This window comes from Toxotes jaculatrix, chromosome 9 (genome assembly GCF_017976425.1).
Source record: "Toxotes jaculatrix isolate fToxJac2 chromosome 9, fToxJac2.pri, whole genome shotgun sequence".
Lineage (NCBI taxonomy): Eukaryota > Metazoa > Chordata > Actinopteri > Toxotidae > Toxotes > Toxotes jaculatrix.
Window position 1 is genome coordinate 29,086,137 of NC_054402.1, and position 55,834 is coordinate 29,141,970.

General features: G+C 41.0%; 1 protein-coding gene across 1 annotated transcript; it reads left to right on the forward strand.

Annotated features, from left to right (window-relative positions):
* Positions 1–929: 929 nt before the first annotated feature.
* LOC121187091 (melatonin receptor type 1B-B-like) lies at positions 930–54,851 on the forward strand. The gene is made up of 3 exons (XM_041046194.1): positions 930–1,125; positions 53,437–53,555; positions 54,102–54,851. The coding sequence occupies exons 1-3, from the start codon at positions 930–932 to the stop codon at positions 54,849–54,851; spliced, it is 1,065 nt and encodes a 354-aa protein (XP_040902128.1).
* Positions 54,852–55,834: the final 983 nt, after the last annotated feature.

Genomic DNA, 55,834 nt, shown 5'->3' on the forward strand with positions numbered 1-55,834 from the left:
TGATGATGTGTTTGCATTACAGTGGATGTGACCAATATGAGCCTTCACCTGTGGTCAAAGAATTTCTTTGAAATAGTTTAATTATATGGATATCCCTTCTTTCTACAGGTCAACTATGTATTTACAGTATATTTTGAACCTTGTGCACTTTGTTCACACTGTAGTGCTGTTTGACATGCACAGTGTTGTCTGATCTCCTGACAGGTTTGAAATAAATTTTACTGCATGATATGATGATACAGCAGCTTAATATCTCTGCTCTGTTTGCTCATCAAAAACATTGCTCAATGACAAAGGATTCTATGATTAATTGGCAATATCAGATAACCTTCATTGGAAAATTATTATCCCTAAAACATACACATTATTTTTGTGAGGAGTGAAATGACTGGAAGCCATGGTCACATTGCCTGTCATAGCACCACAGAGAACAAAAGCCATCTAGTGTGCACTACAGCGCAGTAGCTGTAGAGACCGCAACGGAATGCCAGAGGAGACTCAGAGAGTTGCCTCGAGTCCCATAGACAACAGAGAACAGAGGAGGGGCAGGGGGCGGAGAGGAGGACGATGTGTCTGGAGAGGCAGAGAAGAGGAGCGATGAGGAGCATGAGGTCTGGAGAGACAGATGAGGAGAAGGAGGAGGAGGTGTAGGGATTCAGGCGGCGTATCTTTGGTCTCAGCATCCACGGTTCCTGGGCTGTCTATGGGTCTCTGCGGGCTGCGGTCCACTCCGGGTGGACTGGCAGCGGGGCGGCGGAGCTGCTCCTTGGCGCAGGTTGCGCGGCTGGACGCAGTGACAGCGCAGAGAAAAGCCGCGGCCACTGAGGGACAATACTGACATTTTGGCTTTCACTGTGAAGCGGCATGCCAACCATCAGTCACACCGACCGCGGAGTGTGAAGGAGGGAGGAGGTGGAGATAGAGAGGCTATGGACATGCCGGAGGATGACTCGCTGTTGAAGAACCGGACGGAACACGGGCCGGAGCCGAGCCAGGGGGCAGCGCGTCCTGCATGGGCAGTCACGGCGCTGGCCAGCGTACTGATCTTCACTACTGTGGTGGATGTCCTAGGAAACCTGCTGGTCATCGTGTCCGTGCTCAGGAATCGTAAACTACGAAATGCGGGTAAGAAGCTGAAAGCTATTGTTGTACACTGTTTAGCCGGTAGTAGCGCGCGCGTGCGAGTGTGTGTGTGTGCGTGTGTGTGTGTGTGCGTGCATGTGTGTGTGTAAACAACAGAGAGAGAGAGAGAGAGAGAGAGAGAGGGAGGGAGAGAGAGAGAGAGAGAGAGAGAGAGAGGAGCATGGAGCCAGGCTTATTATACATGTGGACTATGCGGAGAAATGACATCCAGAGGTGAGCTGAGCTTCATTGTTCGACGAGCAAATCACAACAGTCCAATAAAGCTGCCTGCCTGAAGTCAGAACAAACACAGGCTAAATTGATATCACAAGCTGTTTTCAAATAAAGGAAACTATCTCCATATGTGAATCGGCTGGGAATGAATGAATGAATGAGTTTGAATGAATGAATGACATTACACATTTGCATGGATTCTACAGAAGGAAATGCGTTTTAATTCAGTCTGCTCTGTCACTGCTGTACTGAATGAGTTGTTTTCAGTCTTTCAGTCATCATCCATCACTGTCTCACTAAACTTGTCTGTCAAATGTATCAGTTTCCATTGCATCCAGTGTTTATAGGTTCAGTGGAGCAAAGCCTCCAGCAGGTTTAGGGTTTCATCTGAATGTGTGTGGTAATATTTGTCATAGCTCAGGACATCAAACTTAAGCCTGTAGCTTGCTTCACGGTGGGCAAGACCAGAGTTTCTTTTTGTGTAATTGCATTGTGTCTACTTTTGTGATAGATTAAAGTTACGGTAAGGATTAACTGACTGTGGACCAGGAATTGATTCAAGTTAATACCTCTAAATGTCTTCAGGTAAAGTATTGTAAACAAGTGTGTGTGAATACTGTGTTATTCACCAGGGATATTTTATGTGTTTTATGAGTTTCTCAGGACTGGCTCTTTATATTAAACAGTAAAAATTATATTCAAAAGCCCTGTTGAACAATATGAAAACATGTGTGGGCCTGAAACATTATCCTTCATTATGCAGGATATAGGGTGATCTATACTTCCTATCCACTTTAGTTTAAAGTGTGTCTGTCTTAATTGTATTGTCATAGTTCCTAATTGATACCCCCTCCAAGGCAAGGATATATTACCCAGAGAGCTCAGCTCTCTGATACCCTACAATGATACCCTACAACCAAGGTGATAGACAGGTTTTCATATTCTACATACAGAGTTAAATATTCAGGTAGAGCCTGTTTAGCAAACCTAAGATGGACTGGTGGGAACCAGCTTGGTTGTTTTACTCTTTCAGTGTTAAACAACCAAGAGACAGGCCAGATGAACAACCTAGTGTATGTGCAGCAGGGAATCTGGGGGTAGACGGTCTGAGGGAGGCTCACTGGGTTTAACAAGGCCTTGATCCCTACCACTTTAGTCGGTTCAGTTTAAGACAAATCAATTCAATATCCACTTCAGCCTTAAATACTAAAAATAGTCATCTTGAATTGAGCATCAAATAGTTCAGAATGTCTGATTTAGAATTTAGCAGTAAAATTGTTTTAATTACTTAATTCAATTCAAAATTTTTGTAATAGATAAAAAAATAATTGGTAAAATTTAGTATCAAATAATCACACTTAGAGTGTCAGCCTGTCCCAAGAAGTTTCTAACCTTCAGAAGTGAAGCTGGAGAAGGCAGCGTTCAGTGAAGAGACCAACCCCAGGAATTTTAATTTGACTGCAGTGTACACTCTTTTATTTAAAGTTAAACAGTACTTTTGATATGTTATAAAATCTTCTATGCAAAATAGAATAAACCTTTTTCTAATGCTCCCTTAACTAGCAAGCTGGTATACACCCAAAGTTCTTCTTCTCTACCTCTAACAAATCCCCCAAAACCCTTAACAAGAACAGTCAAACAGCAAAAATCTAACAAAAAGAAAAAGCTGAAAACCCCTTCCTCCTGCCGTGTCTCTGGTTTATACAGGTGGGGCACAGGAAAAACTAAGGTACACATAAAGCAATGGTTAAAAATGTCTGTATCACACAGGTTGCTCTGCAGTCCAAGTGAAGGGCTGCTATAACTGTTCACCGTTTGCACAGATGCTGCTATAGGCTGAGAAAAATACTGTGAAGATACTGTCAAGCATAGGCTGCTGTGGCTGTAACAAATGTCAGCAAACTGCCATTGTCAGCCAGAGGTGCAAACTGTGAACAGAGCTGTTTGTCTTTTTTATGTCCTTTTTCTTATTAAGATCATTATTGTGTATCAAAATTTAGCGGGGTTGCGAAACGATGAGTTTTGGCCATATTGGCTTTTGGCTCTTGGTATCAGTGTTTTCAGGTTCCTACTGTTGGCACTGCCAAGAAACAGACATGGGCAAGGTCACGTCCATGGACCTCATACTATTCCTGCGGTTGTATAGGTTGACCCCCACTGCCTGTTGAATGCCAGGCCACCTGGCTGGTGGTTCAGTTATTGCTACCAACCTTGAAACCTGCCCCCCATGGGTCTGAAGAACCCATATCCAAATAGAGTGACTCTCGTACAATGGGACCTCTCCTCTACTCCTACTCCTCTACTATCCAATCTCATTCCACCCCTTGGCTTTGCCCAAAGCTGTAAGAGAGTCCAGAGCTGAGTGATATCTAGGAGTTCTTGACTGCTGGATGTTCTCTGAGGGACAGACTTAAGACAAAAGAGTATCTCTCAGTGCACCTCTAAGCTCCACCTGTGTGTGTGCGAAAAAAAGGGAAGTTGGACCACCAAAACCATAAAGCTACATGACAGCCATTGCTATGTCAAACAGTATAGGTGGCGGAGTTGTGGCCTGGTGCCTGTGCACGTAATAGTAGAATGCCAAGAGGGTAAAATTATTCAAAAAGGTTTTTATGTCTGCCCAATTATTTTGGAGTTTTACAAGGCTAATCTCATAATTTCATGCAATCTGACCTTTTGTTGCTGTTTTCGTACCTGTGTCTTTTTCATGGCCCCAGCATGGCAAGTACTGGTGCGGCACACCCATACTAAAAGTAGTTCTAACATTTTAATAATAAACCACAGTAATTTGACCAGACTTTTAATGAGTATCAAAAGGCATTTGTTGATGAATCCATCCAATGACCAGGCTATACCCAGTTTATGCAGGAAGCCCCAGAATATCATGAATACTTTAGATATGCATATAATCCCCGCTAGAATCCCCACTTCACTTTGTGGATGGCATATACCATCTTTTGCCATGCATCTTCAAAAGTTGTTCTCACACTGATTATTGTAATGTTTTTTCCTTCCATCTCCTTTGTAGCTACAACTTCTGCTGCATCCTTGACCTCTTTGTAGATTACTGGATGCAAGAAACTTCCCTAAACTCTCGCTTCCCTAAGAGGTATTCTTGTGGGGAAAGGGTATATGGAGTGCGATAGTCTAAAAACAGTTTTTGGCCTTGCCTGAGGTCCCCCCACACCAGCAGTTGCCCAATAAGTTACTGAGCCAGAAGTACCAGTTCCAGGCATCTTTCAGTAGTGGATCTGTCCCTGCCTTTCCCTTGTAGATTTTCTGTTCATGTGTTTTTTTTAACATACATTCAGCCCTGTCATGGCTCCCTTGCCCCCCTTGTATCCCAGAGAATAAGTGACAATTATTGTTCACCTTCCTGTTTTCCCTAGACTTTATATCCCCTGTCAGCTTCTTTTGAGCTTCCTTCTCTGGAGAATATTGATAATTGTAACAGTATGCTTTGTTTGTACATATGTTCCTGGGCCATAAAAGCCATATATGGCCTGATGTGTAACTTCCATAATGACTAAAGTCGTTCTGCATCGTGGATTTCAAAGCTTTTAAGAATTTATAGAACATTTCATCAGACTGAACCTTGATAGTGGAGGGTGTTCAGCTAATATTATCTCTGCCAGATTATATTAGTTTGGGTGGATTGTGGCCAAGAGTATAGCATACGTTAGTACATTGTTCCTTGTGATTTGAGGTGTCCCAGATCGTATCCGTATGTATGGTTCCTCTAGTGTAAAATGATAACCATTGCATTTGTACAAATGTTGATATTGAGTCTTTAGATTTGAAACAGTCCTAGGCTTTTTCTACCATGCTTCTAATGCCTGGCCTTTTATTTAGTCTTTTAAAAGTGTCCATGCTGCAGATATATCCAGGGCTTGACTATCTACTCCACATAGACAGGTTTGGTTATATCAATGCACTGTTGTAATTCACACCAAATTTTCTATGTATTCATGTTATTCTGATAGATGGTATTCCAGGCCTCGGAATCTGGGACATTTTCTGAATTCGTACATGTTTTAATCACAGTCGTTTCTGTCTTAGCTCTGCTAGGGAGAGGGAGTGAGCTCAGTGGTTAAGTTTGTTATGGGTTTCGATTAACTTCTTCTTTCTTAGGATTGACTATCCTTTTGCTCACCCAGACTTTCTCCCAACCTGGAATAGGGTTTTGTTAGGTGGCATAGGTACTGGTTACAGAGCCTCTATGTGTTCATTTACTAGCACCAGTTTTTTCTGGAGTATCCAAATCACTAGATGCATTTTTAAATATCTAATCTTTTGCTTCTCTCACTGTTCTCTCAGCTACTCCGTAAGAGTTGGATTACAGTTTGATTAAATGTTTTCCATTCCATTCCATCTTTAGGGACCAGATAGTGGAATATTGGATCAACAACTTTGCAAGCTAAGCAGAGACTGTCCTCCCTGAATTAGTTCTCTTTGTATTAGACCCATTGTCAGCACAGACAAGGAAATATTTGTTCCCTAAACTAGAACGAGTAGACAGTAGTCCTGCAACATCAGCAATGAAGTGTGTGTGGTGTCTTAGTGATAATGTATCTTGGTTGGGTCTCTGTTTTCTGAAATCCTCCTGGTAACACCCCTTGCTCTGTGTATATCCCCCCATCACCTTTTATCCAGAGTACTAGTCTGTCTTCTCCTACAAGACCTGACTGTTCATGTATATGCTTTAACATGTTGGCCTGGTCTTGTTCAAATACTATGGTTATACCTGTCTTACCTGTTTCTTAGTTATGATTAATTGCAAAGGTCCTGGCCGCTCTGAAACAATTTGATCAACCTCCTTGTAACAGGTAGTCAGTTCCCCCCGTGTGGCGTTCAACTTTAATCCATTTAAGTTTCATTGATTTTCTGGCTTCTACTGTTATTCCCCCTAGCTCTGCACAAGTGAGTGGTTTTCCCTTGGTGTCCTCACACTCTTCTATCCCTGCTGTGTAATAGTAGTCACTGTCTGTAGCAATGGCAAGATGTTTTATGCTTTCCTTTTTGTAGTATATTAAGGTCTTGAAGGTGGTGGTTACTTCAGATCTACTGCAGATCCCTGTTTCCATCTGCTCCTGGTCCAAATTGCCCTCCACTCTCATTTAATCATGTTTTCAGCCTTTTCCATGGTGTGATATGTTGTTCAAAGAGCACTCCCCATCTCCCTGTGATGGAGCCCAGTTTGCTTAGTAATGAGGGGCTTGGTTCTGACAGATTTCTTCTTCTCTTAGGTCATAAACCTGAAAAATGTCATACACTGGATCTTCAAACATGGTGGTGGCTACACTGTGTTCCTCATCAGTCAGTCATGTAAAGCCCTTTCTTTCCTTTGGATAAGCTAGTTACGTTAAGCTGGATCCATTCATAGTGTGGCGTACCCCTTTTGCACCTTCCTCCCTCCCTTCCCTCGCTGTTTTATATATCACTGCACGCTTGTGACCAATGTCTAGGGTGCTATAGCTGCTCTGATGGATATTGCTACAGTGGGATAAGAGATGTCTTGGCCCACTCTAATGCCCTGCAGGGGTGCTTCACTACATGGTTCTTTCTGGTTTATTTTCGGTGGTGCTACTCGACTCAGAGTAGGTAGTGTCTGACTAATCTTCAGCTCCTGCTTCAACTCTTTTTGAACTCCAGAGAGGTCCCTGTTTGGATGCCATGTGTTGGTTCCTAACCCATACTTTTTCGAGGTAGGGATACATTAACCAGAGATGGCTCCCTATGATTTAGGTATCAGATGGGTTTCCATATTCTACATTAGTTAGAGCCTGCCTAGGAAATCTAAGATTGACTGATGATAACCAGTTTGGTTGTAGCACTTCTTTCGAGCTTCTGATGTCCTAGATGTGCTGGATGAATAACCTAGTGGATGTGCTGTAGTTTTAATGGGAATGTAGGGACACCTCACATAGTCTGAGGGAGGTTCAAGTGTGTGCAAGAGTCTCTTCTGTCCCTTCTGACCTCACTTTAGTCACAATCCAATTCAAGTTGAGACAAATCAATTCACTATACTGTGATCTTCCAAGATGGCGCTCCGCGTGCGACACGACGTTGCTCTCCGGGTCAAGTTTTACAGTGTTAGTGTGCCTATGTTTAAGGACCTAATTTTCTTAAGAACTTCTCAGTATTTTAAGTGTACTATCTTGCTCTTCTTTTGTATTATTTATTTCTTGGTTATTTTATTTTATTTTTTTTATTTTATTGTATTATTTGAACCTTTTAGCAAGCTTGACTCAGGGGAGGGATGCACAAGAATTCCAGTGCACATGTATATTCTATTCTACACACTTAAGCCTCAATTATTTGTAGTTGTAGTTGTAGTTGTATTGAATTGAGCATCAAGTTGAGAATGTCCAATTTAACATTTAGTAGTTCCGCATGAATTTATTGAAATTTAATTAAAATTACTTATTTCAATTAAAACTATTACATTACAATTTTTAATTCAAATTTAAAAAGTAGTGAAAAAAAATGCATCAAATAATCACACTAAAGTGTCGGCCTGTCCCAAGAAGTTTCTTACCTTCAGTGGTGAAGCAGTTGAAGGCAGCGTTTAGTGAAGAGACTTTTTTTTTTCTTAAAAGGACCTTTTTTTTAAATTACATTTTATTAAAAAACAATCAAAAAATGAGTAGCACTTTAATTCCTAAATATGATCTAACAAAGGTAAAGGGCAAATATTAACCATATATGCTGTTTATATTGCTTGTAATTGAGATGAAGTAAACATCTGTTGAGTATTTTAACATAAAATTGATTGTGTTGAATTAAAAACCCAAAAATGAAGCGGGTCCACCAGATCCACGAACACTGGCTGAATAACAAAAATATGAACACTGCGCAAAGGTTAGATAATGGTGCCAACATACTACCTCACAGAGATGCTATCATGACTTTAAACTGTTTCATCTAACCCTTTAGATGGAGAAGTGCTGCCTTTTGTTTTACATATTATATTTATTGGACAAAGGTTTTGCAGAACTGCAGAGAAGGATACAATCACGGAGGTCAAAAGAATTAATAAAACAAATTTGTTTGGAGTGCTGACATTTATTTCATTACTTTTTATCTTTTATAAAATAGGAAAACCTATATTTAATTTAATTATCCTTATCATGTGTAGGATGTATTTGCATAGGTCTCTTAGTAGCCTTCTGGTATCTGGAACCCTGCTGCTAGTTTATGCAGTTTTCTGGGATTTGTATCTCTGCTTTCTTTTCATTAAAGGAAAAGTCTGGCTTTTCAGCACACAAAACATTCAAGCTGTCCTCTGCTGACATCAAGCCAGTTGTGCATCTTCCTCTGAATTTTTACAAACCAGTGTTCTGGTAGGTCATTAGTACCAACAAGATATTATAAATGCTGTTAATGGTAACATTACAATGTTTTTTATTAAAATAAATAAATAAATTAACAATTACAGACAAATATAATTGCAGTATATATAAATGTAAAATAATTAGTTGTAGTAGCAATTTTTGAGATGCCCAAAAATGTGATTATATGAGAGAGCCACCATTGTTCCAGGTGTACAAAATGGCCAGGAAAAAGAAAATTCAGGTAGAATTAGTTTGGTCTGAATTGACATCCTTGAGATTTGTTGGCATAATTCTGCAGAGGCCTGTGTGGTTTCACAAACCATGTCATTGTGGATCCTCTGCATAAATTGCACTTGAAAGAGGCTGAACTGAATGAGCCACAAAATCTCAAGTGTGACCCAGTTGTGAGTTTGCTCCTGCAGCCATTCTGTATTGCCATTGTTCGACGTCAGCTGCAGGATGAATTTATGAAACACAGACCATTCTTTATGTGATGTGATGTTATATTAGCATTGACCCAACAGTCCTGCCTACCAATCCTCAAAGAAGGTTTTAAATTCCCCAAACCCAATTACTTTACATCACTCTACATCAGACTGAGATAAAACCCACTTGCAAAATTGTCTCAATAAGGTTTGTACAAAAAGTTGCTAGATTGGTCACCAGGTACTTTTGTGAAAAAAGATGCTGATGGAGTCTGAAAGATCAGTAAATCAGGCACAAAGGTGCAACACTGCCTTTAAATGCCAATAGCCAACAGGAAAACTCCAACACTTGGCCAGCCGAATGGGCAGCTTCAACATTCACTCATACACTCACCCACTTACATTTGGGGATTTATTGCTGGACTGTGGCTGGCCAAAGGGGGCCAAAAAGGTGTTCCTTAAAATTTCAGATCAAATGTGTCAAAATGTAAACAAATTGGCTCTCGACTAGAACACAAAGGTATAAATAGTTTTAAGCGAGATGAGAGGCCACAGTAATTATGATGGAAACAAAAGAGGAACTGGGGTGATGTAGTATAGAGTGACAAATTCCACATTGGTAGCAGATGTTTGAGGTGGACGGACAGGTTGACAAAACACCACATTTTCACACAAGAGACCACTTTTCACTTCCTGTTTGAAACCAATAGTCATAACTGTTTCTTCTGTTCCACAACCCTAACTGCATGTGTATTATTTGTAACCATGAGCACGAAGGTCGTCTAACCTTAAAGAAGTACTCATTTTAACCCAAAACATTTATATGGATGAGCTGGAAGCGCTTACCAGGACACGGAGAGTACAGGGAGTGCAGTATTATGTGCTTCAGTGAAACCTGGCTCCATGAACAGACACCGGATTCAGCCGTGGCTCTCCCTGGCTTCCACACCATTCAGGGCAAGAGAGACACCGCTAAGAGCGGCAAGAACAGAGGAGAGGGACTGGCTGTGCTGGTAAACTACTATTGGTGCAATCCGGGGCATATCCACATTAAAAAGCATGTGTGTAGCCCCAATATCTAGCTCATTGCCATCGCAATGTGCCCATACTATCTTCCAAGGGAATTTTACAAATGTGATTGCCATCTCTGTTTACATCCTTCCTTCCGGGAAAGCTGACGCTGCCTGTAACGTCATCCATTTTTATCAGTTTATCAAATGCCCCACAAGAGAAAACAAGACTTTAGATCTGCTTTATGCAAATATTAAAAATGCATACATCTCCATTGCTCTCCCCCCACTAGGTAGATCTGACCACAACTTAGTCCTACTTACACCTGAATACAAGCCTGTTGTTAAACAATAAGAAGCTGTAGTGAGGACAGTGAACAAGTGTTCCAGTAAGGTTTGGAAACACTTTGTGGTGCATTGGAAGCCACTCACTGGGAGGCTTTCTATAATGCTTATGCAGAGGATATAGATGGTTTAACTGTATCTCTGACTGTATCTCTGAATACATTGGGTTCTGTGTAGATAATTCCATCCCCCAAAGTCTGCTGTTACCCAAATAATAAACCTTGGGTCAGAAGTGAGTTGAATAGCTTACATAATGAAAAAAAGAGGACTTTTAAGACTCACCTAATGACTCTGCCACACCTTCTGACAGTACAGCTACTTTAAGTTTTACTTCTGATCAGCTGAGGAGAGAGTTGGAGAGGCCTCACTCTGGAAAAGCACCTGGACTGGATGGTATAAGCCAACGTGTATTTAAGGCATGTGGGAGTCAGTTGTGTGGAGTCCTGCAGCACCTGTTCAACATGAGTCCCAGGAAAACATTATGCCTGGTCCCAGTCCCTAAGAAACATTTTTCCTCTGTATACTAAAAAATTAATAAAGTTTTTCTGATTCTGATAATACACATCACCTAGCCTCAAGAACTGTGCACTGAATTTCATTTGTGTTCTTAATCTATTTATAATTGTATTTTTTTGGGTGGTATGTATGTATATGCTGCTATGACAAACTAATTTCCCTGCAGGAATTAATAAAGTTTATCTATCTGTCTGTCATTTTGTTAAAGCACTGTATGCTTAAGTAAAAAAAGCGCTGTATGAATGTGAATGGGTAAATGTGACTTGTAGTGTAAAAGTGCTGTGAGTGGTCAATAAGAATAGAAAAGCGCTATATGAATGCAGTCCATGTACCATATACTGTTATTGCTCTGGTGCACGGCCCTTATCCATCCATCCAGCCTGTGTGTGCTCTGGGTTTTAGTGTACATCCATGCACCTACCGGTGATGAAGAAATATTTGGTGATTGATGTTTTTTACAATAATAAGGTCTTATATAGATTCTGGTCCCAGTGTATGCACATTTGGATAAATACAAGAGCCCCCTGTATAACAATCTGAAATGCACATACACTCAGTTTATTAGGTCCACCTAGCTAAAACTAATACAGCATAATCTAGCAGTGTTGCAATAAATCCTAAGCTCATGATGGTCATAACATTCAGTCATGCTGAAACTGTTGGTTCAACCTTTTGATCATTTTGGAGGCTGTAGTTTGTGGTTCTGTTGAATTGTATCTCATTATATGGACTGGTGTTTCTGTTATTTTGTCCATCCCATTTACATGTATATCAGTGACGGTGGGTTTAGTTCAACAGCAACACAAGCTGCAGACTCCAAAATGATCATTCAGTTCAATTATCCAGGTTTTTTTTTACCCATAAATAATGCAGTACTAAATAAGCACATACAACCATGGTTTAGAGAAATTGGTCATTTATTTGTGCATAACATTTCATTTATTTCATATAGCATATAAAGTTTCTGCATAATTTGACAGACTGACATCTGGTATATAAGCACACAAAGACATTGTTCTAAAGACAGTGTCAGGTTGTCCTCCTGACTCTTCTGTCTCTCAACAATGAGCAGCAGGCTGTATGCTTCACTGTATCTGTGCTCTACCTGTAAATAACATTATAAAGAGTCCCATATAGATGAAAAGTGCCCTGAGATAACCTCTAAGCACACTAAGTGTTTGCAATGTAGCTTCAGCATTTCATCAAGTTCAGGAGCAGGACGGTGACATCCCAGGATACCTCCACGACCCATTTGTGCTAGTCCTAGATCTGTGTCCTCATCCAAAAATGGCAGCCTACATTGACTGCATGTGTCTTCTCTTTTCCCATATGTACTGCCAACAAAGTCTGGGTCCACCACAGAGGTTTTGTGAATGTTCACCTAGGGGGCCCTTGCATGTGCAAAAACATTTACAATCCATTTACAAATTGCTTTGGCAATTCAGCAACCCAAAACAACAAAACACCACCTACAAACGATTTATGGACATTACAATTGTTTCCTTATTGGAAACATCCATACACAGGAAAAGGTTAATGCAGCAGAGTCAGGCTCATCTAACAGGCTGTGAAAACGAAGCTCAGCAAACTTTCATCTGCAGAACAAAGGAAGAAAACGTCAGAGGAGTAAAGGATGAATAAAGGATGTTTTGCTGCCTTTTCATCTTTACTCGTTAAAAATATCTAGGTAGAAAAAATAGTGTAACTCACTCTGCTGCTCAAAGGCTACCAACAGCTAATGGCAACTGACAAGGTGGATTTTTTTTTCTTGCTTGTTACTCAATGCAGGAATTGACTTTATGAATTAATCAATACATTGTAAGAGTCAATATGACAACTTTGACCATTCCATTTGAAGAGAAAAGAGATGTCCAGATAAATCCCATCTCAGCTTTTGTTCATTGTTTTCTTGCTTATTTTGAAATTCTGATTTGGAAAGGGGATAATGAATAAATAGCCACCTAGTTTGTATAAATGGCATGCATCCAGCTACAGGAGGTAAATAACCGTGACGTGTGTCTTGACCCAACCACCCTGTGAGACTGTGAATTTACCCAGAATCTCAGTAGTGTTATGAGGGTTATCTAAGTTTTGGTTTACAGTGCCGGTTTTACAAACTGAAAGTTTGAAAGGTGTGGGCATCAACTTGCATTCGAGAAAGGGGCCAAATATCTTAAATGGTAAATGGCTCTATTTATTTCTACCATTTGCCTCTCATTCATTCGGTCACCCACACACACTCACACACTGATAGCAGCGAGCTACCATGCAAGATTCTGGTCTGACCATCGGGAGCAATTTGGGGTTCAGTGGTTTGCCCAACAACACATCAACAGGAGAAGTTGGAGCTCAAACCACCAGCCCTGTGATTAGTGGACGACCTGCTCAGCCAAAACTGTGACTTTGTATCAAGACAATTAATAATAAAGGCTATACAGTAAAGCATGAAATGACCCATCAAAGGCCCCTTGTGGTGCAGGTGGCCAATCAGCAGAGAGGGGAGTGCTCATTGATATGCCAGTATAGTTCCAAAGAGTCTCAGAAATCCCACAGCTAATGAAAAGGAGCCAATTAAAGAGAAGTATAGAGGGGGCTCCTGAGGCACAATGGATGAGAGACCTTTGATACATGTCATCCATAGAGAAAGAGAGAGAGAGCTTTCAGCATTGCTTGCTTTCCCTCTTTCTCTGTGCCTCATCATCTCATTATGGATTCTCTCTCTCCATCTCTGTCTCCTTCTTTATCTTCATCATTTTCACCATATCATTCATCATTTTTAATAATAATAATAATAATAATAGTACATCAGATTTATATAGTGTTGGGGGGGGGGGTTATTTAGGGCTTTGTAGGTGATGAGGAGGAGTTTGTCATTTTTGTGTGTAGAAGGGTAAATTGAGAAAGCACCATACACTATATGGACAACAAACATTACACCCATATTTTTAGCATATCACTCCAGCACCATGGGCATTAACGCAGTGCTCCACTCTCCTGGTTTCAGGCTTTCCACCAGATATTGGAACCAGACTGCAGAGATTAGCCCCCATTCAGCCACAGGAGCATTAGAGAGTTCAATCACTGATGGCCTGATGTTCAGTGAGGATTCTAATTCATCCAAAAGGTGTTGGATATGGTCGAGGTCACCAAGCGGTTTGCCCACTTTTGGCCATATTTAACACTGCATATTTTAAATTGAGAAAATTGTTCATGACATGAGCTTTGGGTCATGACCGAAAGAACAAGATCTCGAATACAAGCGGCCAAAATGAGTTTCTGGCTGGGTGCTCCCTTAGAGATAGGGTGAGGAGCTCGGTCATCCAGGGAGGAGCTTGGAGTACAGCCGCTGCTCCTGTATATCGAGAGGAGCCAGCTGAGGTGGCTCGGGCATCTATTTAGGATGCCCCCTGGACGCCTACCTGGGATGGATGTCCCACCAGGAGGAGGCCCCGGGGAAGACCTAGGACATGCTGCAGGGACTTTGTCTCTCGGCTGGCCTGGGAACGTCTCAGGGTTCCCCCGGAAGAGATAGAAGAAGTGTCCGGGGAGAGGGAAATCTGGACATTCCTGCTTAGACTGCAGGCCCCACAACCCAGCCCTGGACAAGCAGATGAAGATGATGATGAAGATGAAGAAGAACATTTTTCACCAATATTTTGATACTGGTACTAAAAATAAAAATTTTGCAGGGGGCCTTCTCAGGTGTAGGTATGCAGTAATCATAGTCTGGTCTGGTGTATGTGTAACTGTTTCTCTAAAATCGCACTTATTTTGTGGTGTGTTTGGCCAAACAAGGGTTCTTTAACCTACAGCAAACACAGCATGCAGTATTTCCAGAGCATATCTGTTTCCCAAGTTCAGAAATTTGAGACAGTGGATGCCACACTCTGCTGCTTTTGACTCTGTATACACCACACACAGGGTTTCAGCATGGTAAATTGGTGCATTTAGTTGATAACTACCTACGGCTGTGTTTTCTCAGAGGTTCACTCAGAGGGTAATAAACTCCCCTGTAAGCATCAGCACCCAGTACCATGCTTTTGGATGAGGTGTTGCAGGTGTGGGTGAATATTCCAGTGACAATGTACTACTCCCAATAGATAGGATAGGACACACAAGCAGTGACTTACTTTCCCAATTGTTTAGAATAATATGTTAGTAAATGTGTTATTATTAATATACAGTATGTTACTGTGAAGTCACTTAACCCTACATAGTACTGTGATTATTTAATCACATAATTAGAGAATAAACTAAGTATCCCCAGTGCTTTGAAAAAAAGAAGACAGTACTTGTTAATAACAATTCCTTCACCAGGATATGGCTTGTCTCTAACACACAGGTTGAACCAGCATGAAATATAAAAAATATTCTAAATGAAATATTCAAATCCTTTTCTTAAGTAAGTGTCAATATCACTCTAAGAATACTGTTTACAAGTAAAACTCCAATGTTCTAAAGAGTAAAAGCACAGAATCATCAAAATGTACTTTGGGTACAAAAATGGTACAAGAGATTTATGTTTTTTTTTTTTCTTTTTGCTGAAGGGAGGATACTTAAATCTTTATGCGAGGTCAGAAGATCTTTAAGTGTTTCTCATCCCAAAGTCAGATTCAACAAAATAATCAAAAATATTAAATATGTACATGAAAAAGATGCATTTTATTTGAGCCATGACTCAATTAGGTATGCCTCTGTACTGGTTTACTTTCCTCATCAAAATCAGCTAGTGGCTTAAAAGATCAATATGTGAGTTCTGAGTTTTCACTTACTTACAGAAGCTCTGACATTCACTTTATCTGCATCTTAACAGAAAGCAGTTCTACAGTTCAGTTACATTTGTCAACAAAAAGTCATAGCGCCATGTTGGGGGGGGGGTTACCACTAATTCTCAGTCCTTAATTAACTCTGTTTAGCTGTAACCTATGCTCCACAGTTGGAAGAATGTAATGTCACCTGTATATAGCCTGCATATAGCTTTTATACCTTTTATTTGTTCACCTCTAAGAGTGAGTCTGGGATAAGTAAATGAGTTCCCGCCATTAAATTCATATCAAATGGTTCAAGATAAATTATATTTATCATCAGTTGTATCAAAGCTTATTTCATTTCTTCACATTTCTTCACACTTCCTGTACTTTAGGAGGAATCCCATTCGATTCTATGGTTCTTGTGATTATTTTGAATAAATTATTTTTTCGGATAAATTGTCTCTCATAGTGGTATCCTCAGGTTAGGTTTTGGGGAGATGGGAGTGTCACTGCATGGGTGTTTAGAGTAGCAGTATGGTCAGAAGCAGCTTTGACTGAAGATTGTCTGCTTAATTTGTTTATTACACATTTCCCTCTATGATTACTGGAATCTTCTAGTTTTAGTAGTGTTACAATGCCCTGAACCAGAAATCAGGGAATTCCCTGCTCTAATTACCTTATTGAACAGCTTGATGATGGCTTCTCACTACTAGGAGCTGCTGTGCTGTGCAGTTCCTGCTCTTGTGCTGATAAGATCACATGCATTTACCCCTTTAGAAGCTTTGTGATAGGTCTGTTTCATTTCAGCTTCCATTTCCTCCAGCTGTTCAACAAAAAAAGGGTGTGTACTGTAGTATGTACTGGTCACTCGTTTTCCAGTGAGCAAAGATTTTACTTATGACATCTTCAGATCTTCTCTTTTTCTTTTTCTATATTTTGTTGGAAATACTATTTTTCCCCACTGTTATTTCATTCTCTCATGAGTCCCAGAATAGATTTTGATTTATGGTTTTGCCAATTTTCTGTTACTTGTAATTTCTGTAATAACTCGCTCTGTCTCTACCTCATCCTTTCATCATGGATTTTCTCATTGCCTCTGTCCTTCAGTCTCTCTCCTCATCCTCTTCAGCCTCCTTTCTGTATCCAAATGCACACACATCTGGCTAAAAGTCTCTACATGAGCTTGTTTTGTAAAAACAATCCAAAAGTAAGCATATTTCTGTATTTTCAGAACAAAGTTTTAACCAGTAGCTACATGTTGGATGTACAGTAATACAGTAGACTTCAATGGACGTCGGTTCATCATCCAGCCTCTTACACTGACAAACACCTGTCCAGATGTGCAGATGTTCAGATGTGAAATAACACTGGTTTGTACTTAACGGACCTCAGTGATGGTGTGACTTAAACAGACTGTCTAATGTGTGGACACTGAAATTCTCTGCTGAGGTTACAGAACACCCAAAACTTCAGCATGCTCTCCTGAGCTGTGCACACAGCCGTTGTTGTCACTGTTGACATGCACACCCTCCATCATGAAGCAGGGGGAGTTCAGTGAGTTCACAGTCCTTTCTGTCCTTGTCTGCTTCACTGTCCTTTCTCTATAATATTTGCAGAATCATACTTTATATTTTTCTTCCATTCTATCACACATCATTGCATACTGGCATTACCTACCCTCTGTGACTTCTCTGTCCTCACCTAATGCCATTACAACAATCTTTCTCACACATACAACCAGCAGTGACTAATAAGATTCAATGGTAGTTGGTAATAAACAGTTTATTTTACTAAAGTGTCTCCATTTATTGAGGTAGTTACATGTGAGCAGAGGCTGATGACTGTGGATACCTGGTTAATACGGTGCAGTAGCGACAGAGGCTCCTCTGTAGTGGTTTGTACTGTTTCTGTGAAAGCAGAAGGTTGTGATTGTTTTTCTGAATGGCCTCATTATCATACATAATGCGACAGGTGTCATGTGCTCTTCTCAACCAATCAGTGTTCACTTTTGCCCTTACTTTAACTCCTCAAATCACTCCTGGCTCTTCCCTCGACTCTGCCACACCACATTAACTACAGCCCCTTGATGCCTCCCTGCTCCCAGCCCCTGACTCCTCCCCATGTGTCCTCTCACACTCCAGCTTCCATCCTGACCCTTGATTCATTACTGCCCCAAAATCCTGCCCCTAGACTTCTCTCAAACTCTCTCTATCACACTTCTTCCTCCTTCAACCAGGCCTTTAACTACTGACTCCCCTGTGGACCCACTCTTGATGGCTCACTTGACCTTGACCTCCCCTTTACCCACCACCAACCTCCTCCATATTAAGACAGCTGGATAAGGCACAGCCACTGAAGCCTTGTTGCCAATTTGTTCCAGCGGTCAACCACAGTACTGCGGCTGAAACTGTGGGAATCGTCTTAATTTTAACTCTTGTGGAGTGCTACTGCCAGAATGCTGATAGCGTAGCTTGGATTCACACACCAAAAGACAAGTAACACAATAATTTCTCTGCGTTTCATTTTGCAACTCTTTGTCATATTTTGGAATGATAATAATTTTTGCTTTCAGTTTTATGAATTGCATCATGGTTTGCTCCTCCATTTCTTCATATTTTATCAATGGTCACTATTAATCCCATAGAACTTCACTAAAGCACTAGAAGTGTCACGACTTGAGCAAGGACTTGGACCTAAACGTACGACCCCACAGACAAAATCAAAAGTAATAATTTTATTCTTACAAAGTAGACGTGGGGGTGGGGGTCATGCTACACGAAGACCTTAATGAGGATTCTACACCAGCAGCAAAATACCCCTAAGCCCTGTCAGTCCTTTAGTCCTTTCCTTTGCCGTCACTGTGAGGGAACAAGCACAATCTATATTAAGCATCAGAAGGAATTGACAGAGTATCTTTCTATTAATACCTGAGAGGATGTTGGCAAGCATCTATAATTGATTCTACTGCTGCCTGTGAGTGTGCTGTGCTCAGATCAGTGTTCTCTTCAGGTCATACACTGTAGCACTAAAACAAGGAGGAAACATGTTCTGGGAGCACTCAGTCTTCTCTCCTTCAGATTATATAACCTTAATCTGCCTTTGCATTGGCCTCTGTGGATGTGTGTGTCTGTGAGAGAGAGGGAGCTTCTATTCAGTGTTGCCCCCTGAGAAAGATCTGCCTCAGATGACCTGTGAATCTATCTCTCTCATGCTCTCTCTTGTAGCATATATACCCTCCTCCTTTCTTGGCTGCTCCTCCTTCTCCCCTTTCTACTCTCATCCTTTCCCGTTTTCCCTCCTGAAACATTCCTGTCTATGCAGATTCATTAATGTGTTGTGTCTTGTTATAGTTATAGTTCAAATATGAAAAGAAATGTCAAAACCACAGTCTTCTTCCATTCAGTGACCATCACAGCAAATTCTCTACTGTCCATGTTTCCATCCATTAGCCATACCCATTTATCCTTTAGGAGATCACAGGGGGACTGAAGGGCTGACTATTTCAGGGGAAATAGAGCTGACCCCTGAAATGGGGAATGGCATGCTCCTGATAATAATGAAAGTATACAATAAAGGTTTTGGGTCTGTCGACTGATGAAATGGACTTGGTATACCAATGGGGGAGAAGGAAGGTATCGGGACCCAAAATTTCAGCCCTGAAGTTGGCCACGAACCTGACAGGATCACTGCCCCCTAGGAGCTCTCATATATGGATTACCCTGACGTTTCAGGTCTCCAAGTCCTCCTCTTTATCACAGACTTGTTTGTTTGTTTGTTGAGCTGTGGTCTTTGATTGAGTTTTTTGGTGAAACAATCCTATCACTGTAGGGTGAGAGTGAGCCCCATGTGCACAATTTGGAATAAGCTCTCAGTTGCTTAAAAGCTGAGGCAAGCCGGGCCGTGGGAATATCAGTTGTTCTTTTAAGTTGAGAAAGAATCATACTCAGAAATGAGCAGCGCCCAACCACTGACATTCTGATTAGTGGACGACCTGTTTTACCTCCTGATAGAAGTGTGTGATGCATGTTGCATTACTGTGAACATGGTAGCTTCTAGGATTCAGACCTCTACCATAGAGACAGATGCAGGCAGATCCTGCAACAAATTACAGGGCAAACCTCAATAAATAGGTGGAGCCATATTTCAGTGATATACTGCATGGTACAGTTCAGTTGTGTGAGAGGCATAAAGTGCTGCGCAGGGACCATACACTAAATCACTGTAGTGTGCATAATAATACAGTGAATGTGTTTAAGAACAGCCTACTGTAAGTTATGGGACATTAGAACTGTAATAGGTTGGGACATACACAATGTATTTCAGGTTGTAAAACATTAACAACAGTAAACCTACACCTCACAGTATTTTAGCAATGCAGTGCACAACTTCCTGACAGATGAGCTGCTCCAAAGACCGATTTGTTTTTTCCCACTCAGTTCTAATGACAATAAAACAACAGTCAAAACATACTTGTTTTCCTTCTTCCTTTCTTTTTTTGTTTTGTTTGGTTTTGGGAATAGTGCAGACAGGCAGCAGGAAAAGTGGTGTCATAGATCTTCTGCAGGACCCGTCTGCTGGATTAGAATAAACAGATTAATAAAGTGTCCTCAGAAGGATTTCTGATCTGGGAATAGGTTTTGCTTGTCCATATCAAACTTTATTATGATTATTTAAAAGGCTAAACTGATCCTGGATTTTCACTCCCTCCCTGAAAATCTTTGTACTTCATGCACAGATTAAGAATCAACATTACAGGCAGGGCTGCCAGATTGGCCTTTTTCAAGCCCTGTTTCTCTTCCTATTTTCCTCTTGTACTTGAATGTTGTTCCTAGTGAAGCCTTGTAGAAATTCTGGGTCTAATGGTCCAGTGGTTTGTTTATTTTAGTTTTAATCTGAGTCCATTTCCTGTTCCAGACAGATTAAGAATGAATTCTCAAGCTGTGTCTCTAAAGGGACACACATTTTTACACTTGTGTTGAGAACTTGTGAGCAGTGGCAGTTCTACATTGAATTACTCCCTGGACAAGACCCCCTCCAAGCACCCCAAGACCCCCCCCCCCCCCTCCCCAACACCCCCAACCATAACCCTAACCCCAACCCCTGACCCACGAACAGCCATGTTTTATTATAACAATATTTATAACAATCTCCAACTCCAACATTGCCAAAACAATTTAGAAATTATAGTTATCAGAAATTAAATAAATATACTCTATATACATAAAAGTGGCAAAAATATACACAATCACACATAACAACAGAGAATAACAATAATATAAAATAAAAACAACATAATTTTATTACTTTAGAATAATAAGAAAAACAAAAGATTAATATACAAATAAAATAAAGAATAAATATTCTGAATTCTTCATCACACAAATGAAAACACACTAAAAGAAATCTAATTAGAACACTATTGCACTAAGAACAGCAAACAAAAACTAAAACTTGACCTTTCTGGACTTCCTTGATGCAAAATCATCAATAATGTCATCATACGAAATCTGCTCCCCTATTGAGTGATTGATACTGATGACAGCAAGGTCAGTGAGCCCTTCCTGAGACATGGGTGACCTCAGGTAGGACTTGATCCCCCCCGTCCGTTCCATTTGGGAGAGACCCAGAGGTGAACTGTCCCCCGTGCCCCCCTCCCCTTTTCCCCTTTCGCCAGTTTGCTCATTCCCCACACAGTAATATGATAGATAATAGAGAGCAGTAGCGCAGATGATTTTTTTTTTCACGTGGTTGTGCCGCCACCCATGTGATGCCGCCCCGGGCGGCTGCCGGTTCGCCCGTGCCAAAAACCGCCACTGCTTGTGAGGCTGTATAGGCTCTCTTCCATGTATGTGAAGTTTCAAATTGTGAGTAAGTAAACACAGCTGATTTTGATCAATTGTTTTTCCTCTTGGTCGTCATTGATCGGTTTAAGATTTGTTTTGAAGTGTTGTTTTGTTGTTTTTATTTAAAGATCAAATGTCTAAGCAGGTCTTGTTGGAGTTTTATTTTAAGTTGCTTATTTTGTTTGAGAATCCGAGAATCCTGTGAGGGTGAACAGTAAACAAACATTTCTTACTTGATCTCATTCCTAATGGGACTTAAACATCACACATCACACATCCCAGTGTAAACTGAGACAGAGATCTAGTGTACTGTGCCAAACCCAAATAATTCTCCTCACATATACAGTGTGAGTTTACTAGAGAGACTTAGTTTGTACAAGGCATGTGAAAGTCCACAGAAATGTGGCAAATTACAGTTTACAAGTGGTTTTACTGAACACCCATCTTCATTTAAGAACTCCTTCATTTAAATCTCACATTGACAGAAATCTTAGAAAAACATGTTCAGCTCAAGACAAAGAGAGTTGAAGAGTTGAGAATAAATTGCCACATTTGAGGTGGCAAAAGGATTTCCTGTCAATTCAAAGACTGCAATAAATCTTTAAAGTTAAGTCATCTTTATATTCACATCTTCATATAATTCAAAACCACAGCCAGAACTTGCTTATGGCCAAGCTCCTGCATACAAATTCCTGTAGATATTAGGTTATGACCATGGTGGTGATGCATTATCTCGAATGCATACGCAGAAACGTGTGAACAGCTTGGCCCTTTTCTATTTAAGGATGCAGGCTAAAATGCCTTTACCAGCTACAACAATCTAGACAATCATAGAAGAATGACAGGATATAAATGACAGTGGTGTGACCCACATTGTGTCTGAAGTGCACTTAGTAAGGCTGACCTTGACAATGGAACAAGAGAAGTTGAGGCTCTAACAAAAGACAATTGGCTTAAAATGTGGGGTAAGGACATGTTTCGGTCAGATGATACCTGTAGGATGAATTTCAGAAGTAAATTAAATTAAGTTTAGCCTATTCAAGTTTGTGTAGGACATGATGCTTCAGATAGGGGATGCTTTTAGCAGTACTTAGCAGTACTTTTAGCAGCACTCTTATGAGCCACTATTCCTTAAAGGAGCAGTACACTTCTGTTATGGAGCATGTATCAGGGAGCACAGATGTTAGAAGATAGGAGAAACCACAAACCAAAAGGCCTTTAACAAAATAACAAACCCTACTCAATGTCTGTAATCTTATGCCAAGATTCATTTGAGGTTGTAAATCCTGGGGGAGGATTTTTAAGAACTATGGTCAGGATAAAGTCTTCTGCAGTCTTGTAAAAGATCTCAAAGAACTTGAGGGGGCTGGAATAAACTTACACAATGACCAGACCATAAAAGGCACACTGATTGCAATTGCCAACTTCAGTACAAGCACACACTTGAACTCCAAGGTAGCCACTACATTGCCTGGTCTGAAAAAGGACCATAGGAAAAAGCAAGGAATAAAAAACTTAATCGAATTGTATTCCAGTTTCAGTACACAGTGTGTTGAAGTTAATGATTCACAGCCTTGTGAACATGAAGTGCCCTAACCTTAACCCTAACCCTAACCTTGACGATCACTGTTTGGCTCCCTCTTTTTTAATCTAATTAATTAACAATCTTCCACAACATTGTGATGGGATAGAACTGAAAATGTATGCTGATGATACTAATGAATACATTCTGGATATTCTGGATAAAAAAACAATTCAGTATCATAAGTGTAGGATACTGGAGAAACATCATCCCCTGAGCTTTGAGAATTTTTTTCAAGCCTGTGTTTTATGAATAAAATTTTAAATGGTTTGGCCCCTTCAGCAACACATGGCTTTGTTAACCTTCGTTCACAACTCAGTGGAACAAAAAATGTGTTAAAAGCTGCTCAACTCTGTAACCACAGACTATATTCTATATATTCTGCTTGACTGCATTATATATATATATATATATATATATATATGTTTTGCTTGGTATTCAAATATCCTCGCTTTTAACTTGTCTAACACACTTATGGTGCCAACAATGTGTGTATGTGTGTGTTTCGCTTCGTGCTATTCTGTCACTGTGTGGAAGTTGGAACTGTGACCCGCCAGGGGACTGCTTATCAAAATCAGCCTTAGGCTAGAAGAGCCCAGACCACGGTTCAAACCTGGAACCCTCTTGCTGTGAGGTGACAGTACTCCACCACTGTGCTGCCCCCAAGTAGTAACATTTATCTTTAATAATGTACATTGTTTTTCGATTTTTCAAGGTTACACAAGCAAATAAATTTGAGGTGCAAATGTACAAGACTCCGGAGGCTGTAAATTGAAGGGTTTAGATAAGAACATTACTGAAACATCTTTTGTACAGTACAAAGGCACGATGTACCAGAATCATTTAGCGTTGGTAATATGAAAATGAAAGGCCTCTTCAGAAGATGCCTTTATAAAGAGAGGTTACACATCTTTCAGAACCTCAAGCAAGTCCAGTTGCCTTTATATAAAATTTAGAATCATTATAACTTATATAGATCACTGAGAATCTTCACACACATACTCTACAAAGCTATGTGAGATATTTTAGCGACATCAAGAAGTTGGCAGCAGACAACCTTGTTTCATTTATTTAGAGGCCCTACCACTTTGTTTACCAACATGCTAATGTAACCCCTGATACTCATGTGACAGTATTATTGAAGCTACAATGCCTGTACATTTTGATGATTTTATTTTTTTCTACAAAATGAGCCCTGTTTAAGACCCCTGCATTTTCAAACACTGATACTGCTGATGTGATTTTGTTGTTGTTGTTGGGATCTAAAGTTTGGATTGAATGGGTGGATGGGGTGGAATGGGTGGATGGAGTGGAACGTGTGGATGGATGGAACGTGTGGATGGCCTCCAGTTTGTTGAAGAGAAAGATTTTCAATATCTCCTCACACCCATACCACGGTGGAGGGTTTAATGGGCATTTAAGAGAAATGGTTAGATTTACTGAATACTCAATCTACCTCATATTCTTCATCTACCTTATCTGCAGCATACGTGTCTGAAACCTATGGCAAAGCACAGTACACACCAATCCCACAAAAAGATATGTTCCAATATTAACAATGATTCTGTAGAGTGTAAGACTGGTTAGATCACAGGGGAAGAGACCAGAAGCAGCTGACAGGTGAAAAATGAATTGAGATATTGTTGACACTATAAGGGAAATCTGTCAAAACCTAACCAGAAGTCTGTGCTCACAAGTTGCCAAATAGCTTCATGGATCACACAGAAGAGAGTGAGATACTGCAGGCATTATTCTCTGCTTTCACAAATCAGAACAAGGTTAGAGAATCTTAACAGAAAGTAAACACTTCTTTGACTTAAAAGACCTAAAGAGCCAAATGACAGTGCCACAGAGGACAACACTGACAACAGCCCTACTGTGGAGAATACAACTGTGAGAACTGACAGCTATGGTTACATGAATTGGCAGCCTGAGGATCTAACACAGGGGGAGACATTAGAATACTTTTCATGGTAGACATTTTCAGAGGAGCCAACAGAGGGAGAGTAGATGAGTTCATGATCACATATACTATACATGCCAGTGCCACTCAGTCAATGCAAGTCTTGCACCAACAATGTCAGACTTCTCTTTCAATAAAGAGGTTAAAGGGTACCCACTTTAATTTTTATGCACTGAATTGAAATCACAATTATTTGAAGCCCTGAACAGCAAAGGAAAAAGAATACTTCATTCCTTTAAGAGCCAGCTAACAAACTGGAGGAGAGAAGTCTGGAGTGTCTTTAAAGAGATCAGTCAAGATGGCAGACATGATGACCATAATGCAGTACGCATCTTTGTCCATTTCAAACAAAGACTTCCTCTTTCTTTGGGCAGATGTCAGTATTTTTTTGCTGTCATGTCATGAGACTGCACATATTGGCACAGTGAAGGACTCACTTCACTGTGATTTTAGTTATCATCAATACATGATTTTTTTCTACTGTACTAATATTGTTTTAATATTTTGCAATGTCTTGGAGTGACACCACTGTTCATAAAATGAGGGAATATGATTCCAAGGAATGCTGTGATAGAGTTTCACACACAGTAAGACAAGGAGCACTGAAGCTGTTCTGGAGGCTCATGGTGGAACAACACATTACAAACACACTTGGTGTAGGCTTTTCCTTTCATTTGACACCTATCTGTGCTTTTTGAAGGGTTATGCAATGCCTTTTTCACATCACTTGATCTGAAAAGTGTTGCACTGAAAAAGTGCCTAAACAAAATACCCACGTTACACTTCAAACTGAAGGATCAGGTCCAGACATTGTTGTTCTCTGCTCCTCTGTTAGAAGGCAGTGCTTTGTGGAGCAGACTGACTGCAACACTGACACCATGCTGCTCAGACATGATCCCTTGCTGGTCTTCCTTCTGCACCTGCTGTCAGTTGTGTTGGTATAATACCTGTCTGAACCATGGTCCCTCACTGCAGGGAACTGAACTGTTGATCGTGTAGTTGTGGATGGAGTTGGAAACTAAGTACATTTACTCAAGCACTAAAGTAAAGCACAGTTTTGAAATATTTTAGTTTTATGCTTCTTTTTTTCCCCACTATTCTCCACTGCATTTCTGGGACAGCTGTCATTATTGCTATGGCTATTGGTTACTTTGCTAATTAAGATTTTACATACACCATCTTCTAATGAGCCTCAATGAATAATCTTACATTAGACATTTTGAGAGACTTGGCCACTTCTGTGATCTTATTGTCTTCATCCTGGATCTGTGGGTGTTTTTGATGGGAACTGGGAACCTGTAATGGAAATCTGTACTGGAATGATCGAGATTTGAAGACACTGTTATGTGTTGACATTATTTACATTAACTTTTTGACATAATAGGCATGGACATAAAAGTGTGGCCGGAGCGGAGGCTTAAGGAAAGAGGTGTTGCGACAACACCACCTGGGGAATTTCACCCCAGGAAATAACTAAGCTATACTGAGTGTAAAGCTACAGGTTCTTTAATACCAATCGGGCCAGAGACAGTGTAGGAGGGTTTAAAAGAAACAATGACTTTATTTAACACAAATTAACAAAATTGAAATATCAAAAAGAAAACTACAGGTCAGACACTAAGGCATAGCCACCATAAAACTAGCACTTGGGAAAATAAAAAGGGGAAGGTCCATAAAACTAGCCACCCGTGACACCGCACACCAACAAAAAGGAACCGTGAAGACCATCACCACCAGGGATCAACTGCTGCCTCAGGCCCTCGGCACCCGTTTAAAAGAAAAGAAAATTAAAACACGGCAAGTGCTTCACACATAGTGCTGACTAAATGGATCAAAAAAAAAAAAATTCAAAGAAACCCAAAGAAGCAAAAAGAACAAAATACAACAAATACGATATACAAAATACAACAAAACAAAGAGCAACAACCTACATAACTCAAGGAAACTAATGTAAGAAAAGAAAAAGAATAATTATTTAAAATATTGTGGAGGTCTCGGTGGAGTAGACCAGCTCAGGTCTCTTTGATGACCAGCACAGCACCGAGCAGGACCGCACAAAAGAACGGTAGTGTGCAAAAGAGCAGCAAATAATAATAATAATAATAATAATAAAAGTCAGATTATTCCTTTAAGGAATAACCGAAACCATACATACCACTCTCGCCTGGGCATACGACGCGACAATGCGGAGAATTGTAAGGCTTGGAGCTCAAATGCCACGGCTCGACCACGCTGCGGCACAAAATATGTATTACCAGCTGACCTGAAGCCAAGCCACAGACACACGAAGGCAGGCAGAAAATGGCGACTTACCAAACGGGCACGCGAAACGGACCCGGAAGCAATCCAGCGGCACAATCCGTCTCCCACAACGCCAAGCAACCAGGTGCGCTACGAACACAAAGCCCATATTAAAATGCGCTCATTACGCATTACGCAAATCAGAGGAGGAATAGCGGTGCAGCCAACCTGAATGCGTGGAAACAGGTGCCTCGACGGCTGCCACAAACAACAACTATTGCGTCCGACTAAAAGAAGTCACAGCCACGCCAAACAAAACGCTCTGCCACGCCAGGCCACAGCTACCACGGTGGATGAGCAGGACGGAAGGAGGAACCGAGGTATGGGCACACCTGCATATATATAGGGGCGCAACGCGCCTCTCACGACTCCGTGCGCCAACAGTTGGCACAGTGCCATGTAGTGGCAGGGAGGGAGAAGGTCCTTCGGCCACATAAGCAACAAGCAAGGAAACAAGTCTTCACCTGTTCGTTTACTTCATTGATGAAAGATTTTTTTTTTCCTCACACTTTTTCTCACAATTTTTTTCGAATACTATCCTGCTGGGTATTTAAGAAATTGTTAAATCAGGTGATGATGATGTGATATTTAATCAACTTATTTGCTTGTTTCTCTTTGCAGTTATTTGAATCTCTGTGTGGTTGTTCTTCATCTCTTTGTGGTCGTTTCACATTTCATTGTAGCTAGGTGTCACTTTAATGGTTTTTCTCTTACTAATTTTGCATCTCTTTCAGTGACTTTTTGCAGGTCAACCATGTCGTCAGGTGTCACTGTTCAAAGGCAGCACCTAGACTTCATGGTGGACATGACGAGAGGCTGACTGACTCCAGTTCAGTGCTTTCTGCCTAAACAAATCCACACTGGCATTCCTCTGAACAGATGTAAAACAGCTGTTCTGCAGTCCTGATTTGAATTACTGTTGAAGTGAAGTGTTAGTCTAGCCTCAGTATGCTGTGCATCTGTAATATAAAGAAGAGAAAAAGACAAACAAATATTGGACTTTATTTGGTTGGCAGATGCTCCAGGGCCCCCTAAGTCCTCAGGTCCCTGTGCCTGTGAATGGTAAGCATGAGTTTCATGCTCAGACAGATTAACCATCACAGTTTCTGTTCATACACATTGGACAACAATTATCTCTTTTACCCCATTAAGTGTCCACTTTTTTCTTTGTAAAAGAACAACACCTTAGTGTTGTTTTTTTTTTGTTTGTTTAAAAAGCAAAACTAACTATGACATGAAGATAGACTACCTGGATCCTGATTGTGCCTAGTTGCTTTGGGTCAGTTAGTAATTTAGCCTACAGGTTCAGGCCCCCGCACTCTCATGCCCTGGCACCTGTAGTAAATCCCAGGGATGAAGAGGAGTTAGTGGAAAACTGTTTCTGACTTTTTAGCAAGAAGAAGAGCTTTTGGCCATGTCTTAAATCTGCTTATTCATGTCTGACCAAAAAATAGCTTCTCCCAATTTGCTTAATTTGCATTATTCCACTGTGTCCTGAATGAAGCCCATGTAACATTTTTGTGCAAAGTGAAAGTAGAATAACCACAATCCTCCCCCACAGCAAACAGCCAGATTGGACAGACAACACCAACCTGCTCCTGGCTGCAGATTTGCAATGTCACCATCGGTTGTCCCTTGACAATGATTTTCATGACAGCAGACAACTCAGGGTCATTGCAGGTCTCCTTTTTCACTTGTGAAGCTGAGACAGGTGCCCTTTCTACCTGCCCATAGACCATGTCGCAGTATGTGACTCCAGCTTTGTGACAGGAAGCAGAAATCTGGATGAACCATCTGTGCTGCAGTGACAGTCTGACTTGCTTACTTGATGTGGAATGAATGTGCAATCAACAGAAAAACCCGTCTCTGAATTCGGCGTGCAGCAAGAGGTAGTATCCCAGTATATACACCAATAATGGTGGTGAGGGGTCGGTGGTCATTTAGGAGTGTATGTGATCTTTAGTAGTGTGGTGGCTAAAAATTTAGAACTGATTACATGTACCAGGTATTCCACAGATGACAGGAAAACTGACATTTTTACTGCCATTATACTGTGGTTAACAAATTAGTTAACCATAGTATATGAATTACTTTATGAATTTAAGTAAATTAAACACGGGTTTAGTTAGAATTACTAAGGAAATTAGAGTAACAAATACTCCGAATTTTTGTGCTGAAACTGCTTATATAATTAATTTGAAATAACTAGCACAGTCAACTTAAAAAATATGTCTAGATTTAGATGAATGTATTGTGTGCAACCACTTTCAATATTAAAATTGAGTAAATTCAACAAAACATTTTTTTTTTTCAGTGTAAATCTTTCCCCCACTCAGTCAAAAAAATGTGTGTTTTTTGGTCTGAGACTGTTTTTTTGGACCTTTGCACAAACAGGGTTAATACAATGTTACCTTGAAATCTCCACCATTCTGGCTTCCCTATCCCTCGAGTCCTGGAGCAAAGGGTGAGGCACACACACCGACAGACACAAGCTCCAAAACCCCATTCATAAACAGATGTTTGAGGTCAGCTTGGCGGGTGTTTGCTTGTGGATTGTGTATTTTGGCTTCGGACTGTTTTGTGTATTCTGACATCTGACTTTGGATCACGTATATCGGACTATCTGCTGACACTCTCGGTTGATCACTGCCTGGTTTGAGACACCGATTTTGGAACACGGACTGAACTACGGTGCTAGTTGGCTAGTTGTGAAACTAGCTAGCGGGTTGCTAAGGCTAACAGCTGACCGTGGGAGCGACCTCTGATACTTGGCAACATGCCTCCAAAGAGGGCACTCACAGCCGAGGAAGGCAACGAGATCAAGAGGTCGCTGGATTTTATGTCAGAGGAAATATCTGCTGTTAAGCAACTTTTGGACACTATCACTGCAGAAATTGGTAAAATGAAAATATGGTTAGACAAGAATAAGTTATCACTAAATCTGAACAAAATAAAATGTATGATATTTGGCTGCAGTAGAGTAGACATGCGGGCACAGGTGCAGATAGAGGGGGTAAATGTAGAAAGAGTCCATGAGACTAAATTCCTTGGAGTGATAGTAGATGAAAAAATTTACTGGAAACCACATATTAAGCACATTCACGCAAAATTATCCAGAAGCATCTCAGTTCTGGCCAAAGCTAAGCATTTCCTGGATAACAAGTCACTCCACATTCTGTTTTGTACACTGGTTTTACCTTATCTAAATTACTGTTCAGACGTCTGGGGAAACACTTATAAAGGTTCACTGAAACCACTTTATATACTGCAGAAAAGAGCCATTCGAATAGTTCACAATGTAGGATTTTGTGAACATACTAATTCATTGTTTTTGACATCTAAATTATTCAAACTGTATGACATCATTGAATTCCAAACAGCACTGTTCATGTACAGAGCCAGAAACAACTTATTACCAAGGAATTTACAGATAATGTTTTATGATAGAGAAGGTGGGTACAATTTGAGAGATAAACTAAATTTCAAAATTCGCAGTATTTGAACAACTATGAAAAGATTTACCATATCAAGCAGTGGAGTAAAACTGTGGAACAAACTGGATGTGGAACTTAAACAATGTTCAAACCTCAGACAGTTTAAAAACAAATATAAACAGATGATCTTTAATACATGATCTTTAATTTAATACTCTTAGGTACAGGGATGAGGGGGTGCAACTTTCATAGGTGCATGTGCGGTGTTTCTGTAGTACAAGACTACATTAGTCGAAGTGTAGTGTTTTGTTTTGTTTTTTGTTCTTTCTTTCTTTCTTTCTTTCTTTCTTTATTTTTAGGGCTGTGTACAGGCAGGCATGTATAGGTGTGTATAGGTGTGTATATGCACTGTAGGTAGGTGTAGGTGTACATTGGTATGGATGTGGATGTATGTATATATACTGTACATACATACACAAACTGATTACACTGCATATTGCATGCAAGTAACGGTATGTGTGGTATCTATGTGCACAGGGGCATATTACATGGGATATCGTATTGTATAATTGTCATTGAGTTCATGGTGTTGTAGACTCTAGCTCTGCTCTACAGAGGTAATGGTACAAAGGGGCAATTTGAATAAGCATTGTGCTTCCCACTGCTCCTTCTTTTTTTTGTTTTTCTTGTCCTTCTGTTCTTTTTGTTTGTGTCATTTTTTTCTTTCTTTTGTTCTTCCTGTTGGTGAGGAAGGTTTATTACTTTTTGGTCATGAATCACTGTATTTTGCATATTTATTTTGGAATATATTTTATTTTATTTCATTTTTTGTGTTACTATTTTGGGTTATTGCAACTGCTGATCGAGAAAAATGAATAAACTAAACTAAACTAGCTCATCACAGAAAACCTCTTCATGTTCCCCTAGGACAGCATGCAGATAAGTGGGTTAGATTTAGACCAATAGTCACATGAGGTTGCAAAAACTCTCATTATTCTTAATGTATTTGTTGTAGTCTGCAATTCTTCCACTGAGGAATCGCTATTTCTTCCATTACTCTACCTGTGTGTGCCATTTTTATTTCTCCACACTGCCTTATTTATTGTAACAGTCCATAAAGTGTGGGCTCCTTTTCACATTCAGCTGCTGGGCTTCTTTTGAGGCAACTTCCATCATTACACTGATATTTATGGATTTCACAAGACTCAAGTCTATCTCTTTAAATAATTTCCCTTTGTGCTGCACTGGAGCCTGTCTCTCAAAGCATTATTTAAGGCATCTTTAAATTCACAGTGTTCAGCTAACGTTTGAAATTCTGCAACAAACATGGTAACACTCATTCTGTTTGTGGTTGTGTCTGTGAAATCTGAATCTCTCTGCAGTCATTAAAGACTTTGTTGTAAAATGGTTTATATGTTTATGTACATAGCTTTGATAATGGCAAGTTGAAAGTCTTTTGAACCCTCAAAAAGGGATGTAGGAGTCATCTTGATCTCCCATTATCTGGGACAACATAAAGCACTCTGTGTAAGAGCTCCACTGCTCCACACCTTCAGTACATTTTTAAGTTAAATTCTACACACTACTCACAGGGTTTACAGTCAGAATAATTGTCACAATTAATCGTAGTAATCGTCACAATTGTCCACTAGTGTAAGTCTCCTCTAAGTTGGCTGCACTCCCGGTCTAAGAGGAGACATGTACCATGTTAAACTTGTTTACTTGGGTCAAGCACATTGAACTGTTTAGTTTATCTATGAAATATACCAAAGCATTTGATTTTTTAAATTTTACACATAAAGCTATAATATTATGCTCCCAACAAAATTATAGTTTGACTTGTCCCCGCCTTATTTCTAATTTTTAAGCAGCAGAGTTCTGCTGCCTAACACAGAAATATAATAATCTATAACAAATTTCATGTTTGTTTATTTCTTACGCAATGGGTGTAGCTAAAAAAGCCATTCATGAAATATTGTAATTGAGCCAGTTTGAGGATGTTTGTACCGTGTATAAATCGGCCACTCAGGTAAATGTGGTTTGCTTGTCTGAAGGCAGCTGGATCTTAGTATTAAACTCAAGCTGATCCTAGAGTTAATGTATGAGTAGCTGATGTGTGGAGTACACAGACAACTGAAGTCTTTCCTGTCACTTCCTGCACACAAAAGTTGTCTGTCATTTAACACCACAACCCTGAAAACTACAGGGCTTAATGTTGTAGTACATGTTTTATGACCTTGTACGCAGTTATTATATTAGAATTTGCCACAGCTCCTCACCGCACTGAATTATGCAGCACAAGTGTTTATTACTGGTGTGTGTGTGTTGGTGGATGTTTGTGTTCACTGAATGTGTGCATTTTTATCAGTGGGAGCAGAGCCAGGAGCCTTGGTGTCTCCTCTTCTCCCTCTGCTTCCCTCTGTGACTCGCTCTGCTTTCCGCTCTGCTCTTCACTAAAGTAATGTGATTTGGTGGATTCCCCTGACATTTACTTATCTTAAAGAGCGCAGGCTGCCATCATTTCACAGCTGTGTAGCTTCCACATCGTTACCAGCAAACACAGCTCCAGACAACAAAGGCCGACCCAGCAGCTGACAACAAACACACACCCAGTGCCTGACAATGAGCACAGCACCTCACAACACACCCAGACTCTTGCACTTGACAATAAAATCCAGACCTTGACAACAATCCCTGCAGCTAACAACCCACACCTGTGCCCCTATTCACACCCTGTGTCATGATGCACATTCACCTTAGTCAGGCAGAACATTATCCTGGACAGCCAGTCAACACTGGCTGTCCAGGATAATGTTCTCGGTATGCATTAGAAGAAGGATGACAACAACTGACGAAATAGATCACCTCTCATATGACAGGGAAAACACACTGTGGTGCTATGGTACTGATCTGAACTATGGTGCTGATTGCACACCTAAACACATTTGGTGTTGAAACAGAGAGGAAGTCTAAGCTCAGCAAGAAGAAATATGAAAAATTCAAACATTCTGGTCTTAGTAGACTATCAGAGAGAAGAAATATTTTGACATAAAAAATAACCTTCCATTGTGTTACAGCTCTGAGGGTGCTTTCACACCCCTGGTTCATTTCAAGTCAGAAAGAAATTTCCCTGTTTAGGCTCTTGTTCACACACACTTTTCTATTTTACCTTCAGACACAAAAAGAACTGCACAAGGTCTTCTTGGAACTGACCAAGACCCTCCTTCCAACAATGATATTTTTTACACAAGTTATAAGAAGTGGCAGTCTGTCTTGAGTCTTGAACAGCCAGAAGAGCCTTGGCCGAGGATCTAAGGCTGTGACTCCTAGGGGAACAGCAATGTGGCTAAGAGCTAAGAGCCAGCCCATGAAGTGCTTTAAATGCGAATAGTAAAATTTTAAAATCAGTTCTATGACTGATAACCAGTGAAGGGAGGCTGAAACAACACACGTGCTCTTGTTTTTTTGTTAAGAGCCTAACAGCTGTGTTTTTTTTTTTTTTTTGGACAAACTGAACCTGTGAGATTGTTTTATGGCTTAACCCTGAATACAGTGAATTACAGTAGTCAAGGTGTGATGATATAAATGTATGTACAACCTTCTCAAGATCAATGAGAGAGAGGAAGGACCTGATCTCAGAACTGCTCCTCAGACAATGCGTGCGACTTGTTTGTCAAAGGAGAGATCACCCAGGTTTCTGGCTGCCAGTTGGGGGCTGAAACTGTTCTGTAGACAGAATATGGACTTGTAAGGCCAGTCATTTCTGATTTATCTGCACTTAACTGGAAGAAGCTTGTGAGACATCCAGGACTTGGTTTCTGAAAGACAGGATGTTAGCTGATGTAGGTTTCTTTCTTCACTGTTGTATCATCTGGATGATGGACAATGAAAGTGAATACTAATTGTGGATAATATGTATTGAGGGAAGCATGTAAACAGAGAACAGCATGGAAGGGATGGTGCCTTGGGGAACAACACAGGTTAGAGAGGCCACTGAAGAGGCAGCATCACCAACAACTACTGAAAAGGTTCTGACAAGTGCAATCTACATCAGTCTGAGGCAGGGTCCCTGAGGCCGACCCATTTTTCAAGGCATCACAACGAAAATGTGTGATTGAAGGCGTCAAAAGCTGAGCTAAGATCAAGCAGAATTAAATCAATTACCAGAATCAGCTGAAGGTAACAGATCACTGTTACCACAATAAGTCTGTTTCATTACTGTGAATCCAAAAAATTGAACATTATTATTATTAGTCAGTACTATTCATAAATGATTTTTAATTTTAAGACAGACACTTAAAATGTTTGCTAAAAGCGGTAGTTTAGAGACAGATCTAAAGTTTTTTAGATCAAGTGAGTGCAGCTGACTGCTGCGTGTTAAAGGTAGGTTGCAAAACAGTCAACAGAGACAAAGCTATTTATAATGGCTAAGATAATGATACTGACAATGTCAACAACCCCATTTAGAAATCTAGGCGGTAAAATCTCTGAAGGACGCGATGAGGATTATACTTTAGATATCATATCCTTTAACCTGCATAATGAAATGGAGGATGATAATTTGGAGAGTGGCGATCAGCGATATGACAGATGCTGAGCCTGATATCATTGATTTTGTTGGTGAAAAAGAATAAAAACTGTTCACAAATGATGGGGGAGGTTTGGGGGTGTTTTACAATGATGTAAGGAAACAAAGGTGAAAAGTAAAACATGCTGAGCCTAGTCCTGTAATGAATAGTCTATAATGTGCTTTCAGCATATTGATGGCGTATTAACATTTCATTTAACTTGTTACCCAACTCAAGCTTGTGGATTGGAATTTTAAAAAGCCAACCCCGGAACAAATGATCATCAGCATAGAGATTTCTACAGCAGTTAAGCTTTATTTTCTGACATGCAGCTTCAACCAAAAACACATGCAAGGATATCTCTGGTGTTACTCACTCAAAATAATTCAGTTCATATATAAGTATTGTCCATTTATGCAGCATTAGTGAACATGAACCATGTCCTCCCACTGACTCAGTTTCTCTAAGTTTGGAGGAATAATTCACTGTCAGATTAACTTCGTTTCCTTCACATTTTGTGTGTGTGTGTGTATACGTATATGCGTTGTGGGGGGTCACCTTGTATCAGCAGCAGAGGTTGATGGGATGTGTCAGCCTCTCTGCTTACTCTACAAACCATGGGACAACAGAAGAAGACGACACATGCACAGACACACAAAATGATAATTGTGCTGAAACTGATCCCTACACATTATTCAGTCACACTGACACAACACACAACCACACACACGCTCACACATATACTGAGATACAAGCAGAACATACACTGTACACACAGTTATCAAGCAGCCTGGATGGTGATTGTGTTAGTGTGGACCTGTCAGCAGCAGCCTTGCTGACACATCCTCAGTCTGACAGCTGGTTTTCTTCTTCTTCTGTCTCATGTTGGATTATACCTGGGAACCTTTCTACACACCTTAATCAGAGTGTTAAAAGGTTTAACGTGAACAGCAAATGTGGATGGATTTTGCCCAATTGTCATGGAAATGTAGTTCAAATCAGTTTTTATTTGGTGCCAACATGGATGAGAAGTCCTCGCTCCTAAAGGTGAGTTTTAAAGTTCGAGAGCGGAGCCACCTTTGTACCCTCATTTGTAATGTGAACGGATTTGAAACTCCTGTTTCTACTTTTGATTGTTCTGTGTGGGTGTCATCATCTGGCTTTTCAGGTGACAGCATTTTAACCGAGATTTTAACAGAGCAGTTGTGCCAATGGTACAGATCAGTACAGCGTTATGAGTCATAAACATAAGTGTATTTAAACCTGAAGCTGGTGAATGTCCCTGCAGCTTGGGTTTCACATTGTAATACTTAGGTGTCTGATTTTTGATGGTGATGCTGGATATCAGGTCATGCTGAGTGCTTCATTCACTGTGGGGCAACACAGCTCAATTAGTGTTCAGCTATGCTCTGCCAGTTACTCCACTAACTGGCTGGTAATGTGGCTCTACCACATTACCTTGATGATGTAATCTGAGGTTCTGTACAAAATTGGGTGCATGTTGGCTACTGGGCAGGTAAAGACTCAACCTTGGACCCTATTAATACCTGCAGGTATAGTTTGGTAGTGTTTTCATATAAGTAGCTAAATGCATGGCTGGTTATTCTCCTGCTCTTGTAAATAGCATGTGTGACTGCAGGTCCTATAACACATTAGAGCTGCAAAGAAGGAAAGGGAGGAAAGTCAGGTTTGACAGTGGCCAACATAGTGGAGCTGAGAGTTGAATAAAGGCAGAGGTGTGTTTCATTCATTATTGAGCACAAGATTTTTTTGTTGTCACTCAGTACAAAGGAGACTCGCTGTGACAACTGTTTTCTGATCCAGAGCTGTTAAAACAATTCTCCAGCTCCTCCAGCACACCTGCCTCACTTCAAAAGCTCATGTTCTCCAAAGGCACGTCATGCTCATCTCAGAAAATATCGTTAGTTTTCTGAATATAGCAATGTGATTTTGGTTCATGGACACAACAACTATTTTATTGAATGGTTTCTTTCAGCCCTTCAATATCTTCATATCATTTTAAGCCAACATCATCCACTGCCAGTGCTAATAAAACTAGATTTATGACTGTGACATATAAAAGAGAGTGTAAAAAAATAAGAAGCCACAGAAAAGAAAGTTGAAAGGAGAAATTTCACCAAATTCAAGATTTTATTTCTTTTCATTTTATTCCTTTTCTTTTTTTTTTATTTCTAGGGCTAACATAGAATTTTGTTGTCACATGACCTCAATTGCCCATTTTAGCATTGTCCTGGAAACCTCTGTACCTGATTTTGTAAACTTCTAAACTTAAATCAAAGCACCACATTTTCCACTTTACATGGAATTATACCAATTCTTTTTAAAATATTGTCATTCAGAAGGAGCTGGAGTGTTTACAGCAGCTCCATCCCAACCAGCGGTGTCCTGAGCATCAGCTCGTATAACATCTGCAGCAGGAAGTGTGTGGAATCCCACAGGTCTGGATCAGTTGTTCATCAATCACTCCAGGCAGTTTATTGGTCTTTACAAAAAAAAAAAAAAAAAAAAAAAAACCAGAAAGTTTTTCGGTTTTGGTAAAACCACAGGAAAATAAATTCTTCCACACGTTACAGTAAATGTAAAATTGTGTGCAGACACACAAATACACTGATTTGATGGTAAATGTTTCATACACATAGAATTGCAATTTGTGTGTTAAAGTGCACTTGTTGTCCATACGTTATTAAGTACGTCTATCATGAACAAACACAGTTTGAAGGAGATAAAGTTTATAAGAAGGGGATGTTAAATATTTCAGTAATGATTCAGCTCCTAGCTGCTGCTGCTGCTGCTGCTTTGAAGCCTGCTTCCTCACTCAGCTCTTTCTGCCTCGCTCTCTGTCACCTCTCAGGAGAGAGTAATGTGCAAGACTCAATTTGGACATGATATCGTTTACAAAAGCACAACTTGCTTCCGTGTAAATATCAAAAAACAAAGCAAGCCTGTGCTGGAAAGATTGTTAGGCTCCACATTAGAAGGTAAGCTGGTGAGAATAATATAATGATGAACTATCTGTGAAAATCCGTGTTTAATTGGGTGAGGTCAGTCACAAAGGCGCTTTGTTATACTTGGTAATGTTACACTCTAAACAGTGATGGAGTGCTAATAGACCTTTTAAGCAGCAAACATTTGAGCTGTCAAAGAAACAAAAGCACAGGTGTAACTAATAACATTAATACTGCATGTTCCATTAAGTGTCACAGTAAGGCTGCACAACAACAGGGCAGCAGATTGCTCTCAGTAGTCTGCTGGTTGGTTGTAGCTGAGGCAGACACAAGGAACTGTTACTGCCTTATATTTATATCATCCTAACAAGACAGGTATTGAGCATCCTCAGTAAAGCCATGTCAGGTCAAATCCACCTTGCTGCTAATCAGTATAGGGGTTGTCACCATCATTTGTCTGCCTGTCTACCCATCTCTTTCTCACCCATGTCTTTTGAAGCAGGTGAGCCAGCAGGTGTGGTAGCAGGAGGAAGGCAGGTGCGGCCTTGGCTTACCCATGTTTAGCCCTGATTATAGGGTAATGTGAGGGGTTTACTGATCCAGTCTGAAACTTCTGCAACTGCTCACAAACTGAGCAGGGCTGCCCAGATCATTTCAAACATGTTTGATATTTAGGAGTTAAAATCAGAAGGATTCCGATTATGATTTCATCATCTCGGATCAAGTGATAAAGATTCTAGTTCTCAAGGTTAAAACCTCTCATGACGTTTTAAGCTAAATGTTTGCATAAATGATGAGTCTTTTAATCAGGTCAAGGAGACCAAGCTCCTGGGAATGAATTTAGATAGTAAGGCATTATGGTCAGAACACATAAATAACATGGTTGCTAAGATGGGAAATGGTATTCCTGTTCCTCCAGAACAAATATTGTTGCAATGTGCAACTGTCTAGCTTAGTTCACTACTTATCAATACAATACAATATTTATTCAGTACTTGTTTTGTGAGTCTGTTTTACAGAAACCAGAAAGAATAGCTGCAATGCTGGGGATCCTAATAGGAAACAAATGAATTTACAGCCAATATGTTCTGAAAAAAATCCTCTTCCATACCTTGGGTCTCTCCTGAGCTCATATAAAATATTAGAAAAACAGGGTTTTTTCTTGTTTTTGACATTTTGACACCAGCACATTGCTAAAGACAAATAGTTTTAGCAACGCCAGGGAGGTGAGTGCTCAACTGAATGAAATTAATGAATTAGAGAGGGGGCAATATACTTCCTATGGTTTGCTGCCAACTCATGTTTGGCTCTCCTTCTGATGTCATTGAACTGTTTCCTACATTTTAGTGGTGTTCTCATAGGACCACAGCAATGATTAACCAACTGTGTGACAGTGTATGTAATGTTTAACCAGCAGTTGGTTAAACTTTAACGTCTTGCTTTAGACCACGCAATAAAGATTTATTTATGTTATTCATTTTATTCATTATTATTATTTTTTGTTTAGACAGAATACATTGACCATTTTTTGGGAGGGATTTTCCTAGATTTGCTGTTTGCTTACTTCTTTACCTAGAGCGTGCCTGTCAGCTGTCAGCTATCTGAGCCTCCCCTCGTTGTTTTGAATTCCAAGCAGATATTTGACATACGATGATGGATTCATCTTGATGTTCCCCTGATTCACAGCACTGTGTGCTGGGGGTACATGGCACGATCTGGGCCACAAAATACCACAGATGTGACCTAAGGACACTGCGCAGGACACACCTGTCTGCACTGTGCACTCGACACCTCAGTTGATGAAAATGTTAACCAATGTAAGACACAGGTATAATTTCATCTGACTGTAGTAGCTGAAGAATGAAACGTTAATGAGAAGAGGAGAGGAAGAATTGGCCCATGTACTGGATATGCTTTCACTGGAATCACTGAGTGCCTTTCTGGAATATGGCAGTGGCCTGGTAATCAGGCTGAATTGACATTTCTTTGTCACCTCACTTTTCAGCCTGACATCATGTTAATTTTGGTCATTTTCCACTTGGACTATGTGGTTACTTAGCTTTAACCAATCAGAAGTGACTGACGTAGTTGTCCCGCCAACGCCAATTTCAGCATTTACTGAAATTTTTCCCATTTGTCTAATGTGGCTCTTCACTTCCCTCACTCACTTCATTTTCCTAATCTACAGTAATACAATCATGCTAAATTATTTCTGTCATAATAAATTGTTTTCCACAACAGTCTGACCATTCCTTTTGCTTCTTCTCTCCTTACTCCTCACGCAAGACACATTCAAGGAAATGGAAAATCCATGATTGATTTTCAGGTGATGGGATGGAGGAGCAAGGACAGAAGGCAGAAGCAGAATGGAAAGCACCCACAGAATCTGAGGCAAGTCTTGCTTTGAGAAGTTAATATCAAGAAACACATTAATTTGAAGAAGTATGTTAAAGTAACAATGTCAAAATTTCGCTCTCTTTGGCAACCCCTATGGCGATAAGTGGTAACTGAACGTTTGTTTGCAAACAATGTTGCCTGCATGATGTCGTCAGTCAGTTGGCAGTTGACCTCTTGAGAGCCTAGAGCCATGGTTTGTGAGGTTGGTATGGTTAGCTCAGGTTTTTTCTAATTGTTAGCTGACATTAGAGACAGTAAAAGACACACAGATACCCACTACTGCTGCTGTCTGGCAGAAATATCTGCTGCCATACCATATGACAAGCTTCGCAGAGGCTTCTTCTTAGACTCAGACTTGACATGGTTCTGGAGCTGCAAGGACCTGGAGTTGTCTTGGACTAGACTTAAGCGGTCTTGACTACAGCCCTAGCTCTCAGTGACAATCTCTGAAAAAAGTCAGATATGCTGGTGAAAGAAGCCGCTCTGTACTGTGCTGCCACAGCAGTAGCCACCTCTGTATGATTTCTGTTGTGTGTGTGTGTGTGTGTGTGTGTGTGTGTCAGTGTGAAGCTTTGATGGGGACCCAAAATCACATGACCATACACTGGTATGGAAACCATGATAGAGCACCACTGTGTGTCTCCCCTCTTCTTCCTCATCCTCCTTCCCTGCATTTGACTGTCACTATCAATCAGAAGCGAGCTCCGTCCCTGCCAGCTGAGGTGTAGCAGAAATTGAAGGAGAGCTGCATCTCCCGAACAACTGGCCTCCATAACAAGGAACTGGTCCCTGGATGGCTGGTCCAAATGGAAAGGGGGGGGAGGGGGTGGGAGGCCTTCTGATAAAGAATGTGGTAGTGGAGAGAATGAGGAATGGAAGGGAAGAAAGAAATGGGAGGAGACAGATGAGATGATGGAAGGGGGAATGGAATGTCAGGTAACCAAGGGGAGAAGGGAAGAGAGGGGAGAGGGGGATTTATTACAGTGTGTGAGGGGGCGTGGGTGGGTGTGCGAGAAGGACATTGAAGGTCACACAGACATTTATGGGCTGAGGGGGACAGAATGTCAGCATTAAACTCTTACGTGCCCTGGGTGCACACTCTCCTGTGTGCTGTATTACAAAGCTCTGCTGCCCCAGAGCATACGCTACAATGTGCTAAAATCATGTTTGCTTCTGCTGATGTATAACTCACTTTTAATGGCTCTGGCACATGGGCCATCCTTACTGATGAATGGCCGCAATTAACCCTTCTGAGCTGTGATAGTGTTACCTCCAGCCACTGACACTGACTTAAGTGAAGAAGGTAAAGTACAATTAGACTGTCCAAAAACCAAGCCAAGGGAATATAGTGATACCAGTGCTACAACCTTCCTAATGTGAAAAAACCCTGTTGAGCTGTATTGGCATTTAAGGAAAAATGATACTGGAGCTCACAGACCCTCTCTGGGGTTTCCTCTGTGTTGGTGCAAATGATCCCTGATGGCCCGTGTGCTTCAGCAGCCTTTATTAACAAAGCTTAGTGATTCCTTTAAAGGATGATTCTGGTTCATTTTAACTTGGCTTTTATTTTGACAGAGTTATCCATAATTTCCATCAGTTAAATCACTGTACATATTTCTGAGATCTGGGAATACAGTAACACTGACACAACAAAGTCCAACAGGTGAAGAAACATGAGCAGTCAGACAATCAGTCAGGTTGGAAACAAGCTGTCAGTTTATTCAGATTATCTAAACCACTTCATTTACAAGTTAAAATGTAAGTGCCACAGCTGAAATGCCTGTGTTTCACGTGTGGAAACTAACATTACATTGTTTTGAGTTTTAGAAAGTTGCTTTATGTCACTAATATAACTCACGGAATAAGGGCTCATGTGCACTGTACAGAATGTACAGTAGCTGCACAGTAGATGCCAGCATATTGCTGTGGCACTGAACCATTTGTTTTTTTTATATTGAACGGTTGATAATGAAGAGGCAGATCAGAAACAAGGGGAGAGAGAGGCGGGTATGACGTAACCCTGACACAGTTGTTGTTTTCACATTCCTGCTGGATTCCCCACTTCACTGCAGGTCTACACACTGCTGGCAGTTTTCAGAATGGCCCTTCAGATGATGACACACTGTGGAGGATGTCCTACTGTGGAGAGTGCTAATCATCCAGGCTTTTTGTGAATGCTTTTACAAAGATCAACCCGTTCAACTCAATAACCCTGTTAATTGAACGGCAATGATGCCACTGCTGACGTCAGGGCATGAATATTATATAAAATGTTACACAATATAACAAAAACTTAATAAGCGCTGTGGCAGAGTGTTCTCAGATCATCACATATTTTGTTCTGATGTTTATTCAGAATGAGTTTTTACTGGGAGTTTACAGACAGTTTATGAATGGTAGTCCCATGAGTCCTCTTAACAGTTTGTGATCCACACACATTGATTATGTTGATATTCAACCAGCCGTAAAGACATAACTGGCCAAGACACAGTGAAGACAGGTGAAGCTATTGGGATGGTTATTGTGGAGAGGGAGGATCATTACAGATGCATTATTAATGCGTGGCCTGCGGGAAGCATACATCCACTTGGCATGTCTGAAATGATTGGCTTTCCTGAGATAAAAGCTGCAGCCATGGATGAATATGCTGCCAGAGGTATATCCCCAGCACATGATTTGAACCTCCACCTCCTCATCCTCACCTCACCTTGACAAGGTCCAGCAGATTTTTACTTAATACCATGAGCAATATTCCAAAGTCAACAGCAGAGTCCTGTTAACAACGTATTACAAATTGGGGCGAAAGTCTGTCTGGGTGTGGAACATTTGCATTTCAACAGATGCAAATGTGTGTGAAACCAAAGGCGATTGGTTGCTCTGAGCTGGGTGGAAAACCTTTGATTTGTTGTACAGTTTTGTGTGTGTGCATGTGTGTTAAAGTTATAAGACTGTGGCTGGGCGTGGAGGCTTTGTTAAGCTTTCCTTTTACAGCTTTTATAGTTTCAGGTGTCTGTAGGGAAAATACATTTAAATTCACAGGTGAGCTAAAAACGTTAACTTCATGGACTCTTAGTGCAGAATTGAAGCAAGCTGCTCAAATTTCATCTGTGGTGGAAGCTGTGATATTCAGGGCTGGTTTTTGCTACAAGAGAACTAGCTAACCATCATAGAATGCACACCTTTAGACAGTTCTGAATAACATTCAGAGTGTTGCTCTCCTTTGAACACATCAGAGGTAACAGAAATAGAGGTTTGAATCCGGTCTCATCTCCACACATCGGAACAAATATGACAGAGTGTGTTGTTGGTCCATGCCCTCCAGAATGACACACATGAGCTTTAACTGACCTACACCCCCAGTGGCAGGAAGATGTCACCATTTCAAAATAAAGCCATTTTCTGATCTTACAACTCAGTGGTGAAGGTTTGGTTAGGTTTAGGCACAGAAACAGAGAGAGGTTAAGGAGAGTCAGTAGGTTGAGGTTTGAGCTGCACAAATAGTTTGTAGCTGTAAATCAACCTTTGCAAACCTGTAAAATAAACCTGCATGAGAAATTTGTACAAGACTGTGACTAAAATCCGATGGCAGTTACACAAAGACACTGACAAAATTTTCTGCTGATTCTTCCCCACTCTGCTTTTACTGTAACCAAACTGTCAGCGATGTAAATGGAAACATTACAACCTCAAATAGGCCGCAAACTCAGTCAGTATGGTGTGACAAAGTTTCTTTTGAAGCAGGGCAGGTGGTGACTTACTGCACGTTCTCCCCTCGAGGTTGACTGCAGCTGTATGCCGCTCGCTGCTGAGACCACTCAGTACTAAAACCCTGTAAAATCAACCCAGCCTGACCCCACTCAGCTGCTGCTGATCCCAGCTCTTGTACATACTTGCTGCTCTCACACTTCCCATACAGGCTGAACTGCTGAAAAATAAGAGGCTGTTTGGCAGCTTCAGGGCTCACCAGTTTCATTCATGTACCAAAGTCAGATGGTGGACTCAGAGGTTATTAATATTGCCCTATGATTTCCGCAATCACCGAATCGCGGAATCGGCCCACCAAAACGGAATCCACTCTTTAACGCAGAACACCGCAGAACCCGACACAACTTGACAAATTATGTCAAATTCCGGAATATTTTCTTGCATAATACTCAGAGCTGATTGTTGTGAATAAATCAATACACTGTCAATATGACAACATTGTCACAACTTTGACCTTTGCTTGATGTTGATGAATTTCAACTGGATTATACAAACTGTGAATATTCTCTTTTCTCTCTTGGGGTAAAAAACATGGCAAAGCGTTCCAGTGCTCTTCAGCAGTACTACACCTATGATATCATCCCAACAATATGACAGAATGAAAACAGTGTAGTTAGAATAGAATAGATAGAATAGAATGCCTTTATTGTCATTATACGTAAGTACAACAAGATTAAGCCACCACCAGTATCAGTGCAAAAGCAGTGTAAAATAAGATAATAAAAGATCTGAAGTATAAAATAAAATATAAACTAAAATATTTACAAAATAAATAGATGTGCACATGTATTGTTTATGTATTTAAGTATGGTGTGATACGTATGTATACTATATATATATATATATGTATATTGCACATTAGTGTCGCATTCGGTATTGCACATTTTGGTATTACATTCAGTGTCAATTGCACATGTTGCGATAGTTAACAGAAAGTATTGCACATGAGTCCTTAGTGGCCGGAGTATTTCAGAAACTTCCCACTGGAGTTTAGGGCAGTTATAGCTTTTGGGAAGAAGCTATTTTTGAGTCTATTGGTTTTTGTCTTGATACACCTGTAGCGCCTCCCAGAGGGTAGCAGGTCAAACAGGTCAGAGCCAGAGTGGGAGCTGTCCTTGATAATGTTTGTGGCTCTGCTGAGGCAGCGGGTGTTGTAGATGTCCAACAGGGAGGGGAGAGGGCAGCCAATGATCTTCTGTGCTGTTTTCACGACCCTCTGTAGCCTCTCCCTGTCTGCTGCAGTGCAGCTGCCGTACCATACGGTGATGCAGTATGTCAGCAGGCTCTCAATGGATGAGTGGTAGAAGGTCAGCAGCAGATTGGAGTTTAGCTTGTGCTTCCTGAGGACTCTCAGAAAGTGTAGCCGCTGCTGAGCCTTCTTTGTGATTGACGTGATGTTCTCTGACCAGGAGATGTCGGCCGAGATGATGACGCCAAGAAACCTGATGGTGTGGACCCTCTCCACACACTCGCCGTTGATGTAGAGGGGGGCTGGGTCTGTGCGGTGCCTCCTGAAGTCGATAATGATCTCCCTGGTTTTCTTGGTGTTGAGAGCGAGGTTGTTCTCAGTACACCAAGCAGCCAGCTTCAGGATCTCCTCCCTGTAGGCAGCCTCATCACCCCTGGAGATGAGTCCGACCACTGTAGTATCGTCAGCGAACTTGACGATAAGATTGTCATTGTGGGCCGGCCTGCAGTCATGGGTGTAGAGGCAGTAGAGGAGAGGGCTCAGCACACAGCCCTGTGGGGAGCCGATGCTCATCGTGCGGGTGGAGGAGAGGTGAGGACCTAGTTTCACAGTCTGGGGTCGGTCTGTTAGAAAGTCCTTTATCCAGGCACATGTGAAAGGGGGGAGGCCAACAGTGTCCAGTTTTGTGCATAATCTGTCCGGGATTATTGTGTTAAATGCAGAACTATAATCCACAAAGAGCATCCGGACGTAGCTCTGCTGCTGCTCTAGGTGGTTCAGTGCAGAGTGAAGAGCTACAGCTATGGCGTCCTCAGTGGATCTGTTTGCCCGGTAAGCAAACTGGTTAGAATCAAAGTCTGGGGGGAGATAGGAAATGTACTTTAGTCATTAAGATAACTACACTGACAGCACAGACTCATCACTTATGACAATACCCAGCAGACCAGTTTTAAGTTCTGGTGGCAGAATGTACTTGTGGTGAGCGAGAGATGAGATGAGATAAGAATATCAATAACTAAACATAACAAAACATAAAATTGTTGTCACAGGTAAAAGAAACAAACAGTCAGGAAACAAAAAAACAAAATCCAACTGAATACCAAGGCTAATTGAATAATGGAATGTCAAAAAATTAAACAAGAAAAGAAAGAAAAAGAAAAAAACAATAAATAAACCAGCACAGACCCTGGTTAAACAGAATATTTAATAAGCCAACCGACCCCAGACTGTGAGACTCGGCCCCCACCTCTTCTCCATTCGCACGCTGAGCACCAGCTCTCCACAGGGCTGTGTGCTGAGCCCCCTTCTGTACTGCCTCTACACCCACGACTGCAGTCCGGCCCACAACATCAACCTCATTGTCAAGTTTGCTGATGACACTACAGTGGTCGGACTCATCTCAAAGGGAGATGAAGCAGCCTACAGAGAAGAGGTCCTGAAGTTGGCATCCTGGTGTTCCTTCTATCCACTCACTGTGCAATATCTGTATATCTGTATATTGTGCAATATTCATTAATGTGCAATGATCCATACTTTCTTGAACTGTGCACCTTACCGCCCCCCCCCCCCCCCCCCCCCGCCCGTATTTTTCTTTTTTTTTGTTTGTTTGTTTGGCACAAGCAGGTTAATTGCATCAAACGCACTGAGACGTACATACCGATCAGGCTACGTGTGATCACCTGAGGAAGAGAGGAGTGAGCGCGTGTCCACTCGGCAACAGTGGAGGCTAGCAGCAACCTGCAGCTAATTTGCAGCACTGGGTATGAACCCACGAGCCACGCTCGGCAAGGAAGCGGGCAACCAGGAAGTGGGCCTCCGAGCCAGGAGCAAGAGAGGGTCAAGATGGCCACAGCACCCTTTTATAGAGTGCCCTCATGTGGCGATAGGCTAATGAGGACCGAGGTGAACAAAACAAAGCAAACTCGCACTGGGAGATGAAAGATGACATACCTCATCCTGCTACATACTCAAAGAACACAAGATTCTCAAGGTTTTCAAGAGGTTCTCAAGATGCTCTGAGAGGGGGTCATGGCTAAGGAAGAGGTCAAAACTATGTTCCAAACTGGGCCGTGCTCTAAGACTCACATCCTGGCAGTTGGCAGCATTTTGAGCCATGCCTTGCTGCACATGGTCATTCTGCTGAATCACATGGACTCGTCCTCTACAATTCAGATTGACCCACTGGACTGTGACTGCACCACAGTCTCTATCATTATCATATCTGCTTTCTGTCAGTGTGTGTAGTGTTGCAGTGCAATGTAATAAAATCTCTCCTGTTGACACTGCCTGCACTCCACAATCACATAATGAAGCCAGCATTTCTACTTGCTGCCCTTCTCTATTCCTCTATTCTTGCCTTCCTTGCCTTTTTTGGGATAGTCTAGTTGAGGGTCTGTATTTACCAAGCATCTCTGAATCCCTTAGGAACCACACTGAAAGTTAAAGCAGGACTAAAACCTCTCTTAACTCAGTGTGTGCCTGACAGCTCTTTATGGAGAGGGATTATTCCTGTGAGAGAGCATGGCATGTTGTTTTACCTTACTCTGAGACACAGTAAAAATTTCAATCTAAGTGTTGACATTTTGATGATATTTTAAGTTCGAAGAGTTAGGGAAACAGCACTGTTTTTTATGTGTGTGTGTGTGTTTTTTTTAAACAACAAGCCATGGTTTAAAAAAAAAATATTACAACACTAGGAAAATGGACTTAGAGACCAATCAGGCCAATTCATTTCTGAAATACCCTGATAAACCCTCTGCAGCAGTTGAACACCTCTCCATAGAAAACTTAAAAGCTTCTCTTTCACTGCCCAAGTTCCCTTTCAGCTTCACCCCTTGTTAACTGATGAACACTTGTTTGGGGGAAAAATACCTGTTGTGTTTTCGGGCATGGAACAGAACACACTGTTACAATAAAAGCATAAACATTATAGCCTCACTGTAATTTTAAACAAATATATAAACGCAAGAACCTAACATTCATTTCAGTTGTTATTGGATCTGGTATAAAGCCTGGAAACAGCTTTCATCATCCACAGTTTTTAAGAATATCTTTAATCTCAGTCAAGCATGTGGCATCCAGGGTAATGTGGCTGTGTTCAAATAAAAGTTGGAGTCCACTCTCACAGATCATCCTTTGTAGTTGTGTGTCTTACCTGAGGCTGTGTCATTCCTGCTTTGAATTAGCTCAGGGTCATGCACTGCATTTCCAATTCTCCTGCAAGAGAATGTCTCTCACTGTCCTGTAACTCCTACAGTCCCTAACAGGTCAGAACAGCTCAGGAGCTCCAAATATCAACTGATAGTTGTCATTTCACAGGCTGACAAATGCTTTCATTCTTAGAATAAAAGCATGAACAAAAATATGTCATCGAAAAATGACATATTCGTCCTACTCTGACGTGTATGATGAACACAGGGCTAAAATCTCATGTCTGTTTTCAAGCAGAAAGCATTGTCACATTAATATGTGATAGTGTTGCACTTCCTATGCTGATTCCGCATGGTTACCTCAGTGGCTTTGTCAGCAAGGTCTGGCAGGTTTATCTGCCATGTTGTATTTCAGGGGAGCATCTGAAGGGTGAAGGGAACATCGCCATTGAGACAGCACTGCTGCAGCACACCTCAACCCAGTGTGTTTTTAAGCATTTCAACAACTCTGAATCACGTAGAAGAGAATGTGTGAAGGAACCTTCCCTTCCACTGCTCACAGCAGAGAAGAGATCCTCTGCAGCCTCTCCTGAATTGGTTGTGGGATGGCAGAGTTCACCAGAGGAAGCTCAAATAGAAAAAAGGAAATGTGGAGCAGTATTGGTACCTATGCTGTATTTCTGCCACCGGAATAAAAAATGTCTTTCTCCGGCCAACTGAAGTGACCTGTTGTGACCCTCTGAGGCTGTTTGATCCTGCCTGTCTGCGTTATATAAGCCTTGTTTCTGATGTTTTTAAGCTCTAATTCCTGCCAACATTTCTCCTGCATCAGTTTCTCCTCTCTGTCTTTGCTGTATGTGAGAAATATCTTGGGTCAGACTCCTGAGTCAGATTAGAGATGAGAGACTACCCCTGCTTTCCCTCAACACTTTGCTATATTCAGTTGCATTTCATGTTCAGGGAGAACATGTAGCATCGCTGCTGAATTATGAACAGAGGTCACCTGTGGGAAGAGAGGGAGGAGAATAGCAGGCTGAAAAGGTTACAGACCGTGGGATTTTAGAAGCGGTGCCTCGAAATATATGCTGAAAAGGCAGCAGATAGTCTCTGCAGCTGGACCATGACAGCAACATGACAGTTAGTTATATAGTGTGATTGCCTCAAAAAAATTTAAGCACTCAGTAATGGACAAATGAGTTTGAGTGAAGGAAAGCAAACAAAAGTATTTCCAAAGACTGTCAGCTATTCCAAGCTGAATGATATTTTTTTCAGGTATGCCAGCTCCATTTCTCATGTCTGCTTGCATGCCAAATACAGCCATGCTCAGAGCTCATACTGAGCTGATAAAACTAAGATGCAAAATCGCATATACTTTAAAAAGCAATATGTCCTTCCAGATGGGAATATAATTATAGGAAGGATATTAGGCTCAGCAAAACACAGTGGGTATTTGGAAATGTAAAAAGGTTAGAGTGAAAAAAAAACATACACATGCCTGCTCTGAACAGGTTACATTTCACTAATCAGTGCACTGAATATTAAAATCACCCAACCCTCCCCAGAGAAATAAATCCCAATTGGGTTTAAATCTTTTCCACTCAAATTGATGGAGCAAAGCCCAGAAATGATCTCAGGAGACGACTGAAACATGATGCATCTTTATGCTGAGTAACCAGATGAGTCTTCAGAGTGTGCAGCCAAAATGCTAAACACTATTGTGAGTGTTACTTGTAGGTTTCTTTGACTGATGATTCACTGCGCTGCAACAACAGTGCGCTCAGCCTGATCTGCCATCTTGCAGGCTTTTATCTCTCCAGGTCTTGCTTGTCAGCTCTGTTGTCTGTTGTCTCTTTCATGCTTGCAGTTTGTTCAAAATTCAGTGCAAAGGCTCCTCACTGGTGCCAAGAAGAGACACCAAGATTCCCCTGCTGAAAATCCCCCACTCCTCACCACATTCCCAATCAAAGTTTGAAGTGGACTGAGCCTTTCTCATTGATGATCCAGATCCTGATCCAGACTGTGGAACAACACACTCACTGACAACCTGTGTAATCTGATGCAATCCAACACAACAGCTGTACCATGAATGCTAATCTCAAAATCTCTTTGTAATCAGAATAACTAAATCTACTTATTAATGTGACCATATTGTTGTCTAGCAGCAATGCTGTAGTAAAGGTGAGGTTTAGTTACACTCGAGCGTAAACATGTTGCTTTGGGAATTTCTCTGAAAAGACTGATGCTGTCCCGCACGCTTAACAATAAAACACAACTATGGTTCGGAGTAAGCTGCTGCACAAACAACTTATGGGGTGGTTTTTGGTGGGAGAATAGGCTCAAAGAGACTGTGTGAGAAACACTGGAGGTATTACACAATATATGATTAAATGTTACTCATGATTCTTAAAACAGATCTCTGTCAACAATTATCCGAGATGACCTCTTGGTTTGGTGGAATATGGAAGTTTACGTTTGGCTAATATTTTACAGTGGCAGGTTCATGCAGGATAAAGAACCCAGATGACCTCTGCAGTCCTTATAAATCACTGGAGGAGTCCAGCTATTGCACAGTCCAACGAGAGCTTAAAACAGGCTGAAGGGCTGAGCTGGGAGCTGGCTGTATTAAGAGGCTGCAGCAGAGTACAGTACACAAACTTTCCTTCATTTACTAACAGATGGTAAATTTACATTTACCAGAAACCATTTCAGGTCCCTCCTGTTCACAGCTGCAGACACTTCAGCAAAAAGTTAGTTTAGGGCTGATCTTTTTCATCACCATTCATCTAAGGAAGAAGGTTTGGACCAAGAACAAAAGACTGCACAGGTCATCCCTTTTGGAATAATGCTCCTTACATTTTAGAGTGACAGTTAAAATGGAACCAGTAGGTTTAACTGGATGTGTGTACAGGGCTGTTAAAGGGATTGGTGGTTGTCCTCTTTCAGTGTCAGTGAACAGTCACCCACAACCCAATGACCACATAAGGGAGAAACTGTTGGGTTACTGGGTGCTGAGGACTGATTTTTAATGGTGTTGTGTAAGTGTGTGTTGCTGGTTTGGAGGCGTGTGTGCATCAGTCTCTCCACTGAACTGTTTGATACTTTAAATGAGCAGCCATTTATAGTTTTCATGTTCTGTAAACACTGTTTGTTAACCCTGCTGTTATCTTCTGTGATTGTTAGTTGTAAATTTGTTTTTTTATTTTTCACATTCAATGTTAGCGTGACAATAATCAAGTACAGTACTGCTGGAGCAAGTTCTATAAGGTTTACAGTGTAGTTGTACTAACTCAGAGACTGAAAGGGGAAACGTGGTATGGAAGGCTTTTCACATCATGAGACCTGAGTTTTATGTTAGTTTGCTTGCATCCCTGAGTGTGAAACATCTAACTTTTATCTGTTCCTCTGGGTTCATGACTCTATCCTGACTCTTAGTCCCTGTTTAGACCTGGTATGAACATGAATCTCAGGTGATCCAATCACAAGTGGACAGCTCTCCGTACAGGTGTGAATGCACCCAAGATGGATTGAGGACGCATTTGAGATCCATCACAAGTTTCACTGGAGACGCAGGTGGAGACTTATTTTGAGGCCAGGTGTGAAATGACGTTCTTAGAGCTGTCCAGTTGTGATCGCATGTTAATGCCAGGTCTGAACAGAGCCTTAGTTAAATAGTGTAAACTCTTGAACTGATTCTCCTTGAATTCCCTTGTAAATGACATTTGTACAATTTGGTCATGTTCATGACAAAGGTCCACCCATGGAGTTGAAATGTTACCGACACAACTCTGTCTCTACCTGTTTCCAGCTGTCTTGAGCTGCTCGTCAAAAAGACACAGATGAGGCCTTCCTCTACAACGGAAAAATAACATACTGGTTGACAACTCTGCCAAGACTCACGTCAAGATGAATAAAACACTTACTAATGCCAAGTGTAAATGCAAAGGTCCATGATCAAGTGTCATGTTAATCAGATACAGATCAAATGTTAAAAACACTTGATGGAGACACAACTATGTTCACCTAGCTAACTAGATTGTCGATACTAGTACACATACGCTCTCTCTGTCTTTCTCTCTGTCTCTGTTTTGTTCATACTCATCTTCAGTTTGTATATCTTAACATTTTTTGCTCTCTACAGCTCTACTAAACTTTATTTCAACACTGGAATTTACATGAGAAATTTATACGAATGTTTACAAGTGCACAGACCGAGCTTTTTCTTTCAGCAGCACTGGAAGCTGTAACAGTGCCATGTTGTGGGTACATAATGAAAAATAGCTAGACAGCAGAGGTTTTAATCAGCTTAGACTGGATCACATTAGTCTAAGAATGAAATGAAAGTAAATGAATGTGTGCATACATTACAGTTATGAGATCATTGTGTTCTTTCCATCTGCCTGTGTTGGTGTGATTGATTAGGTGACACTGCTGTGGCTGAGGTGTGGCCATGCATATACATGGACCTGCTGCTGTTCCATTCAAGGTTGTTCCAGTTTCAATCACACCTTCACGTGACTCTGTTTCCTCTCCTGTCCTTCACAGGAAATGTTTTTGTGGTGAGCCTGGCCTTTGCTGACTTGGTGGTTGCATTCTACCCATACCCTCTGGTGTTGTATGCCATCTTCCATGATGGTTGGTCACTAGGTGAGACACAGTGCAAGGTGAGCTATGACTGTCTATCTAAAGCTGACTTGGTTTTAAAGGATTTTTCTTACAACCTTGATCCTATTTCTGCAGCTCAGCTCAAGTCAAGTCAGCTCAACTGACTCATAAGTCACAAGTCACTAGTTTGCTTCAAAGCTCTTCACAATCTGTACAGCACTGCTCTTTCACCCTCAATTCGGAAACTCCCAACAAAACCCTTTAATAGGGTTAAACAGGGAGAAACCTCAGGAAGAGCGACAGAGGAGGGTTCAATCAATGTGGTGAGAACAGAATAGTCAGAAATAATAACATTTAAAGCACAATATGGTCAGTGTCAGCGTCAGGTTAACAGATTGAGAGTTCAACAACTAGACTCAACTCAAGGATAATTAAATTGTAGAGGACACACCTGACTGCAATTTGGAACACCACAACAGAGAGTCTGAACACTTTTGTAAATGAGAGATCTCTCTAATACATTGGCAACACGACTGCAGTCATTGTTTTGTGATGTAATTTATTGCAACACTGAGCTGTCATCTCTCTCTCTCTATCTGTCTCAGGTGAGTGGCTTCTTGATGGGCTTGAGTGTCATTGGCTCCATCTTCAACATAACAGGCATTGCCATCAACCGTTACTGTTATATCTGCCACAGCTTCAGCTATGACAAGCTGTACAGCTATCGCAACACTCTGCTGCTGGTGGCACTTATCTGGCTGCTCACCGTAGTAGCCATCGTACCCAACCTCTTTGTTGGCTCACTGCAGTACGACCCACGCATCTACTCATGCACATTTGCACAGACAGTCAGCACGTCCTACACCATCACAGTGGTGGTCATCCATTTTTTCGTGCCCATTGCTGTGGTCACCTTCTGCTACCTGCGTATCTGGATCCTGGTCATCCAAGTGAGACGGAAGGTGAAGTCAGAGGTCCGCCCTCGCATTAAGCCCAGTGACCTGAGAAACTTTATCACCATGTTTGTGGTGTTCGTTCTATTTGCAATTTGTTGGGCACCTCTTAACTTCATTGGGCTCGCTGTTGCTGTCAACCCTGAAGCAGTGGTGCCTCGCATCCCAGAGTGGCTCTTTGTGGTCAGCTACTTCATGGCTTACTTCAACAGTTGCCTTAATGCCATCATCTATGGCCTGCTGAACCAGAACTTCCGCAGGGAGTATAAGCGGATCATCATGTCAGTGTGGATGCCACACCTGTTCTTCCAAGAGACGTCGAGGGGGGGAACAGAGGGCATGAAGAGTAAACCCTCACCAGGACTCAATAACAACGAGCAAGTGAAAGGAGAAACTCTGTGACATTGTTTCCTTCTCTTTATCTCCTTGTTCCTCCTCTTGTGTTCACTTGTGCAGTGCCATCAATCAAACTTTAATCTCTTCTGCGCCAAAGCAATGAACTCTGGAAATACAGATAGAGTGACCAACAGTGAGTGAGATTAAAATGAAAAAAAGGGTTTTCTCTTTAGGACTGCAAGAGCTGTGTTCTCCATTCTTTGAAGAGTGCCATTCATAAAACCTAAGGCTCATCAGTTTTGGTTTCTACTGATTTTATCTGAAGATGACACATTTTTTTTTAAATAGTGGATGAGCTTAAACTGATTTTCACCGGGATTTTATGTTTCCATACCTAAAGCCCGCTCAGCTTAGTTTCCAGTAAAACACTACAAATGGAAAGCACGGCTCAGAATAAGTTTCCATTCAGAAACTGAAGAAAAAAATGGAGACAAAACACACATTAGCAATAGTATGCTGCAGAAAGAAAGAAAAATCAGAGTTGAATATCCAATCTAAAGTTGAACTTCTAACTAACCTAGCTGCTGCTCTGCTAAAATCACCACACACAATATTGGCCTCAACGCTGTGCTGTGATTTCAGCTATATTTACTTGATGATCACTCAGAAAGAAAGTTAAAGGCTCATTCTCACATAGGTCAGCTGCTGTGGTCAGTTGAATGAGATGCATGGAGAAGTTTGTCTTCAGAGGGAAAGCCTGACTTTGAGCTTGTGGGGAAATACTCGAGACTCTCTTCTATGGAAACTTTATTGTCTAAACAGACCTAGATCTAGAGCAAAAGCTATGTTTGTCACCACATGCTTTTTTGAAAAATTGGTAAATCCAGCAACAAAGATGCAGAATTGGAAACACCCCCTTGAGGACATATTAGAAACTGTTTGCGCCAATTCCTTTTTAAAAGAGCAATGTCCAATGGAGAAATGTGTTCCTTTGAATTTACTGTTGTGTGTCTCTGATTGGAAGTTACAAATGGATGCAAAAGATGATG

Coding starts and splice junctions, on each gene's coding strand:
- LOC121187091 (XM_041046194.1), top strand. CDS start 930: ATGGACATGCCGGAGGATGACTCGCTGTTGAAGAACCGGACGGAACAC. Junction 1,126..53,436: donor TCGTAAACTACGAAATGCGG/GTAAGAAGCTGA, acceptor TGTCCTTCACAG/GAAATGTTTTTGTGGTGAGC. Junction 53,556..54,101: donor TAGGTGAGACACAGTGCAAG/GTGAGCTATGAC, acceptor TATCTGTCTCAG/GTGAGTGGCTTCTTGATGGG.